The 58,206-nt window shown below is 41.3% G+C and overlaps 2 protein-coding genes across 3 annotated transcripts; both read right to left on the bottom strand.

Annotated features, from left to right (window-relative positions):
• Positions 1 to 16,157: 16,157 nt before the first annotated feature.
• Positions 16,158 to 19,389, bottom strand: drgx (dorsal root ganglia homeobox). The gene is made up of 5 exons (XM_046071415.1): positions 19,384 to 19,389; positions 19,146 to 19,247; positions 17,305 to 17,477; positions 16,801 to 16,913; positions 16,158 to 16,706 (listed from the first exon to the last, which is right to left on the bottom strand). The coding sequence occupies exons 1-5, from the start codon at positions 19,387 to 19,389 to the stop codon at positions 16,339 to 16,341; spliced, it is 762 nt and encodes a 253-aa protein (XP_045927371.1). The 3' UTR covers positions 16,158 to 16,338.
• A 3,222-nt stretch (positions 19,390 to 22,611) lies between these two features.
• On the bottom strand, positions 22,612 to 38,675 carry ercc6 (excision repair cross-complementation group 6). 2 transcript variants are annotated; one of them, XM_046070300.1, is made up of 22 exons: positions 38,563 to 38,675; positions 37,814 to 38,019; positions 37,463 to 37,691; positions 36,853 to 36,973; positions 36,641 to 36,755; positions 34,682 to 35,399; positions 33,128 to 33,259; positions 32,435 to 32,593; positions 31,396 to 31,531; positions 30,967 to 31,137; positions 30,534 to 30,710; positions 29,006 to 29,122; positions 28,448 to 28,543; positions 27,486 to 27,704; positions 26,933 to 27,043; positions 25,989 to 26,108; positions 25,702 to 25,796; positions 25,061 to 25,203; positions 24,321 to 24,923; positions 24,020 to 24,188; positions 23,846 to 23,924; positions 22,612 to 23,760 (listed from the first exon to the last, which is right to left on the bottom strand). In XM_046070300.1, the coding sequence occupies exons 2-22, from the start codon at positions 38,007 to 38,009 to the stop codon at positions 23,317 to 23,319; spliced, it is 4,350 nt and encodes a 1,449-aa protein (XP_045926256.1). In that variant the 5' UTR covers positions 38,010 to 38,019; positions 38,563 to 38,675; the 3' UTR covers positions 22,612 to 23,316. The 2 variants fall into 2 exon arrangements, with proteins under 2 accessions (XP_045926256.1, XP_045926257.1); XM_046070301.1 differs by having other exon boundaries at positions 34,682 to 35,396.
• Between the last annotated feature and the right edge of the window lie 19,531 nt (positions 38,676 to 58,206).

Raw genomic sequence — 58,206 nt, 5'->3', positions numbered from 1 at the left:
GTGCAGCTCTCCTTTTCTGCTCCTCTTCTGCAGCTCTCCTTTCTAGCTCTTCTCGAGCATCTCTCCTTTCTTGCTCTGCTTGTGCAGCTCTCCTTTGCTGGGCCTCTTGTGCAGCTCTCCTTTTCTGCTCCTCTTCTGCAGCTCTCCTTTCTAGCTCTTCTCGAGCATCTCTCCTTTCTTGCTCTGCTTGTGCAGCTCTCCTTTGCTGGGCCTCTTGTGCAGCTCTCCTTTTCTGCTCCTCTTCTGCAGCTCTCCTTTCTAGCTCTTCTCGAGCATCTCTCCTTTCTTGCTCTGCTTGTGCAGCTCTCCTTTGCTGGGCCTCTTGTGCAGCTCTCCTTTTCTGCTCCTCTTCTGCAGCTCTCCTTTCTAGCTCTTCTCGAGCATCTCTCCTTTCTTGCTCTGCTTGTGCAGCTCTCCTTTGCTGGGCCTCTTGTGCAGCTCTCCTTTTCTGCTCCTCTTCTGCAGCTCTCCTTTCTAGCTCTTCTCGAGCATCTCTCCTTTCTTGCTCTGCTTGTGCAGCTCTCCTTTGCTGGGCCTCTTGTGCAGCTCTCCTTTTCTGCTCCTCTTCTGCAGCTCTCCTTTCTAGCTCTTCTCGAGCATCTCTCCTTTCTTGCTCTGCTTGTGCAGCTCTCCTTTGCTGGGCCTCTTGTGCAGCTCTCCTTTTCTGCTCCTCTTCTGCAGCTCTCCTTTCTAGCTCTTCTCGAGCATCTCTCCTTTCTTGCTCTGCTTGTGCAGCTCTCCTTTGCTGGGCCTCTTGTGCAGCTCTCCTTTTCTGCTCCTCTTCTGCAGCTCTCCTTTCTAGCTCTTCTCGAGCATCTCTCCTTTCTTGCTCTGCTTGTGCAGCTCTCCTTTGCTGGGCCTCTTGTGCAGCTCTCTTTTGCTGGGCCTCTTCTGCAGCTCTCCTTTCTAGCTCTTCTCGAGCATCTCTCCTTTCTTGCTCTGCTTGTGCCGCTCTCCTTTGCTGGGCCTCTTGTGCAGCTGTCCTTTTTTGCTCCTTCTGTGGAGCTCGTCTTTGCTGCTCTTCACCTGCAGCTCTCCTTTGCTGCTCCTCTTGTGCAGCTCTCTTTTGTTGCTCTTCTTGAGCAGCTCTGTCCTCTTGCAGTTTGACCCTCCTCTTCTCCTCATCCTCTTTTATCCGCTCTTCCTCCTCTCTCAGTTTTGCTCTCTTCTCCTCCTCAATCTTTACTCTCCTTTTCTCCTCAGTTTCCTTCATTCTCCTTTCTTCTTCTCTTTGTTTTGCTCTCATCTCCTCTGCTTTTTGAGCAGCTCTCTCTTCCTCTGTCTTTTTTGCTTTTCTATCTTCCTCTGTTCTTCTCTCTGCTTCTCTCAGTTTTTCCCTTCTCTCCTTGATCTTAATAGCTATTGCTTCCCGCTCTCTTGCTCTCCTCTCATCTTCTCTCTGAGCAGCTCTCCTCTCTTCTTCAGCCAGAGAAGCTCTACTCTCCTCTAACATGTGTTTTATTTTCATGTCTTCTGCTCTTTTCTCCACTTCTATCCTAGAAGCTTGTTTTTCATCCAAGTGTTTTGGTGTGCTCTGCTGTTTTACTTTGGTTTCTTCACGCTGAGTTGCAAGTCTTTCTTGTTTTAAGTTTTCTGTTCTGTCTTCTCCGTTCTTAGCCAGTGCACTCATCTCATCTTTTCTTAGAGTTGTTGTGCTTTCCTTTATGTTGTATATTCCCCCCAATGGATGAGAGCTTTTATCCAAATATGGTTTTCTTTCAGCTTTTGAGGAACATTCAGGTTTTTCATGTGGATTGGAGTTATCAAGTGGCTTTAGGTTATGTGACACAGAAGTGTTTTTTGGCCTGCTGACTGAAGATGAAGATGAGGTAGTTGCTTGCAAGGGAGGGTTGTTTGGCTTATGAATACTTTGATCTATTTGACGAAGTCTTTGGATTCCGGCCACTTGTTCTTCACTTTCCTGGTTCTTAAGATGAGCTGTTGGTGACTTGTTTATTTCTTTAAGATGTTGTGCATGTTTTGCCCCAGTGTCTAATACATCTTCATTGACTTTAACATCTGAAAGCATATTCTCTTGTCTTTCTTTGTCCCCCAGCTTGAACATCCCCGTCCTTTGGTGTTCTTTCTCCGTAATGGGAAATACTAAGGGTTTGGGCTCTTTGTTCAATTTGGAGCTGACCTCTGTTTTATTTGGCAAACTTTTCTCTTTCACAGGGACGTCTTGTGGGTCAGCAGTGAATACTGGACACCTACTATGACGAGTCTGTATTAGTGGAAAGAATCCCCCCTTTTTGTTGGGTGGGAATTCCTGAATTGTGTTTGCCTGGTCTTCTGAAACAATTACTTTTAACCTGGCGTAGTCTGCAATTGCTGATATCTCAGGTATTGTGGATATCCGTTCTTTTGGTTTTGGTTTAACTTCAGGGGTTTCTCTTGTTGTGTGTGAATTTCTTGAGTTCTGTCTTTCCCTTGCTGATAAACTGGGCTGGTCCTCTGTGTGATGTTTTCTGATATGGATAGCATGATCTGCTGCTGTCTTCTCATTTTTATTACTCTGTATCTCTGTGGGACCATCACTCTGTTTTGAAGCCAGACTATCTTCTGTTTCCCTGTTTTTCCTTTTCATGCTCTCATCTAGAACTCTTACTGAACTTAATTCTACTGTTTTCCTTTTACTTTGATCCAACTCAAAGACTGCATTTTTTCCTTCATTGTATGACTCATTGCTGATAGCTGCATTGTTTGGTAATAATCCGGGAAGTTCCCTTCCCTTTGAAACAGCATCTGAAATATCTCCAGCATTTGCACTATTGTGGGGTTCACTATTTGTTTCTGCTACCCCTTGCACTTGAAAGTAGTCTATCTCTGTTGGTTTTATCTTTGATTCATTTAGTGCTTTCACACTTCTATTAACTTTTTCAGGCTTTCCATTTTCAGCTTGAGTATTTTCACTGATTGCATTCATGTTGTTCTGTTGATTGCAGATTTTTAGTGAATCTGACAGTTTTTTCACACTGGACATGGCATAGTGTACTCCCAATTTGTCTTCCAAACTGTCTTTCATCTGCTTCTCACTGCTTGTTGGAGTTAGGTCTTTGGTTCTGTCTTCATTGCTTAAAGTGTTCACTTTTTCATCATGACTAGATGACGCAACTTGTTTATGTTTATTAGCTTTACCTACATCAGAAGGGTCAATTGTGACATGATGTTTCCCTGCCATTTTTAGGTTATGCTTGTCTGTTTCTGCTGGCACAACTCTGATGGCAATGCTGCCAATATGCAAATCATCATCAACTTGGTTATTTTCTCCAATGTGTGTCTGTTTTGGAGATACGTTTCTGTTGTCATTTGCAGTTAAATGGTTAGAAAGACTGATTTTGTTGAATGGCTTTGGTGGTGTTGCGTCATGTCTCTTTTCCTCCGGTAGGGGTGCACTCTTGCCATCTATGTTCCCGTTTTTGGACAGATTTATGACCGTTGTCATATCTTCTTTCACTGATGGCTGGACATCATGTTTTATCAGAGTTTCACCATCAGCTCCGTTTGAATCATTTATGTAGCTTATTCCTGTGTTCACCTCTTTGGTCATGGGGTTCTCACTGATTTGTGCTGTTTGCTTTTTTAGTGGAGTTTCCTCTTCTGTATTAATCTTTACTTCACCAGTCCTTATGCTCTTAGCTGAGTTCTCTTTTGGCATTGTATTTGTGTGTTCTTTGGTTTCTGTTGCTATTATGTCCTGGTTGTAGAGAAGGGGTTGCGTTTCAGCCAACACTTTAGAAGGTAGGTAGGTAACTGTGGAGGACACACCTTTTTCAGCTAGTGGTTGCAGTTGTGTTTCACTTTGGGGTCTTGCATTTATAAAACTCTCCCCCTTGAGATTTGCTTTTTTCACAGGGACATTCTCAGACACATTGTTTTGTCTTGTCTCTAGGGTTGAGATTTCTTGCACGTTCTTAGTATGATTTTTCACAGAAAATTTAGTTTGATCTTCCTTCACTGTAGGATGAGTGTTTGGTACAACTCTGTCCTTTCCATTTACTCTGCTAACTTCCTTTGAATATGTATTTCCTTTATTTACTTCTAGACCAGAGCTGGGATTGCATGTGTCTAGCTCTGAATTACTGTACTCTTTCTCTTCTGCATCCAGTTGATCTTGAGTGCTGTTACTCCTCTGAGCATTGATCACAGGTGGCTTTCTTTCTCGTACAGTTACCATTATTCCTGTGATCTGCAAGCTGTCGTCATCCACTGGGGTCTCGTTCTGACCAAAGACAAGATTTAGTGAAGGTGCTGACAACTCATGAACTGCTTCGTTTTTGCTTTCAGCATTTTCTGTTGTCATAGGTTTGGAGCTTTCAGTTTTGACCAGAGCTATAGCTTGTGATGGATCCTCTTTCTTCTTGTCGAGACGGTCAGTGTTAACAGCAGGATTCTCTTTAAGTCCCTCTGTCTGTTTTCCAGAGTTTTCTCCATGATTTGGTTCCTGTTTTCCTTGCTTGTTCTTGGGTGCCTGCTCTTTACTTTGCATTGGTGACTTAATTCCAGATTGAATCTCTTTCTTTTGGTTTTCTATCAAGCCCTCATCTGTGCTCATGGTATAACGTCCCATCAGTTTTGCTTCTCTGGGTGGTTGTGACACTTTGTAGTTGCTTATTGGTTCTTTAGGAACTTGTTTCTTTGAATGGTTTACTAACTGACCGGTGGTTGCAGAAGACTTTACTGGTATTCTAGCAGAGCTGGGAGGGGAAACAGACTTGACTCGTTCATTTAGTATTCCTGAAGGCTCCATCTGGTGCTTTGGTGTATTATTACTGGATATTGTACTTTCGTGCTTTTTAGACGCTTCCTGGGAGGGTGGCCTCTGTCGTATGTTAATACTCTGAGTACCTGCTAATTGCTTGGTAGAAGTTTTGGATATAAACCCATCTCGTATAGCAAAACCCTTTTCTTTAATTGCTGAAATCTCTTTTTCAGCATGAGCTTTTATCTTGGAAGTCAGAATCTCCTGCTTGGTCTGGGCTCTCTCTTTATGGGACAGTGCTCTGAGAGGGGTAAAATGCGGATCTTTACCTACACTGTGCTCAGTTGACTTGGGTTTTCTTTCAAGAAGGATTGGTTTAACCAAATCAGAATCTTGTTGCTGTGAAACATCAGTGTGTTTCCTGTGAGGATCATCATTTTCAACACGGTCATCCTTCACCTTATCAGTAACAGTGTTACTATTTTCACTTTTATTTACATTGCCAGGTATATAATCGGCTCCAGATAACTTGAATTCTTTGGATGACTCACTGTAAACATAGTGATTTTCTGTCACCTTAATGGATTTAAAGCTGCCTCCTTCCTCCTTATTTTCTGTGTTAGGTGTTGCAAACCTGCTTGTAGGACTGTGTTTGTCTTTTGATTTCCCATTATTCGTTGCTTCAACTTTATTAAATGATAAAGAGGGTGTTTGATTGGCATCATTCCAAGAAACATTTCCTGCAGCTGACAGTTTGTTTCTGTTTGTTGAAGCTGAATCAGTAAAACCACATTCCTCTCTAAAACACTTATAGTCATCAGCCCCTCTGTTACCTTGATCCTCACTTTGCCTGCTGACAACTACTGAGTCTTCCCTCTGTTGACGCATTTGTGTTGCCTGGTCCTGATGTTTGTACTCTTCATTTGTATTGATATTTACACTTAAACAAACATCTTTCTCAATCTCACCTTCTTTTGTGAGAACCGTATTTCTGACTTTTTCTTTTTGCTCTCCTCTCATTTTCTCCTTTATTTTAGCTAATTCTGCTTTAGCTTTGGCTAACTCTGTCTTAACTTGCTCAACTTTATCTGGCTCACTTTTGAGCTGCTGTGCCGCTGTCAGTTTTGCTGCAAGTTTAGCTGACCTTTCCTGCATTTTGTCTGTTTTCGTTAGATCTACTTTTGCTAACTCCATCTTGGTGTGTTCCAACTTTGCCTGCTCTGCCTTTCTCTCTTCAACTTTTTCCTCTTTGGATATATTTATCTGTGTTGTAGATTGCTCTGCTTTTACTTGACCTACTTGAATTGAATCTTCCTCAGCTTGCTCTTGTCTAACATCCTCAACTTTAATATTGTCTGCTTTTACCTTTCTCACTTCAGCTACCTTAGTCTTGTCTTGTTCTACTTTAGCTTGTTGCTCTTTTATCTTCTCTAGTTTAGCTTGTTCAGCTTTTCTATGCTCTGCTTCAGCCTGTTCTGCTTGAACCTTTCCCATTCTGATTTGTTCTGCCTCCATCCTCTCTCTTTCAACTTGTTCTGCTCTTACCTGTTCTTCCTCATATTGGTCTGATTTGATCCTTTCTCTTCTGGCCTGTTCCGTTTGAGATTGCTCTATTGTTGCCTTCTCAGCCTGCTCAGCTTTTGCCAGTTCAGTTTTTATGTGTTCTTCTTTTAGCTTCTCTGCTCCAGCGTGTTCTGCTCCTGCTCCCTCTGTAATATTTCTTAGCTCCTCAGTTACCTTCTGCTCTCTGGTTCGCTCTGCCTTTGTCTGTTCCTCAGTGGCTTGCTCTAGTTGTTTTTCTCTGGACTGTTCTGTCTGCTCCTCTTTTCCCTTCTCCTCTTTAATATGTTCTGCTTTAGCCTGGTTTACTCTCTTGTGCTCTGTTATTTCTGCTTTGGCCTGTTCTGCCTTGACTTTCTCTGAACCAGTCTGCCCTGCTAAAATTAACCTAGCCGACACCGCTTTGGGCTGCTCCTCTTGAGCCCAGTGCTGAGCCTTTGCCAGCTCTGCTTGGGCGTGTTGTGCTTTTATATGTTCTGCCATGGCCTGTTCAGCCTTGACCTCATCAAACTGTCTATGTTTTATCCGGTTTGCCATTGTGTGGGCAGATGCATTTTCAGAGTTAGATAATGAATCTTCCTGCACATTATGTTCAAGCTGTAGTTTAGCTTCCATTGGCAGGAGACTTTGCATTTCATGACCCTTTGGAATTGGTGTATATTGTTTTCTTTGACCTGTTTCTTGTGTGAGCATAGTTGTTTCTTTGTTTGAATAAAAGGTTTGTTGGTTTCTGTGTTCTTGGTCAGTATCTCTGCTATAATTCCGTGTCAAAAAATGATCTTTCATTTCATTTTCCTTATTGTGTCCATAATACTTTTGAAGTGGATGTTTGTCCTTAAATGCTTCATTTTGCTGTTGTCCATAATATGCTTGATTTTCTACAGTGTCATTACTAAATGGAGCATATTGTAGCAGTTGGTTTGAAATGTTTGGACTGACCAACCCAGCCTTTTTATGAGAAGATGTTCCAACACCAAAACTCTCCCTCAACTCTATTTTTTCATGTTCTTTATTTATACTTTCTCCTCTGTATTTGTCTCTTGGTAAATTTAGTTCCTTTATCGCGGCTGCAGTCATCTCTTGTTTCCATGGAGAGGTAACTGCTTTAAGACTGATATTTTGTGTGTCTTGGCTGTTTGTCTGTCTCCACCTATCCTGTGTGGACACATTCTGTTTGTTGTCTTTGAGCTCCTGATATCTATCCAGCTTTGTGAATTCCCTTCCCACTGTTTCATTAAAATGTTGCTCAGTATTTGCCTTACTTATTAAACATTCTCTGCTTTGATTGCTGTCAGCATTTAGCCTTGGTGTTTCTGTAGCTTTATAAGAGGGTTTAAGTCTGTATACATCTCCTTCCAGAGTTTCTACATTATCTATTACTCCTTGCTTATAGGGAGTAAATGACACTATGTTTTCATGGAGATTCTGTCCATTAGCCAGCTGATTGCCAGGCGAATTTTCAGGTATGAAGCCAGTGAACCCAGATTGATGAACCATCTCCCCTTGCATCTGAGCTGCCTGGTAATCACTTGAAGTGCATTCTGAAGGTTGAGAATTCAGTGTTCTAAGTGACAATCCAGGGCTATGATACTCGTTTACACATTGATGTGAGGCAGCATTCATCCTGTTGGATTCTTCTAACTGGGGAAATTGAATGTCTGGATCTGGAAAATCAGGGATATCTATCACAGTGTCTCTAAGCTCCCGGATAGAGGGCTGTTTGTTTTTCTCCAGTGTCTCCAAGCCTTTAAATTTGGTGGGACTGTAGGTGCTTTTTACTCTTTTCCTGTTGTCTTTGAGATTAAAGAGTAGGCTTGTGGCTCTGGACTTGTAGCTGGACATCCTAACATCAGGAGTGGCTCCCCTGCTTTCAGCCCGCACTGGAGGATGTTCTACAGGTTGAGGGGAAACTGCATACTGCTGGACATCGGATGTCTCTGCTTCTTGATGTGCATGGACTAAAGGTGTGAGCAACTGGCTGATGTTGAAGGGAGTTGTGCTTGCGTTACTGCTGACAGTATTTGGCGATACTGTTTTTGCATTGTTGCCAAAGGGGATTAAATTTTCATTGCTACAAAGTACACCTTGATTTGTCATCCCAGTTGCAATGTTTTGCTCTGTCATCATTTTGATTTTTTGCTGGAGGGCTTTGACAGAGCTGATGGTGTCCCGGACACGTCGAGACATCTCGATGGTAGGTGATGCAGTTGATGGGCGTTGGGATGGAAGCCTGTTAGTTCCCAGGCTCTGTGTCCGCTTCCTGTGGGGGTAATTACCTGCCAACTCTGACTCACACCGTTTCTCCACGGCCAAAGATTTCTGCAGCATTGTGGATGTTGAGGTGGAGCGTGGCAGAGTAGAAGGAACCACTGGCGCTAAGTTATTCCTCGGCTGTCTGATACTCCTCTCCTCAAACCTATAAGAACCCTGTGGTTGGGCCTCCAGTGAAAGCTCCTTATACATTGGTGTCTCATACCATTTAGGGAACTGTGAACAGTGCATAAACCCTGAGACTTCTCCTTGTTGGAAGGGAAACCTGCTATGGTCCCTCCATACCTTAAAGGGACTAAACTCGCTGTGTATAAAGAAGTTAGAGTTGACCTGTGCAGACATGCTGTGTTTACTGTGGGAAGATCTCATAAAAGAGGATGTAGAATTCATGTGAGCCACTCCTGCTACTTCAGATGAGTAGAAGTTGGTGTCACGGGATGAGTACGTGCCAGCTGAAGGGAAATAACCACTGTTAAAGTTTTGCTGGTACGATGTAGAGAATTCAGAAAGTTCTCTTTGGATACTCATCAGAGCTGATTTGTCCCAGCTTGTCTCATCATTCCACTCTTTTGTGAGTTTACCATCCACCCCTGCTGCATCCCTTTGTCCCTCAGAGTTAAAAGCTCTGATGAGAGAGGAAACTCTGGAGCGGCTTCTGCGTTGCTGCGAACTGAACTCTGTGGCTCCATTGCTGAAGAAGGACAGCTGGTCTCCCCTCAGAGATTCCTCCTGTTGAGAAGTTTCCACAAAGGAGTGCTGGAATGTGGCAGAAACTCTCCCCTGTGTCCTTTCCCCATAAACCTCCCACTGTGGGTCTCTGTTGATCTCAGCCCCAGACATTCCTCCATGGATCCAATCCTGTCCATACTGCTGTACCCTGAGGCTGAAGCTCTCATGTGCAGCTCTCTTAAGTTTCTCCCTGTCTCTGTCCTCTCTGCCCTGGTCACTCTGGCTAAAGGCAAGCTGTCTGTCTCTCTGGGTGCAGGGTGAAGATGAACAGAGGTCTGAGTCATTATAAACAGCCTCATCTCCAATGCAGAGACTCCTGAATGCTCGATCTGTCAGATTGCTGACCTCACGGTCAGTCTCATCCAGAAACGACCCACCACTGGAGGTGTCGCTGTAGCCTCCATCACTGTGCTTTCGATGCCCGCCACTCTTTCGGCCTGAGCGCCGCTTCTCAACTGAGGTCATGATGCAGGCTCGCTAACAAAGAGCTCTGTCCTCAATTGTTGAGTCATTCATACAGACCTCAAAATGATACCTTCTTCCTGCTACTGGAGCTACAGGACCCAGAGTTTGGGACCCCCAGTCAGGAGTTTGTACAGCCAGTAGCTTCTAAGACATTGTGCCTTTAAGCTGGCCTCTGTCCAAAGAAATCCTGGAATTTGTTGTTTTCCTACAGGAAAAAAGAAATGAAAATTAACCTAGACCTCACTGGCACTCATATAACCTTAAAACTGGAACTCATTTGTTGTGGTGCTTAATTTATGATCGCTTGCCTTGATACGACACTTTTTTCCTTTGCATTAAGCAGCAATGTACTGTATGTGGATCTGAAAACAGCCCTGTAAATCCTTCTACTCAATCACTGTGACCTTCAGAGACATGTTGTGAATAAAACTACACTGTTGCTAGGCCTCACGTGAGTTATTTTGGGACAGTGGGGCGCATCCATACAAATTTAGATAACCACACTCACCTACACACACACACACACACACACGCACACACACACACACACACACACACACACACACACACACACACACACACACACACACACACACACACACACACACACACACATTGTGATTGCTTTGGGATAAAAAGATAGATACTGACATTGCCAACTAACTAAAACATAATTTCACATTATTATGTTAAAAGGTTAGACAAGTTAGACCAGCAGGCTAGGCTTTCATATAGCTGTTTCTCTTTGAGTGACAGAGTCAAAAAGTCCGGTTAGAACTATTCAACTCAACATTGTAAAGTAATCTTGTAGTAAAACCCCTTCGGTTTTACGACAGTACGGGGAGAGCAGGTGGAAACCGGATTAGAATATCCTTAAATAGAAAAGCTGCTAAATTGAGATTTCCAGAGATAAAATTAGAAAGTTTATTGCTGGGGCAACTGTAATGTGACATTTAAGTTATTAAAAAACAATTACACTACTACTAAAACAATTTACAAAATAAAAAGTGTATAAAGCATAAACCAATTAGACGGGAGTTGGGTAGGTAGTTAGTGGCACATTCTGTGTAAATCTTTTTAAATAAAATTAAATAATAAATAAAATTAGTGTTTTCTGATCTGTATGAAAAAGCAAAGGCCATGGATGGGTGCTGTAACATATTTTTATCTGTTGACACTGTTACTTTTGCTACCCATGTCTCCCTCACTCATCACCAGTAAGCTACCTGTCGTGCATTGCTTATGGAGGGCCTTCTAAACACTACATGTAATACAATGATTCTAAAATGAAATATATGATATAATTCAAAACATACTTAAACATCAAGCCTAGTGGTTAAAAATAATGCTCAAGATATCAGTAATAAAGCAATTTGTTTCTCCCTCTGCTGTACTGTGTTTTTTAAATAAAATGTTTGGATTAGATGCAACAAGTTAACATCATGGGTATGTTCTGGTTAAATTTACTGCAGCTGCCAGGCAGCCGTCACGTTGCTCAGAATATCCAGTAGTTCATTAATATCTTCTGAGTTGGAGACCATCCATCTCATACGTATCTACAGATCAGCTACAAACACTGCTGTACAGCCTGAGCCGGCTAAGTCAGTGTCAAAAAACGTGGTGCAGAAATTAAGGAAAGATTAAAACGGCAATGCAACACCTTTCTTGGCGAGGGCATGTCTTTTATAGTTACACTCACTTTTAGCACCACTTTTATTTTGCATTTCACTCTGTCTCTACCCAAACAACATGTTCTGTTCAGCGGAGAAAGAAGAATCTAAATGCATCGGAAAGAAACATTTAAATGTGTGCACAGTTAGGGCAACTCTCCCTAATTTGATTTTTTTGTAGCAGTGATCTAATGTCAAACTGTCAGTGTGATTTCTGTTCATTCTTGCATGTGACAGGTTTATTTTTGTCCAGACAGGCTTCCAAATATAAAACCTGACACCAAAGAGACCTCGTTTTAAGAAGAGGCTGTGGTCCAATCGAAGACTGAACAGCAGCAAATCTGTCACTTCTGAGAGCAGAAGGGACATGACTAAATGTTTATAAATGTCAGAACTGTCAGTGGAATAAAATAAAATCAATACCTTTAGTGAGTGAATGTGTGTTTTCATCTGGATATTAAAGCAGGTAATTTTTGTCACATGTTTTCATATTTATCTGCATGAAAATACACACTTTAAAAATGAAACACATTGGAAAATGAGATTGCATGCATGTCTGGAAGGTTGAGTATCTCTTGTTTTCACTTTTCTTTTTATACAGGCTTTTTATACATTATTTGTGTCCCTCTTTCAGCATGAACAAGAATGTAGAGTGAGCTCGTGTCTTACCTTCCAGTTTTATAATCCATAATTTAGGCCTTAATGTAAACTCCTCACTCCGTCTCCCCAAAAAGGCCTTGCTGATCTGATCCTGCCCTGTCACCTCACAAGGCCCTCTCTGGCAGCTCTGCTTCTTTCTATTGACAACAATCCAAAGCAAATTTCTATATAGTCCACAGTCACTTTGAGCATCTGACCAGAGGCAGGCAGCGGGACTCGGGGTTGGAAACTGGACAGAAATAGAGGAGTTGTCCCAGAGAGAGTGTCCACCATTAGGGACAGAATGAAGGCTTGAGCTAGCATGCGGATCTGCGAGATCCTTTGGTGTCAAGTGTCATACAGATGAAACAAACAGCCTCTCAACTATTTATAAATCTGGACAGCTAACTGTTGGCCTAGAGCTAACTCACTAACTGGCAAAGTGTTACAACTGACAGATGAGGTTGTGGGGTCTAAACAAGGGGGAAAAAACTATTTTCCTGAAGATATGTTATTATTGAGCGTGTTGGGTGGGTTGGGGGGGTGGGACTGTAGCTTGGGTGCTCTTCTGGGAGACATAAATAACTCAGTAGGCTAACACTCGAGTGCCAGCGTCTTTGTTGAACAGGACCGACGAGCACTATATGTAGTGTCAACAAGTGGCTCTCACCACCCACCTGCTATCATCACCATAGACTTGAATGACACTTTCTCTTGACTATAAGGCCACACAACGGAAACGTTTTAGAAGATTTGTCACATTTTGTCATTCATTTCCTTTCAGGAGGTTTGTCATTTAATGCCACGTATCTGAGAGGGTTATTTCAACGTGCATTTTACACTCACTTATTACAGCACTATGGAAGTCTAATCTCCCTGGCTACAGCCTCACACAACCCCCAGCAGAAAAGGCCATAAGGCAGAGGAAGGGGAGTAACTGTACCTCCCCTTTTCACCCCTACACCTCTCCCTCCCCCTCCGCAGCCCGCTGCTATAATAGGAGATTGCTGTAGCAGATAGTTTCCTGGGATTCTTGGCGGGTGCAGGGCAAGCCTGGTGGAATGATGGACACACACACATGGGCCATAATGGAGACGCACTCCTCCACATATGCGCGCACACACACACACACACACACACACACAGATGGTTTTGCATACAGCTCACTCAACTATGGGAAAGGCTGAGGTAATCCCTTTTTAACTAATCTCTTTCCTCCCCTCTAAACAACCACCTCCACCCACAAACCCTTCTCATCCAGCACTTTTCGCTCCACGCTGGCCACAATTTGCAACTCTCTGCTTTATCAGCTTGTTTTGCTACTTGAGCCTTCAATACTCAGCACCTCAGTAAAAATGTGTTTTGATTGATAAAGTACTTCATTCTCCAAAATGCTCAATTTCCCCACTGTAGTTTGAAATGAAGCCTGCTGCCTGGAGTCTAGACATGTTTCCTGCTCACTAAATCCCTCTAGTGGACAAATTAAGAACAGAGGTCCAATTCCATTTGGTCTCTATTCTTATTTCTCTTTTCTGATACATATCTAGTGAGTGTTTGCACAGCCCAACTCTCCAAATTTGCTGCAACAATATAGTTGTGTTGTGAAGCTACTGAGGACTGTAAGCATTGATCACAAATGCTGAGGATGCTCTTCCCTGTGCTGAGTAAGGAGGAGTGGAGCTGTGGTTATGTGGCAGACAGCAGACAGGCACATTACTTGCTGCATTAAGATATGCTTTATCTCCATTCAGAGATTAGCTTAATTGATTCTAATTGATTGGGTTATTGATCAGCTCTGCTGCTGAGATGATACTCTAGTAAGTTTTTGTTGTAACACACTGAACACACTTTATGTCTGACTTTGGAAGCTGGGTTCTTGAATAGTAAAATCTAGGTGTTGCACCCGATGTCAAGCAAAAGAATTGTATGTATGTGCCAGTCTTTCTTGAGCATACCGTCTTTTTCTGCGTGCCTTATATTGTCTGTAGATGGGTGCATGTGCACAACGTCTCCCTGTTTCAGGACATATTTCCCCACTTCCCTGCAAAATATTTCATTACTGCAACAAAAGAAGCCCATTAACTGCACTGTAAGAACAGAGTTCAACTGCTGTCCCCCATATTCACCATGTTTGTCTGCTTTTCTGGCCACTCTCCAGCTAATTTGATGTAACAATGCTCCACAAAACCGCCTCAGGACTTTTTTTAGGTGACAGAAAATTATCAATGATGCCACATGCACAGCTGAATGTCAACACCAACTTGACTTGTTTATCAAATATTAAAGCAGTGAATTATGGGCACCATGCAGAACTTAATGATGATCGGAGTCATTATAACTTCAGCATCCTTTGTTTTGGCTAATGATTAAATTCCACAACTACTGTATTCAATTTTGGAGAGATTGAATGTGTTTTTCACGTCTTTTGTATGAGTTGGCTGGATTCCGTCGTCCACATTGGTACATTTTTGGAAAAGGAGCTGATTTGGATATTGTGTTATCATTAGCTGCCATGTCAGGGGGCTTAACATCTTTGCTCTGGAGCGCTCTCATGCACTTAAAGGAAAATCATTATATTAGGACATGATGTTTTTGCTAATATTATTTGGGGCATGAATCAATACGGTACCTGCTATATAATGAGCCTATTTTATTATACAAAATAAATAAAAATAGGACAAAATAGTTCAGATTTTCAAACTTTATTTTCACTGCATTTTGACATTTGTCTCAACAGTGCCAATTTATTTGTATGGCTGGTGTGTGTTTTTTGTCAGAATATATGGTGTTCCAATAAAATGAAAATCCCATCTAATCTTAAAAAGTGTTACTGTCACAAGATGGTGACTCACAGTCAGTGAAAGTGTCACTTTATTGGAATATTTGTAGGGTATTTACAACATGCACACATACGGGTGTAAAAAAGAGGATGTGAGTGCTCTGTACTCTGTGTACAACCTGGCACGACTTCTGACATTATCTCCCTCTTCTGTGTCATCAGGGTGTCGCCTCATCAATTATTGAACCAGTACTTCATGGTAATACATAATTTCTTATCAATTATTCATGATAATGTGTGTGCAGTTTACTTAATTGTGTTATTGACTATCAAAAGTAATTTCCAGAAAATCCTCAAGGACGCAAATTGAATCAGCCCAACTACTGGTAGTGTGCTCCGCGGTTAAGTAATCTCAATCTGATCAGCTGATCCTTCATACAAGAGTCATTCTAGTGAGGAGAGATATTTAGAAATAATAAATCAACACATGTATTGCCTGTGATGAACTACTGTGTGAAGAGCCCTGAGGTGATGAGAGATGATACTTTTTAAAATGTAAATTCAACATTAATAAATAGCATATATCATGTTTAATGGGGTTTATTAAAAAATGCTTAGAGAGAGGAAGTGAAAGAGGAAGATGGTGAGCGTTCCTAAAAGTAAATAAATAATAAGAGCCACGATCGCTCTCCTCTCCCGGCTTTAAGGGAAACTGATAAATAATGTATCAGAACAGATGGCTGGAGCAAGAGGCAACAGGAGAGGAACATGAGCGACTACATCTTTAATTGTTTTTAAAAAAAACATGTCACAACAGGACTGGTGTGTTCCCTGTCTGCTGACGCTACAGATGTGCTAACAGAGCGGAAGGGACAGCCACCCCTCTGTCCCTGGGTCTGCTTCAGCCAGCCTGGGGTTCCTACATGAACATACTGTATTCTGGCACATGTACATATTTACACTGAAAATGGCTGATTAATATTAAAGTGCACTTTCACTTTAAAATCAAAAGAATGAGAGATTGTTTGAGCCCATTTCTGACCTGACAGCATAAACGTTATATTGCCAAAATCCTCACTGTCCTGCCATCAGTTCTACACAGTATACATGCATTAACATTCACAATGTACGCATCAGCCCTCTTTGTGAAAACAAGAGGAACTGTTTCAGGTTTACTTAAATTCACATTATCAAATAGGTCTTTGTTGCACACATGTTGTTAGTCCATCAAATAGAGTCCAAGAGTGCATGAAGACAGATATAGATCCAAAACCACACTTGTGCTTCTATAGGGATAACAAAGCCCCAAATATTCAGCATTTCTCACAAACAATAATAATAATTTACTGTCAAATAAATATTTTAATGTTTGCATCCATACATTGTGATATCAGTAAAGTCTTTCCCAGGCCTTTTCTGGAGTCACTCAGTAGTTGTGCTTAGTTGCTCATAGGATGAGTAGAGGAGTAATAACAGGCACGATCACACAGAGCATCAGTACGTCCATGTTTATGTCCTACGCCTCACTTTTTCTCCAGTGGTTCCTTGGAACAGTGAGGGTGTTTGTCAGGACTGCTGCTCAGGACTGGGACCTTGGTGGCCGGGCCGGGACTGGAGCTGTCTCCTCCTCTTCCCACCTCGATGGCAGGACCCACTGCAGACCTTACCACCCCGGCTGAGCTCACGCCGACTCCAGGCAGGACTCCCATGCCGGCGGCAGGTCCAGTCGCCGCACCGAGCAGGTTGGCAGACTGCAGCACGGCCTCCGAGTGCTCACGGGCCTTCATGCGCAGGGCGGCCACGCTGGCTGTGCGGTTGCCCTGACAACCATAGGGTGGCAGGAAGGACAAGCCCATGGGGTCGGAAACACAGCAGGAGCACAAACCATTACCTGAAAAATAACGAAACAGGGAAAACGGTGAGACTACAGAAGACCAGATTTTCATCAACATCTGTATTTGCCAATTCTTGAGAATCTTATTTACCTTTCAGTGTGGCAACCTGTGAGAGGGCCTGAGCGTAGGTGGCAGAGTTGAGGAGTGTCCCTGGTATACAAGATGGGAAGAACGGACCACTTGGACCCACTGTCCTGTTGATACTGGAGAAAACAGACATACTATATCCAATTATCTAGTGAAAAGTTTAAACTCGCAAATTATTCTATAAATAATAATCATTTCTAGAAATATCTGCAACTTTCTCTCTAACTACACAGCAATGCAGAGCTGGATTTCTATGCCACTTTGATTATTTCATAGTCAATTTAATTGGCAGAGTTTTTTGAGGACACAGTTGAATCTAGATGGCTGTCAGAGTTTTGTGGTGGCAGTTATTGATGGAAAGGATATTGCTTCTTATTTCTTTCCATCACCCAGATCTACTAGTCTGCAAAGTCTGGACCAGCAACCTTTCTGTCATACATTTCTCCTACCAATAGGATACTATTTCACAACAACAGCAAAAACAATCATCGGTCTGTGTTTTCCAACCTCTGCTGCATCTCCAGAGGTTCTTTCTGTTTTCTGCTGTGGTCCACTGGGGATTGAGAGTTGATGCTGCGAGATGGAGGAGTGCCCTCACTCATCTGCTCTTTTCCTCCTTCAGGGTCTGCGCTCCCTCGCTCCGTCTTCCTCCACTTTGCTCTGCGGTTCTGAAACCAAACCTGCATTTAAAAAAAAGAAAGAAAGGGAAGACAAAAAGCAAAACAATTAAATCACTAATTAAACTAGAATATCGCTGCATTTCCTGACATTCTGGCATCAATTTATTTTATTCACTGAACGCAGCTTTCGATCTGTGCCAATTTTTCTCTCAGCAAGCTCTTAATTTTCCTTATTCTTTTAGCATATCACAGACAAACAAATGCAAACTTGAAGCACACAAATTGTATTTTTTTCTATCTTGTTAACAGGTCCAGCAAAGTTTAAACAAAAACATTTTTTTTTGTTTTGGGTTGAACATCAAGAGATGTTTGAATGTGTCACACCAGTGCTCCAGTTTCCCACAGTCCCAGACTTATCCCAAAAACTTGACCATCCACACAGAAGAGAACATATAGCTAAGTTCTGGTGTCTTAATTGAATGAAGGTCACTGCCTATAACAACATTTAATTGAGCAATTTTTCATTATCATATTTTAATGACTTCCCACTGACAGTTGTGCTGCCAGAGAGAGACGCAGCTATGATGAAGTCGTTTATTTCCCTATTTAGTGATTGTTTGACAACATCAGATTCGATTAGGACTTGGTTCTTGCGGGCATTAATCATGATGTGTGAATGGAGGTTAGAGTCGGTGAGCATGTGCTCTGCATCTCTCCTATTGTACTGGAGGTATAAATGATGTCAACAGCCAAACAAAACACATGCATTCATTCGGCATAAAGAAAGGACAACATTTTGGTGGCAGGACAACAATACAAGCAATGGACTTATCTCACCCTTGCACCTTCCAGCTAGAAGTCGCGCCCCCCCACACACATACCCTCTCTGAATGGGCTATAATTGCTCCATTAATCTCAATTTGCGGCGTGCTCTTAATGCGGGGGAGGCCCATTGACACTTTACAAAAAGGGGGGCAACAACACTACAACAGAAAGGAAATTTATTTTCTAATAATAATGTAAGTTTAATATCCCTGCATACTGCGGTGGATTCATGTTCAGATTTAATAATAGGAATGTGGTAATCGGATTAGGAGAGGAATAATTTGTTTACAATCCCTAATTTACAGCGCTGGATTCCATTATCAACCCTGCCATTGGGTTTAAGCGATAGTAAGATGACCCTGGGGAACAAAAGGCAAACTATTATATTTCCGACAATTAGATCTGCGCGCACAACAAAACCCAAAAGCAAATCTGGAATGCAGGAAATTACATACAGGACACATAACTTAATTACATCTGGCCAAGTTTATAACGGCGCATATGTGCAGGGCAGGAGCGGAATATAAATTGCCAAATTTAAGGTGCGTGTGTGTATTTATGTTTTAAGTGTGTGTGTGTGTGTGTGTGTGTGTGTGTGCGAGAGAGAGTGAGTTTTGGAGGCTGCAGGCTTTGCCCTCTTTTAAAGTAGCCTACCTATCGTTCTCTGTCTGCGATAGGGAAAGGGATCTGCATGGATGATGTATCCCTACCTTTGAGACGCGGACAAATTAGTGAGGAACATTATCGCTGGTTAATTATGAATGACCGATTAATCACGCTAATCTAATATTCACCATTATGTTGATGTTATTAAAGTGCATCGCCGGAATGACAGAGTGGCCTAATTTACCCTCTCTCGCATGGTCAAACGTGCCCAGGACACATTGCGCTGCTGCAGCCTACCTGCACCCTGGCCTCGGTCAGGTTGATCTTCATGGCCAGCTCCTCCCGGGTGAACACGTCCGGGTAGTGAGTCTGGGCGAAGACCGCCTCCAAAGCCTCCAACTGCATGGACAGAAAACACCAGTTATAGGCTACACTAGTTTTTTTATTTTACTGTTGATCGATTTATTTGTACCTTTCCGTTTATTTTGACTTTTCTTTTTTTCTCTCTTTCTTCGTTTTTCTCAATCCTCATTACCTTCATCTGTTTAAAAAATAAAACCCTTAAACTTGCTTAAACATTTGACAAGGATAACGGACTATTAGATGAAGAAGCTCAAAAAGCTAAACTATAAGCTTAAATATTGCCTAACATCTAATTAACCGCATGCAATGAGAGAGCGTGATATTCAAAAGGACAAATAGCTTCTTTTCTACAGGTTTCATATTCTTGTATTTTATTTTTCATATAGCGAAGCAATGATGTTATTTTCTTTCAGGTTGTTATCGTACCAAAACAATCATAACGGCCTTCATTTTTTGCCTATAAGCACAACTCTCTGACAAAGTCTTTATCTTTAGTCTTCATCTACTTTTAATGTAGTGCCCTATGCCTGTTTCACTTTAACGTTAAGTTTCATATATATAATTCTGTCCTGGAAAATAATTACCTGTTGCAAAGTAAATGTTGTTCTGTTTCTGCGCTGTTTTCTACGTAGAAATCCATCATCAAAATCAGCCGGGGCGTGGTTGCCAAAACCGCTTGAATTCACTGAAAAAAAGTTTGTTAGAGAGAATTCATTCACTTGATAAAATTAGGTTTTAAAATTTATATCCATATTTATTTAATTCAGTAAAAAAGGAAAAGTTCCATATCTATATAAATATATAAATATTGGCCAAATCAGGTGAGATTAGAGAATTCTCTGGCACATTTCGTTTTTCCATTAGTTGCGTGAAACATAGATGTCGGGTGGAGCCTGTGAGGGGAAGCATGACGGACTAAGAGCCATGACACCCAACATCTGTGACCGGGACAAAACGCCCCCTCTGCCCTGGGGCCAAACCACCAGCGCTTTTCACCAAAACTGCCAGCAGATTGACATCGCAGAGGGGAAATCAGACTTAACCCCTATATCCACCTTTGAATATGTAGGAAAGAGATAATACTCGTTGATTTAGGCTGATATAATTGTTTATAGCCTATGCATTAGGCAAAATCCCTATTTAAGATACAATTTTTAAAGATGGAAAATATTTGTTTTCAAAATAGCGATGGCGATAACTGCGGATTAGAGTATAAACGTATTTTAATTAATCATTGCATGAAAAAAGGTTTTTCTTCTATGGGCCTGTGTCATTTTATTATTAATTGAGGATAGTCATAAAACACAAAAATGAAAACATCTGCTCGGGCCTATTCTGGCTCATCCAACAACAACAACTCACACACACACTTTGTACACGCAAGTACGCAGCCCGAACATCATAAAACTTTTCAGACCCCGGCTTTAAGAGAGACAGAAACAACTTGCAGTTGTATAAAATCAACTGACAACGATGTTGTAAAAATGCAGGAGAGAGAACTTACATGTGTTGGAGCGACAGCACTCTCCGTCCAGCTGAGGCGGACAGTGAAAGTAGAACATCCTGGCGTGTCTCTGAGCTGCGAAGCTGAACCTGGAACAGAGACAGAAGTTTCAGCCCAGCGTCTCTGGTCGGCTGCAGCTGCTTCACATGTATGGTGAGAAATGGACTTCAGATGATTCAAAGTTGACGTGAGAGAGCATCCTACCTGCGGTGAGGATGCTGATGTGAGTGACTCCCCGCTCTGGAGAGAGGTGGCTGCTGCAATTTCTCTGACTCTCTGTCTGGGAGTGTCCAGATCTCTCCCTCCCTCTCTCTCTTTCTCTCTCTCTCCTACACACACACACACACACACACACACACACACACACACACACGCATCTCTCCCTCGCTCCGGGAGTGTCCAGATGTCTCTATAACTGTATAACTGTCTACAGAGTGTTAAGGCTTTCAGCTAGTGTCGCCGAATCTCACGCCTAATTGGTCCTAATCGGATTATCACGGCTTTGTCTCTCTCACCACCAACCCCTGGTGTGTGTGTGTGTGTGTGCGTGTGTGTGAACGTGTATGTGTGTGTGTGTCAGAGAAAGATAGAAAGAACAGGGAGTGGGGAGATATACCCAGGGTGGCAAACGGCAGCTCTGCTCTGGTGCCAAAAAAATTCATCACAAGTGATTGTTATTCCAGAGTCAAGCATATTCCCTAACCATAAACATGCACACATACCCGCTGCACTTTTTATTTGGTTCTTTCATATATTAAAAAAAGGAGGATGACTGCTTTTGGGTTTTAGATTGACTGTCGGGTGGGTTAATTGCTCGTCAGGGTGTGTTAGGGGGTCCACTTTACAAGGGGTTGTGCATGTAGAACACTCACAAGGCCAAATTTTTGATTTTGTTCACAGCAAGGGGTCCTGCGATTTATTTCGCTTCCTCAGATAAATGATCTGCTGCGGGACCCTTTCAATTAGTTTTAAAGCGCATCTGGGACGGCAGAGCGCAGACGCCATGCGTCTCGGAGGTGGAGGCAAAATGAGGCTTCGAGAAGCAGCTGAAATTTAGAAGAGGAGAGCGGGATTGGACTAAACCACATAAAGTGCAGAAAATCCCTTCTAATGGCGCGTAATTGGTTCTGTAATATCATTACAGGCGGATAATGGCCAGTTACAGGGCCCCGCGCTATTAAGGGTTTCCCTGGCGTGCAGCGTTTATGTTATTAAAGGGGGAATATAATGATATTTTAGTTATTAAATGCGCGTAATTAATTTATGCACCACTGAAAATAAAGTTGTTATTATGACCTCGGCGAGGTGCGTGGAGAAAATTGAAATCAAATAACGGCTGATAACTTTATCCCAATATTTGGTCTAGACAACTCTGACAAGAGTGCAGGCTTGGTGTGTGTGTGTATCTGCTTCCTGTCAGCGCCTTTCCTATCCATCCTCTGATGATTGCTTAAATGGCTAAATGAAATTACACTCTCATCGTCGTTGGTTAGAGACAATTTTACAAGTTAACTTTAACTAGGGTTTGCAGATTGTGGGTCCCATGTTTACAGGATTTCTATAGTTTGCCAACCGGACTGCATTTCAGGACCTTGGTCAGCACCACAGTACCACACTCCATAATGATCTTTTTAGGAGTGTGATCTTAATTATATCAAATTCTGATATAACAAATTATATTAAAATGTGTAAATCTTCCACTGTTAGTAAAAATAAAATATGGAAATTTACCACAAACTGGGAAAATATGTCCAAAACTATCAATTATTTACTCTATAACCTGTTTATGGGCTGCTCATCTAGTTTAAAATAAAACATTTTTTAAACATGTTTCTTCTTAATTAAATAGCTCTTCCTTTACTATGTAGAAGTACCATACAAGAAAACAGTTATAAATCACTGCTGCATCACAAGCTTTTTATTTTCTATAAAACATGGCAGCAACAGAACTCTTTTTGCCAATTTTTCAGTTAAGGCCCCCCATGCTCCACTCATACTATAGTACATTACAAAATCTACCAACACCTATATTTAATTTGGTCATACATACAAAATGACACACTACTCCCATATTATTTTTTTATAGAAACATATAACAAAATCTGTTACAAGTGAGACTGTTCAGGTACAAATTTTTAAAGCATTATCAAATGTAATACAGTTTTAGCTTTCAGGAAAATACAAAATAAGTGAATTCAAGTATACCAGGTACAATCAACAACAGACAGAAGCAATAAAACAACAGAAGCAATTGCAGTAATGCTTGAACAAGCAAAAAATAGATTCACATTGCAGCTGAAACAAATTATACATTACAACGAACTTTCCCTTCAAAACTTTGTTAACTGATAATTAACAGATAATCAAATTAGTTCATGAGCTCGCCCACTGTACAGTAAAATGGCTTTGCGACAATATGGTCCTTTCAAAACATACAATAATATGACCGATGTAGTTTTGTTAGACAGACATCAAAACAACATAAAAAAACATCAAGAAAAACAGGTTGATCTTGTAGGCTTGAACTCTACAGATTCATAGCTTAGAAGTACTTAAATATGCATCACAGTTGGGATTCCTCCAGTTTCATCTGTGCCTCACTCAGCGGAAGTGCTCCTTCAGTCTCCAGATGCCCTCCTGACCAGATGTCCTGTGGAAGTCACAGATGCTCCTCAGCAGTTCTCTGAAGACTGGCGCCTGCTTCTGGGTCAGTCTTGGTTTGAAATACTCCAGCACTTCATGGGTGGTGGCCTGTCCGTCCACATTCGCCTGAAAGGCTACGAAGTTGCGCAGATCCACCAACAGCTCGTCATGCTCAGTGGGCGGAGCTGGGGGGGAGCTCGTTCCTGGAGCTGAAGAGCCGCCCTCCTCTTCCTCTTCTCTTTGGCTGGAGGGCAGGCTGAGGTGATTACGGACTCTCATCTTGGCAAGCAGGGAGGAGGAGGAGAGTGGGGCGGAGTTTGAGTCAGTTTCTGGCCCCTCCCCACTGAAATGAGCTCCTGAGCCAGGCTTCTTTGACACAGATTTCTTTATAATAGCAGCATCCTAAAGAGAGAAACAGAGGTTATCTCAGATGCAAAATAACTGCTGTAACTATCCTGCATATCTTTTCACAATACACTGCTGTTACCTTGCATTTGCCCGGAGTAGGGACAGACTGAACAGTAGGTGCAACCAGGAGAGAATTCTTCTTTTGTCCAAACCGTTTCCTAAGATAACAAACAACGGGAAAACTGAGATACAGTTTGTTTTAAATGAGATTAGTAAAGCTCTAAACAACCGCTGAGGCAGTGAGATAGTGTACCTTGCAGGTGGAGGAGGGGGTCTATTGTAGCACAGCCTGCTTTGTTGGCGGGAAATCTTAAGAGCTTTCAGGGCATCTTTGGCCACCCTGTTGGCTTCTGCCTCCACAAGAACATAGTCAGGGTTGGAGGACTCCATGATGGTATCATGCTGCATCACACTGTGGATACCTGAAGAAGACAGAGGAAGACGAGTAACAAAAAGTTAAAGAAATAGTTAAAAAAGAAGCTTACTGTTTCGCAAGACTTACTAAATTACCCATGTTTGATATGACTGATAAGGTTTGTGCTCAAAAAGCCTACCAGATTTCTTGAAGAGCTTTGATAAGACATAATCGTCTGATTTCTTCTGGTCTCCTGTTTCATTGTCTTCACTCTCCGCTTTCTTATACGTCCTTTTTTTCACCAAGTGAGATATGCGGTGTCCTTCAAACCGAGCATCCTGGGAGTGTTTGCGCTTCTGATGTTTGTCTGAGTTAGCTGAGTTGCAGTGCTTCCTTTTTTCTCTGTGTTTCTGTGGGCTAGTTAGGGCAGAGTCTTCGTCTCTGTGTTGGTGAGTGCTGGATGAGTTTGAGTTTTTGAATGATGGCTCGGCTCCATCCCAGTCTCCGTTATTTTTCCCTATATGCTGTGTATTTGCTGAAATATTTTGCTCTACATCCTCGCCATTTTGGTTGGTGCCTTGACTGTCGGTTGGGACATTTGGTTTACCCTGAGAGTTTTTACTGCACAGAGAAGCTTTTCCATCTCTTAATGCAGGAATGTTTGTTGAGGAGTGTTGGCTGTCAGCACCAATTTCATTATGGTTTGCAGAGGAGTGTTTATGTACATGGCTGCCATGGTTCACCATGTGAGATGGCCTTGGCCTTTCAGGTTTTTTGGGTGCTTTGACATCAGAACCTGTACCTGTATGAGAACAAAAACAAAACAAGTTAGTTAAATTCTTTCAAACATATTTTTGAAAAAGATTCATATAATCTAATAATAAGACAATAAAATATTTCTCTGGTAAGAACAGAATAAACAAAGACAAATCTGCAAACCTGCAAATATGGCACTGGTCTCTGTTCCCTGAGATCCAGGGTCAGAAAGGGTGAAGAGCTCATAGATGTCGTTAGACTTGAAGAACCGTCTTTGTTTGGGGTCCTTCAGAACACGATTGGTCAGAAACTGTTTGAATATTTGCCTGAATTACAACAGATAAAAATGCAGAATTAGATACTTGTGTGTAATTTGCTATTTTACCTCAGCAGGCAACCCTGATCCTCTGTCACCACAGAGTAGTTTGGCTGATGGATGAGAAAATTAGTTAACCGCACTACTGTAGGTATCAAAATAGAATCCCTGCAGTTCTTCAAACTTGCTTTTTGAAAGCACTTTACAGACCCAAACCAAACAGAGCAACAGTTTAGAAGTCCTTGATTGGCCATTTAATAATGCAGGAAAGCTTTTCAATTACTGAGGACTGGGATAGTGCAAGTGGTAATACAGCAGTGATGTGAGCAATTAGTCTTGTTATTACCAATATTCATGAACATGTGAAGTCAATGGAAAGACAACTAAAATGTAAGACTGGGTGAGAGTAAGCACAAAAGTCAGTGCAGGAATTTTTAAACTTCTTTTTAATTCAGTTCTGTGAAGAAGGGTTTATGGCCAAACATTAAAAGAAAAACTGAACTCTGACCTGTGGTAGATTTTCTCTTCGATGGTCCCTGCAGTCAGCAGTCTATAGATCGTCACTTGCTGCTTCTGACCGATCCTCCATGCTCGCTCCCGTGCCTTTAAACAACAAAATACATTCAAATAAATAATCTGAAACAGAGGCAGAAAAAGCTGCTGTTCAACTGGAAATGTAGGTAATGTTAAGTTGGAAATAATGCAAGCACATAGGTAGAATAATAAAAAGCCATGAGAAATAAAGCACCTAGTCATTGTTTTATCTGAACTATTGAGCGCGTGTATCTGTCTAACCTGTGTGTCGGTACTGGGGTTCCAGTCTGGGTCATAGATGATAACTCTGTTGGCTCCAGTCAGATTGACTCCCAGACCTCCGACTTTAGTGGTCAACAAGAAGATAAAAATGGATTTGTCCTGTAAGAAACAGAGGGCAAGGGGAAAAAATGTGAGTGATTAATGAACATCATGATCACAGTTTTATACTCCCTTCAATAATCACATGAATACATTACATTAGTAAATTGTTAACTAATAAAATTAAACCATATTTAAATAGAATAAAATCACTAAACCTAAACACGGCTTTTTGTTGTTTTAATTCTCTCAATAGAGAAGAAAACTTTATTTTCAAATTGCCACAAAAATTTTAAATTTTGATCACACTTAGATATTTAAGCTGGTGTAGGCAACAGTGGAGAAACTAGCAAGAGATAGGTAGATTTTGAAAGTACCCAACTGAGAAGTCCCACCCCCTCCCTTTAGGCCTCCTTCCAAAGCCACACCCCCAAAACACATTTCATGCACAGTGAGTGCGCTTGGTCTGATTGAAATTACAGTCCCGAGATAGACAGTGTAAGAACATTTGATTTATTGATTGATGTTGGGATGTAAAGAGAATTTCAACAAAAAATGCTTGCGAAATAAACTGCCTACCCCAGTTTTAACATTCCGCTTGCTTTCCATCTGAACAGAATCGGAAAGTTTAATCACTGTATAATAACTGTCCTTTAAAATAATTTATTCTGAAGATACACAGACATTGTTATAATGCTCAGTGATATTTTCACATATCTGTATTTCAGTACAGAGACAAAAGGTACACCAAGTTTGAACAACAGATTGCCATCAATTAGTGTTTCCACCTCAGGGTGTGCCGGGTCCCACTGAAGCATTGTGTCCCTCAGGACGGGATTTTCATGGGGAAACACTCAGAGCCATTAGGGAAGACTAATCCTTACCTCGTTGTAGCGAGCGATGAGGGGCTGTCGGGAAGCTATTGCAGTAGTGCCGTCCATTTTCAGGTACAAGTAGTTTTTCTCCCTCACAAATACCTCAAAGATGTCCAACATCTGGAAAGGAGAGATACCATAAAGACATCAGAAAAACAATGCGAAAAGGAAGAAAGCAAGAGAAACACAGAGAGGAAAAGAGGGGGTGAGGTTTGGATCATCTCTAAAAGGATTAGAGCAGATTAATATTACATGCACAGAGATACCGACAGGGAGGGTCTCAGGTTCCCTCTGAGGTATAATCTCATTGGTATTGGCTGCAACAGCTGGGGCCTCTTACACACACACACACACACACACACACACACACACACACACAGTACGTAGCCAGCAGAAAATACAGAGACAACATTTACAATGTTGTGTGAAATGACATGTCTTGTCATACTACATCAATACATACAATAAACAAATTTAAAAAAAATATTATATATATATTAAGTGCTATTTTAGCAAAGTGATTGATGTGCGAATCAGAAAGTTGGAGGAGCATATTCCTAACCTGTCTAGACTGAGTGAAGAGCAGGACTCTGTGACCCTGCTTGAACCAGAGACGGAGCAGAGACTCCACCACTATCAGCTTGCCTGAGCGCTTCCAAAAGCCAAAGTGTTCCTCCTCAGTTAGCTGGTCCTCTGGGATTCCCCGCAACATCCGGGGGCCGCCCGAGAAAAGGTCCGGGTGGTTGCAGATCTTACGTAGCGCTATCAAACCTGAGAATACCTACAAAGCATACAAAAAGGAACAGGAACAAAAGGTTCTTAAATAGACGTGAACATAAAACTCACAAAAGTTGGTGACAGATGACAAAGTGGTATAACGGTTGGTCGATTTCACTGCATTTTACAGCTTTTCACCTTTAAACAAATAAACACATTTACTTTAGTATACATGAATGAGTTACATAATTTATTTACGGACAATAAAGGCAGTGTTTCTTGATGAAGGCCCAAACGGTCACTGCATTAGTAATGGTGGTTAATGGACTGAGAGTGACCAGTGAATATGTCTATAAGAGCATGTGTGTTTGTGTATCCTCAATCTGCTGTGGTCACCCCTGGCTCTCCAACCACGTCCATTTGGTCAATGGTGATAAATGGTCGAGTCTCTCTCTCCAGGGTCTGGCTAATGTGAGAAGTACAACTGCACAGTATCTTAAAGAGCACTAAAGTCAAGCTATTAGGGGTTTAACAAAATTTGCACACCTAAAAATGTAATTCCACTGATGCCAAGTCAAGGTGTTGTTCTATAAGTGTACCAGAAAAATACACACTAATGCCTGTGAGCCAGAGAGGAGAACTAATATTCATCAGATAGGAGGTTAAATAATGAATAAGGAAAGTCTTGTTCCTGGAAGTCTTCTCCTCAACAAACAGTTTTCCTCTACTTGTCCTTGTAATGCACTGTGGGTCAACACAAAGCAACAAACACAGTGAACCTGCTTTAACTATGAAAGTGAAGCTTACCTGCATGTCCCCGTTTAGTATCTGGTAGACCTCTTTGGAATCTAAGAAGTTCTGATACACCTGCCGCTGTTCCTCTGTTAATCTGCAAAACAGAACCTACACACACACACACACACACACACACACACACACACACACACACACACACACACACACACACACACACACACACACGTAATGACATCCACTTTAAAGCCCCATCATGAAGTGCAGTATGTGAGAAGAGAAATTAGAGGGAAGCAACGTGTGTTTGGAGCCACTGCTGTCCTGAGGGATTGACTTAATGAGCTGAAGTGGACTGAGGAGTCAACCAACGTCAGCCGCGAGGGCAGACCAGGGACCGGCCACCTTAATGAATACCTGCTCCTTTTACTTTACTACTTTATTAGCTGGCTTCACCTGACAAGGGCCACGCAGATTTGTCAAATACTCCTTAGACGTGGCACATGCAGTCACATCCAATCAGATAAACACCTCCCCTGTTTAGAGATCCAGGCGTGAGAGGCTGTTCAATACAACGATAGAACAAGATCAAATATCTTGGAGTATAATGAATACCTGCTCATTTTTGTCAGGTAAAGAGAGGTTGGCTTTGACGTCGGCCTTCATTCTTCTGAGCAGGTAAGGATTTATGGTGTCCCTCAGCACACTTGCACACTTAAACGCCGTCTGGACCTGAAAAAAACAGCAGTTCAACCTTTTGGCACAAACAAAGGGCTTTGGAACATAAGCAACATTCAGTTCAGTCAAACAACCACGTCAACACTCACACCTGTCAGCGTGGATGTTTCCAGAGGCGTGATTGTCGTTAAGCCCCTCTTCCACCCTCTCTCACCTCCCCTCATGTTGCTGTCTCTCTCAGCAGCACAAGCCATTAAACATTGACCGGAGAGCTGTTGGTCTCGAGGGACCAAGCCCTCCTCTTTCATCAGTGCTCCTGGCCAGCTCCATTGGAAACAGAGAGGGAGCTTGAGAAACACTCAGTCCCACCCCACACTAGGAGCCCCACTGAAAATGTCCTGCTACATCTCATCCAGAGTCAGTGCTAAAGGTCAGTTAGCCTTTTAAACATTAACGCACTGGGGGTCCACAGAAAGATCAAAGACATACTCAGCAAAGCTGGAGGGGACAATAACACGGTGGGATTTAGGGCTCAATGTAGGTCAGAGTGGAAAAGAAAAAGAGAAGGGCAGCAGATGATCCAGTGATCTCTGAACAAGCTGCTGACTGGATTCACGTGGGGATGCAAACACATGCTTCAGTAATGGATCCCACATCCACAAGCTCATGCAGCCCCACCCCACCTGCATACGCTTTTACATACGTCTGGTTGTACATACACATGAACAGCCGAGGGCCCGCTATGCTGCTCTGAGAATTTCGAGAAGAGGATAAGGCAGCAGAGCTTAGTCCTCTTTGACCATTTAATAACATTAATAATTAGTAAAGGTTTTTATTATCGACAGCGGAAGAAGCATCAATAGCCAGCTTAAATAATTAAATCCATACAGTCAGTGGGTTATTAACGACTGAACACTAATGACAAAGGGCTACAATTTAGCTCACTGGCTCTCCACTTTAGCCTCTCCCTCTCTCAAACACACTAGGGATGTACTGAAGTTCCTTTGCATGGGCCTACATTATTCTGCACTGCACTTAATGGCTCTGTTGCTCCACTATCTCTCCTTCTGACTTGCTTCCTTCTTGCTCTCCAAAATTGTGCAAACATGCATGTGTATGAGAAGTGTTGTCAAGTGACATTTCATTGCTCCGCCCCCCATGCTATAGGTTTAGTTGGTTGATGGATTCATTGACTTAACATACTTTGTTCTAACTTCAAATAAAAATGCTTGTACAATCCAAAATACACAAGATGGAGCACGATGACCATGATGGTCGGTCTTTATACTTTTTTGCTTTGTTCTTATCTTCTGTAAATGTTTCAAGTCTCAAATGGGGTGACATTTCGTGATAGTTATTGCACACCAAACCTTCATAGTTTAAACACGAGGGGAAGGATTAAGGAGCAGACTTTAAACAAACCCTAATTGTGCTTGTGCTTGTGCTTGTGCGTGCGTTCCAGTACCTGTACAGGTGAGGCATTGCTGTATCCTCCCATGGTGATTGGCACAGAGAACTGCTCCATAAAGACAGGCAATGTCCCCAGTTTGCCGGGGAAGACAAAGTCAAACAGAGACCACAGCTCCTTCAAATTGTTCTGCATGGGAGAGCCTGACAGGATGAACCTGTGGGGAGTGCGAAACTACAAAGGGGGAAAAGAGAATGTACGTTAAATTTTCCTAAAGATCGATGTGATGTTCCAGCACGTTTGATGTTGCTGTACAAGAACGAATGGAAGTAAATAGCTTCCAGGTAGATCCATAAGCTCTGATGGTGCATAGGAATGTAGAGAGGGAGAATCTAATAATAATTGACACATATACACACCCATACTACTGCATGGATACTTCAAGTGTTGTGATTAAAATGTGTGTTCATGAATGTGTCTGAAACAATACCTGTTTGCAGGCAATGGTAACTCTAGCATTTGGATTCCTGATCTTATGGCCTTCATCCAGTATAATGTAATGCCAGTCGTAGCGCTGCAGGGTGTCTTGCATATTCCTCACAGCTGAATATGAAGTTATCAGGATACCATGACATGATGCTATTTCTGGAATAAGTTTTTCCTGCAACAGAAAAAAAAACACATTGACCAATACAGATTTTCATCAGTGCAATTACTAACCAACTCTGGTAACTTGAGTGTCAAACTAGGGCATCTACTTTAGTGTGGTATGAGGAGAGAGGGGAAGAGGGGAGAAGGTTAGGAGATACTGCTGTATAAACAGACCTCTAGTGCCCCCCAGAGGAACAAAAGACCCTGTAGGATTCTTTCTAACTGAATTATGAATATGAAAATCCAACACACACAAATAAACAATTACCTTGTTGCTGGTGAACGAGCCGGTTTCATGTAGAACAGCGACTCTGAAAGGAGGCCACCAGGTGTGAAACTCCTTTACCCACTGATGCATGACTGTAGCTGGGCACACGATGACCGTCGGGCCAAGGCCAACATACCTACAGCCAAACACACAGTGCAGAGATGTTTAATCTCAAACCTTTAAGATGGGTAACAAGGGAACTCACGGTTCATTAAGATTGGATAACCTCAGCAAATTTCATTAGTAAATTAAAGTTATCATTTCTAAACCACATTACAGAAAATAAAGGTATACCCAATAAGAGAAAATTAAAATGTGCTTTGCTTTCATGTAGAATGTGTGATGCATTCAGGCACAAGGGAAAAAGAGTAAGCATGAGTATCCAGGTACAATAATGCAGCTGAATGATCTTACTACAAGGCTGTATTTGCTCTCTGTGTATTACAAATTAATGGACACATGCTCATCTCCTGTGTCAAGATTTACAAGAGCTTTGTCAAACACACACACACACACACACACACACACACACACACACACACACACGGCTGGTATGAAACTCTGCCTCGTGGAAGCTATTGATACTTGGCCATAATTGAGTTTGCAAGCAATCAATTTGTGGGCGTCTATAGCAGACAGAGCACTGACCATGAGGGAAGCTCCACCTCCTAAATGTCGTTTGCGCAGTAAAACCAGATTATGACCACCACCACATCATGTTTTCCATTGTTGATTTGTTGTCCCACACCTGCTCCACCCCCACTTCATGAGACCAAAATTAATTTTAAGTTTTCATGAAGACACTCAACTGTTCTGTAACACACTCTCACTCAAACACACAAACACAGTGTGTCAGTGTTTTCTCTGCAGTAAGAAAGTGAAGAGCCTGATAATTGAAACATGTTTAATAATTCAGATGAACACTCTCAAGCAGAAATCCCCCTAATCAAATATTCATACCATACAGACACACAGTCTCTGGCCGCAATTTGTTTGTTTGTGTGTGTGTGTGTGTGTGTGTCTCTCTCTCTCTCTCTACCTGTAGTTGGATCCTCTGGTCCTCAGTTTGCTGTAGCTCAGTCCAGCCAGAAAGCAGATGACCTGGATGGTTTTACCCAACCCCATCTCGTCTCCCAGGATGCCTCCTGCCTGCTGACAGTGGAGTTCCCACATCCACCGCACACCTGTCTGCTGGTACCTGACAATTATGGTTTCCAGTAAGTGTCAGAGCAAATTACAGAATTCCTACCAGATACAGCAGTGATGCACTTGCATTCCAAAAGTACATTTTATTACAGTGACAATGGACTTTTCTTTTGTTAAGACCATGGGGAAAAAATGAGTAGAGTAAATTATAACAAACGTGATGTTTTGAGAAAGACAAGGCCGGCCAAATAACATGAGAGAAGTTCTGAACAGACACAATCATAATTAGGGGCTGACTTAGAAAACCTATATTTAACAACTAAGCTAAACTCAAGGTGATGCCATAATTTTAAAACAACAGACTGACCAAATGACTTCCCAATGAATGCTAGTGACCTATAGTAGCAGTAAATGAAGTTTAAGGTGTCTTGATTAAAGAGTCTTTGGTTTATCTTTATGATTTCAAGACAAAGGTTGTTACAAGCAGAGGGCGTGTTGTAGACTAAGACACCAGAGAAAGTACACAGATATTCTTTTATACACTATTGTTTTACAGATGTTAGTCAAAGTGTCACATTGAACTTACTTAAAAAGTTTTTTCCAGAGGAAACCTGGCACTTTGAAGCCTTCATCAAATTCTTCATCACTGTCATCTGTAAGCTCCTCGCCTCTTTCTCTCTTCGCCTCCCTTTCTTGAAGACGTTGTCGCTTCCATCTCCTAGTAAGACAATGAGCACATACTAATGAATTTCTGGCACATCTAGTGGTAAAAAGCATTTCTCTTTTTTACTGTGAAGACTTCATGGGGGGGGGGTCAGTCAAAATTAGCAAACAGAGGCAACTGTCAGTTTCAACATTTAGCGTTTGATACTGTGTTATACATCCAAAATGAAAATTTTTTTCTAATTTGCAAGCTTGAAAAGAGTGAGACATTTCAAGTGAATTCTGTTTCACTTCTCTTTATTAGCCCTGTCATCGACTATTGATCTGTCGGGGTGTACCCTGCCATCCTGATCATACTGGGATCTGTCCAGTAACATGCAACCCTAAACAGGGTAGGCAGGTTCAGAGAATGGATTAATAGATGAATGTCCCATTCGTACCTCTTGCACTTATTTAAAGATTTGCCTATACAGGTGTATGCATAGCAAACGTTTTGAGTAGTGGGTATTTCCCTTGAGCGGCGGAACATCTACAGCAAAAAGGGAAATGTAAAGGAGAAGAGTTTTAATGGTGCAGGAGAGAGGGCAGTTAGAGGCACAGTCGTCGCGTAGCAAATGAAGATTGATACAGACAATTAGTAGTGCGAGTTCCCCAGAAAGGTGCGAGGTGGAGAGGATAAGAATCCATCTTCATTTGGGCCTGGTCTTGTCACCCTGCCACGGAACTGGTCCTTTAGCTGGGCCTGGGAGACCACACTCTCTAATTAAGTCAAGACTAAGCATTGGTTCAGTTAATTACACTTTTCTGCCCCCACTCCACCCCCCACCCAACTACAAATACCACCCCGCTCTAATAATATCATTCCTCATATAAGCTAGCCTCACCATCCATGCCGTGTCTATGCTGTTGAATTGACATTCAATCACTGCACTGTAGAAAAAGGACACATGCCAACACAATTTATTTGGCAGCTATAAATATGAAATCTCATTAGGGCTGCTCTTCCATTAATTTGAGCATTAGAGTGAGTGAGTGTATAAGACCATGTGCAGGAGGATAATTAGGCCAGTGTGAGAGCAGAGAGAGAAGAAGAACAGGGAGTGAATTTGCTTAGTCAAGAAACAGCTGCCAATCTCATCTGGGATTAACTCTCCTTCTGCACTATGGAGCCAGCAGAAACCGACTGCTTTTCTCTTTAACTAAATGGAATAACAATAGGGCATTTGCACCACTGCCAGTGCAAATGTGATGCAAACTTAAAGGCTCAATCTGGTGTTTGTTGAGCATGTCATTTACAGGCGCGGATGTGTGCTTTCTCTTTAGAAGACTTGCTGATGAAATGTTCTCGCACCTTCGCATCCAAACTATAATTCCAAGAATAAATCTACTGTTTACAAACTGAAAACAAATTACAAAACCAGGGACCAAAATAACCAGTCTTTTCTACAAGTTTACAGCAGCAAGTAGTTGATTGTACCTTATTCGCTGTCTGTAGTACTCCACATCTCCGTCGTCTTTGCATTTTTTGGCTTTACCCTTCTCATCCTGCTCTTCATCTGAACTCTCAGGGCAGTATTCTTCCTCACTCTCCTGTTTTTTCTTTCCTTTCTTCCTCCCCTTCCCTTCAGTTTTTCTCTTGTATGGTTTCAACTCATACTCTTCTTCGTCACCCGACCCAAAGCCCTCCTCCATGTCTTCTCTTTCCACTTGGTCAGGATCTATGCCTTCATCACTGGGCAGGTACTCTGAACCCTCGCTGTCTGTCACTTCTCCCTCATTGTGATGCTTCCTCCTTGGTTTAGGGAGCTGTGGCTCAGGCTTGGGTCGAGCCTTAGGATGGGCCTTCAGAGCTGTTATCTGTAGCTTTCGCATGCGCTTCTTAATTTTTTTATCCTTGGAAGAGGAAACAATTCTGTTGTTTTTTCCCCTGGCCTCTTCATTAGGGCAGAGTCCGGAGCTCCTCTTCTTCTTTAGAAGAGGGACTCTCTTCCTCTCAATAGCTAACTTGGCCTGGTCCGTCAAGTACTGGTCAAAGGCCGAATTCTCAACAAGCATCACTTTTCGAGGCTCCTTCTTTTCCTCCTTCTGTGGGATTCGTGTTCCAAAAGGGGTCATGTGACCTGTCCGTATAAGCTCCTCCCATTCGGTCTCCTGAGAGGGCATGAGCATGCTGCCCAATGTGGACGGCCCGGCTTCTGGTACAACACACACACACACACACACATCAAGCGGGGTTAGATACAGAATTTTGATGCACAAGTTTTTAACCACTAGTAGCCAATGGAGCAATGTTTGATTAGCAGGTGCCCGTTTTGTTTGTGTCTCTTGCACGCACATGAGGACGAAGATAGATGCATGCATGCAAGCAGGTTTCTGTTCATGTTTTATGAGGAAGGAGATGCACTAAACACATCTGTCAGGCCTAAAGGATGCACACAGCACATTGAGGTGAGAATACTGAAGAAAACATATCTGTTTTTGTTTACAAGAAAACCTCAAAGGTTCCCTTTATGTATGCAGCAACAGTTATATTTACATTTATTTGTTCAAGGTCGTGGGTTCAAGGGTGAAGGTTAAATCAGCACTGAATCACACTTGGCAGAAGATACCTGCAACACTGCCCTTTATAGGTTGAAACTTTTAAATATGTTGCCACAAGAGCCACAACCCTCAGTGATGTGATGGTGATTTCTATTTAGTTCAGCTCTGCCACAACATAGCATAACATATGCCAAACAGATTTGGTAATGTATTAGTTATGGTTATGGCGGACATTACGCTGAAGTGTTAGTATACAATGTTTTGTTGTGATGTTGTACATCATGGTTCTGCTGGATAAACAATAGGTGTATTTGTTTTTACATCAGACACACAAATCAAATAGGAAATAACAAACACAGTACACAGTTATGAAGAAAACAGTGCCACCATATAAACTGGAGAGAATACATCAAACATCAAATGACAGCCAGCTGTCACAAGGAAAACATCAGGGGAAGAGTTCAATATGAAAATGTGTTGCACAAATGCACGTCTTTCAACAACTTTTAACATATTGGTGGGTGTGTCAGGGGTGAAATCCGCTGATGATGTAACATATGAACATCTTGATATTCCAAACAGCAACCACTGCAGCAAGGACTGTATTTTGTTTTACCACCCACTATGTATTGAAGCCTTTGCTTATAATCATTTCTGACAATTCCTTAAACGAGGAATGCCACAGAATAGCCTTCTTGGCCACCATAACTGCGACTGGTATTAATGCTTTGCATTGTTTCCATTTTTGCTTTGTTTTCCTACACTTTGGGCAGTGCTGAACATGACCCTGGTTTCACATTGTCTTTAGAAAGCAGGCAACCAACACTTTTTTATGTGACTAATTTTAGTCTACACACTGGAAAGAAATCACAGGTTAAAATTAAAGACACCTCACCTTCGTCTCCATCATCCTCAGCCAAAAGCTCAGCTTCCACCCTTTGGGTGTCCTCTCCTCCAAGAATGGCCTGGAGTCGCTTCTGTTTTGCTCGGACTTTCTTCAACTGTTTCTCCTGAATTGAAAGGTGTTTTCATCATCATCACCATTACAGTCACTTCAATCAATTTATATCATTTTAATTTAAGGGTTTGTCATCTTTAGTATGTTACCTTGTTTTCTTTCTGTCGTTTGACAGATTCAATCTTCCTACTGATATCTTTGCTGGAGGCAGCATAGGGAGACAGCTGCTCGATAATCTTGTTGATATGTTTAAGTGACGCTGTAACAGACCTATAACACACACCATTAATAGAGTAACATTTATCAACCCCTTTAAGGTTTGTTGTTTTGAAATCAAAAACAAGTCTTAAGATTTGGGAGAAATCAACTGCGCTTGTTATGAATTTAATTTTGTCTTGTATTTTAACCCACGGCCTTCTTGCTGTGAGGCAACAGTGATAACCACTGTACCACCGCACCGCCCGTAATTAAAATTCTGAGGTCAAAAATATAACTGTAAATAATTGTTGGAGGAACAGACTGATCATTTACCACAGCTTCTAAAAAGTATGATGTTTTATTTAAAAGGTAATAGAAAAAAAGTCTCATTGCAATTGTAACATATCAAACACATACTGTATAATGTATATATCAATTATATGACGCTGATATCAGAAAATATTAAGAAGACTTAGAGTGAAGGAGTTGCACATGAACACATCAACACAACACAAATATATTGCCAAGAGGAAAACTATTGTTGCAGTTATTGTCCTTTACCTGACATCATCGAGCACAGACTGGTATTCCTTCTCAGCATCAGCTTTAGCAGCAGCCTGACTGGCCTCGTGGATTGCCTCATCCACTTGCTGCAGGACACCTTGCTCAAGGACGTCCTGGTCATATACAGCCACACCAAGACCATGAAGCTCATGAGCTCCAGAACTGGCAGATGCTGCTTGGATGCGCTGTCGGTTGATCTGCAGCAGGGCTCCAGACCTCTTACCACCTGTACCACAGATGACAATATATGGAAGAATGAGATGGCCAGCAGTGACACTTTGAGTCTGTTCAAACCTATCCATGACGGTCATCCCGACTTTCTTTTGGGGAAAGAGTTGCATAGCTCACCGCTGTTGCCATCCCCAGGTCCAGTGTTGGCAGGGTAGGGTGCAGCAGCTTCGGAGCCCTGACCGTTTTCAGGGTAAGAGCTGACCGCTGAGCCCCATGCAGCACCATCCTCTTCTGCTCCTCCTGGGGTAAGGGCAGCACTGACAGGGTTGGACAGAGAGGAGGGCACCTGGTCCTCTGAACCCTCTACAGGCATAGTGATGCAGCTGCAAACATAGTCAGTTAGTGAGTTAATCAGATGACCAACACATGATCGCAAACACCCATGTCTCTTCTAAGCCCTGGCGCTACTTTTATTATTTTATTATTTTATATTATGGGGTAACTTAATCTAGCATCTAATTGTAACTTAATTAATTTACTGTTGGGGATTATTCAACATTAACGGTTAACTGGCTTCAAGCTAATTACCCTGTGAAATAACGTTAGCTGGAAACGTTGAGCGTAAGAAGGCAGTAATACGTATTTTAATACGTGTTCCAACCAAAGAATGGACTACAAGAAGCGGTTAGATATACCCTTATAACATTCACATAAAGTTTAGCTACAAACAGCCACCCATTGTTTACGTGGCTAGGCTGCTAAGCTAACAGTGAGCCAAACATCATCAGCTGTCTGGGCAACCAGCAGCACTTGAATTAAACTACACACACATTCATACTACAAGCAGATAACGTTACTGCGTTTTCGGTGTTTAGGTTCCGTACGTTAAACCGAGTGTCGAAGCGACAATAACAAATATTACTTACAAAACGTGCAGTTACACAACATCATCACCCGGCTCGGTTTATGTCATATTGCCAGCCAAGCTTCCTGGTTTCCGGTGCTAGAGAAAGCATTCTGTCTGTGCTCTCTGTTCAGTGATTAACTTGGTGGGCAGCGCCCTCTGCTGGCGCACAGCTGCAGGGACTCTTGCCCTCTAGATGGCGCCACGAAACCACTTATTTTAGTGGAGAAAGAACTGGAGGAACTCAACTGAACCACCTTAGTTTAAAGAGGTGGTATTATGCTTTTTGGCTTTTCCCCTCTCCTTTATTGAGTTATGTATCTTTTTTGTGCATGTAACAGGTTTGCAAAGTGAAAAAGCCCAAAGTCCAGCCCAAAGAGAGTTCCCATCTCCCACAGAAAGCTCTGCTCTGAAGGGCTTGAAAACAGCTAGTTTGGAGTCCAGCCCTTCACTTCCTTTACTTGTGATGTCACAATGAAAACGCGTCATAAAGCTTGCCAAGCGGCTAGCGGGGGTCAGGCACGCCCTCAAACCAAGCTAGTCTGAGCAGAGGCCCTTTGGCTCGACTCGCCTTTATTTGGTTTTCCATTGTAGAAATGTTGTACCTGTACCTGCTTCCAGGTACATTTTTTCGTATCACCTCACCTCCATAGAGGTTCCAAGTGAGCTGAGAGATACTAAAATGTAACGTGAAAACACGACAGACTGCTGATTGGTCAGAGAGAATATTCACTATTCACTGCAACATCATTGCTGCACCAGACAGAGGCCAGTAACAGAAGGTTTTATATTTCATAAGTTTTCGTATGGAATTTCATCACAAAATCCACTTCTGAGAAGTTTTGAGGTGAGAAATCCCCTGTGTAGATTTCGAATATTGACAGTTTTACGAGAAGTGATGGCGGAACGAAAATCCATCCATGATCATGCAGACAATATGCAAACTCCACACAGAAAGACCAGGACAACCGGGTCTAGAACCCACGATCTTCTTAATGCGAGGTAACAGTGATAACCACTGCACCACCATACCGCCCGGTGGAACAAAAATGTGCTTGAATATTTTCGTGTGTCGCATTGAACATTATGTCGCGGCAGTTGTGTGTGGCGTCGCTATGACGACAAGCTACGTACTATCTCTGGGTTCTATCTGCAATGGAAAACGGAGCAGGGCCGAGTAGAGTCGAGTCTATCGATTTGCAGTATGGTAGCATTTTTCGGCAAGGTAGCATAGATCATGAGAACACCGGCAACAGTTCAACGTTTAGTCCTAAAAGACACTACCTTGTTTCTTACGACCCGCCCTTCTCTGCTTCTGATTGGCTAGTAGTCCTTACCTGGCAACTGCCGATGTGCAACTCCCAACAAAGATTTTGTACAAGTAGCTCAAGAGTGGAGAGTACAACACATAGGGTGAAAAGAGAAGGTGCAGCAATGTGCAGTATGAGAAAAATATGGTGTTTTTTGAAAACCATGTAAACATGTTCTGGAGCATAATACCACCTCTTTTTTTTTGCTAAATCAGCTTGGGAGGCAGTTAGTTTTATGTGTCAAAGAGAGAGCAAGAAAGTTTGGGAGTTTTTATGTTGCAATCAGGGTGCAGTCCAGCCAGACGTTGCATAATGCCACTTTCCAGTAAGCAACCCCAAAAGAAAAAACTCTGTCCCGCAAAGCATCGATCCCTTTTTAATGTGTTTGGAAAGCCTTCACTTCATGGATGTCACAAAGGTGAGCAGTGCCAAATACTTCTGCATCTCAGAGGATGTTTATTTTCCAGTGTCTTGCAACAATAATTGAAGGACTTAATTAAAATACCCTCTCTGCCTTGCACTGCAGTGACAGAGCAAAGGCCAGTAAACTTTCCAAACAGTCTTAATTGTGTAAACAGACATATCTATATAGGCATAGATATTGCTGTCAGCCTTGGCTCAGAGAGTGCCGTCTATTTTATTTGCTTAACTAGTAGATGTGGGTCACCTTCATTGGAACCTCTCCAGAGACACTTCGGGGGTGGGGTGGGGGATTTAATTTAAAAGTGCTAAGCCAAAAGGAAAGTGTGTCACAGTAAGAACTAGGCCTTTACTTTCAGTTTAATTAGAAGAAGACCTGCAGTGTGCAGAGCTCTGATCAGGTAGCCAACAGACACAATGTTTTCTTTGTTGGTTTTTGTCTGGGTAATGGCCCACAGATAGGAGCAAGAATAAGTCAAATAAACTACCAAGCTGCTGATGAATCACCTATGGTGGGAAATAAAGACACACACAGTGTTGTGACTGTAAGGTTGAGCTGCAGAGTGGAATGTAAACCTCATGTCTGTCTTCACCCTCGATCTTTTGTTTATCTAAGCAATACTTGTCAACTTTTATCACAGAGGAGGAGGAGATAATATGTATGTATGTGGCTGCATTTTCTGCACATCATAATTTAGTTGATAGACCACACCAAGCACACAGGAATAAGTGGGTGGCAAAGCTGTCCATCTTAATTTTATGTGTAGGCACGTATTCTTGTGTGAGCATGAGCGGGATGAACCCTGCTTCTTTGTGTGCAAGGGGTAAGCAGAATTTATAGGGTGTAGGAGGGTAGAGTGCAAATCCCAGAGGGTGTGGTGGTGTGATGTTAACACTGCTGCTCTGTGCTGCTCCGCATCCTGACAGCAGCAGTGGTAACAAGTGGAGCAAGATTTAAAGAGAGAACATTTTGTCTTGAGTTTACATGTGCAGAGACCTTCTGTAGAGTTCCACAACAACGGTGTTTATGTACAAAAAGGGCCAAGTGAGGTAACACAAAACACTGTAGCACAGGTGATACACACTCCATACTCTATCTTCTCTGTGTGGTGATAAAGTGTGAAGTTGTGTTTCATCCATTATCTTCTGCACACTGTCCTCCTCGTGTTTATAAAGGGTGTTTTAGTCTGTATGGCCTTCATCAACTGTCTGGAACCTGGGGAATATCTTGAGGATGAAATCACTTTACAAAGAATTTCGTGAAAGAGGAGATTTTGTCCTTACATTCATAGTGTACTGCACAGTTTTCTTGTGCTTCAAATGAACCAGTTATTTGTTAGATTACTCAAAACATGACTTGGTACAGCAATGGATTATGGTAAACTGTTTTGGGAGTCTTCTCTGATAGATTTCAATATGGAATGGCTCTACCCTGACCTTGTTAACTGTGTTGTTGAATTTTGATGTTATTGTGCTTTGTGGTGTTTGTACCGCAGTGAAAAAAATTAAATATGAGTATTTTATGTGGTCATTTTCCCCCTCAAAATTTTGATGTAGAATTGAATTCCTTTCAAAGTCGTTCCAGTAGGATTTGATGTTTTTCTGGCTTTTAAACTCCACAGAAATTCCTCTGCTGAAGGGCATTTTGTTTCCCTTATACTTAATTTTTTCAAGTGAATTTTAGAAAGTTGTTCATGAGCCTTGGTCTTCTTCTCAAGGAAGTCATATAATTAATGAGATGGAAAACTGTTGTGTAAATGCATGAATTTGTAGGAAAGAAGAGCTGAAGCGTTGTATTAAATGCATCCAATACCCTTGTCTCAACTGAAACTTGATATAATTGATACTGTATATCATGCTTCCATATTTCACAGTATACACACTTATGCACACACACACACACACACACACACACACACACACACACACACACACACACACACACACAGACTGTTAAATCATTGCATTTTTACAGGTGAAGTCCTGCAATGTTGTGCAGTTAAGTGGAACACTTGGTTTTTATTTTTGGGTTGAGTGAAAGCCTCAGGGTCTAACTGGGAAGAGACAAGAACCATGATGTTTTCTTAAGCCACAGACTGGTTAATAAATCAACATGAGTAAAGCATCATCATGTCTATATTATATAAGCCATATTGTACTTTACACGTGTGTGGCCATAATGGCAGTGCTAATGCCTCACATGTGTTTCCCTGTCCTAGTTATTACATGTCTGTTTGTGTGTCTGATAGTAATTACAGGGGTGGGCTGGGTTGTCATCCGGGTGCATCAGACCTCTGCCATGCTACAGTAGTTGCCTAATGCGTCTGCTTGTGATTTCACTCAGCAGCAGGTGTGTGTTTATGTACGTTTGTGGGCACGTAACCACACGGCAACTGTACACTACTGTGCACTTATAAACATCTTGACGAAAATTAGTTTCGGAGGTGGACGGTCCAAAACGTTGAGCTCGAGGAAATGGGTTTTAATCTTTATCTCCCTATAAAAGTGTTTTAAAGCGATTCCTAGAGTGCACAGGAAAACACCTGCAAGCAAACTGGTTCCAACCAGGGCCAAACACATTTTCACATATGTCTACCTCTTCCAGGTCAAGTTGTGTCGACACATCACTGGGAGTTCACACAGAATTGTGTATTTAGCAGACCTCAAACACAGCTGGAGCAAACTGCACAAGAAAGAATAAGGATGAGGCCTGTGTGGTACAGTGACACGTCACATGAAACCACCAGAACCACAATGTGGGTTCAGTTTACTGTACGTGCGTGTTAATGTGTGTGTGTGTGTGTGTGTGTGTGTGTGTGTGTGTGTGTGTGTGTTTCAGTGTGTGAGAGCTAGCTTGGGTATGCATTGCTCTCCAGTAATAAATGTAGTCTTTTCTTAGATGTGGCTTGGAGAACTCCAGACAGAGATAGCTGTAGACCACAACAATTGGATCAGGACTGTTTTGGCGATACACAGTGGCAGCAGTAATCTGACATACAGCATGGCCTGAAACACAAGCTGACACAAGAAGAGAGAATACAGATGTAGAAATGGCTAGGTTGGTGACTTTACAACCTAAACTCTGAATACTTTAACCTTTCATGGGGCCTGTTTTCCAATGTTGCTTCACAAATTGTTAAAACATACAGTATATTACCAGATGCCATGCTGATGATAAATGCACGCTGGACAGGTGTCCCCTGTAAACACAGCAGTTAATCTGTGAAGTCTTGAAGACGGGGAGTAGATAGGTAGGTTCCATGGGGCAGAAGATGAATTGACCTCTAGTTAAATGTAAACATCCTACAACAGGAAAACTTCCAGTCATCTCCCAACAGGTTAAACAGAGTTATGACTTTCCCTTTCCTTGCTACCTCACAGGCAGAAAAGAAATCAGCTTTTGTCAACTGTTAATCTGAATAAGTTAGTAGTCAGCAGTTAAAATCTTTTTGTACTCCAGGATTCAACATAAACCCCAAACACATGTCCAATTTTGTGTGTCTGAATGTGTTTTTGTATGTGTAATCCCACTCAAAGTGATGTATGACCACCTGCTGCCCTCTTGACTGTTTGTCTGCAAACAGAGAAGTGACCATCATCATTCTCACCCCCTCCCCCTCTGATCCCACTTGTCTCGAGGCCTCTTTCTGTCATTACACTGGCTGGTATCTTTATTATCATAATAAATTCCAGTAGTGTGTAAAGGGGTCTTTCTTAAACCACACAAGAATCAAGACTCAAGGTAAATTAATACTGACAGTCCATCACCCGAGTTTGGATCTATAATATTCACTTATTCACTTTTACAACTGTTTCCAAATGTCAAATGCAATTGTGCTCAGTTTCTCTGACTTGTTTGGCTGTGAGCTGTGATTTTCCATGCTTTTCAACGCTATAGCAGTCAGAGTCAGATTCTTCACATTTCACTGTGCCGCTACCCTGTGGTGCTAGATAGGTTTGATGCTATTTAGCCCACATGGGTTACATCCATAGAGAACACTGAAGAGCTCTATTGTTTGTTGTGTGTTTGTTCTCTCCGTCTAATCAGAAACATGTGAACCATCGTTGGAAATGTGTGCTGAACACACAGAACTTTAACTGGGGGACCTTTGCACACCAGGGACCTCGCCCACTGGGAAATTAGCTTCATGGGCATAATAACAGATTTGCAGTAAACTCAAGTGATAGAGCACAGAACAGCAGGGATCAGTGGTGATTATGTGCTGAACCAAGTAGTACATTGCTGAAGCAATCATACTTAGGTTCATAAGGGGACAAACAATAATGCAGGGAGATAAACTTGTTATTTAAAATTTGGTGCATCTAAGCCTATTTCCAGAAAAGGGGAGAAAAGATTGTGATTTATTCATTAACAGTGAATCAAAGTTGGGACAATAAGGTCAAAGAGTATCAGAGAATGGGACTATGCTGAGTGACAAAGGTTAAGTCAAGCTCCAAGTTCAAAACTCTCTTTTCCTGTCAGCGTATTGAGATATGCTCTGGATCTTCTGGGAACAGGAAGCAACTCAACACTTCTTGCCAACTCTACATTTATACAGTAGATTGAATTCCTGAGGTGTTTAATGACGTGGGTAAAAAAAAAGGATTTTCCCGATTACATAAATAAATCACTTACAGTAACAGAAATTATTTTTGGCTGTTTCTCTGGAATATGCTAATATATTTTGACAAACCCAGTGCAAAAGTATTTGTCTTGTCTTAGGGAACTTTCATGGGGGGCGACTGCAGAGCGGGTTGCCCAAGTTACCATTACACCCACTAATTCGAAGATCAGCAGTTTGTCAAAGTGTCCTTGGGCAAAGTACTGAAAACCAGATTACTCCCGAAGGCTATGTCATCAGTATATTAGAGTGTGTTGCGTCAAATAAGGCTTTCTGGGGAGATCCTACTATTACATTACATAATTTGTCTATCATTGAGATAAAAGGACTGACTGACAGACAGTTATTGGATATGAAGAATGATGTCGGGATATGGTATTTTAATTATATTGTCCAGTTGGAAGATGGTCCGTGGGAGTGCAGTAAGTTCTGTCTGCCAGTCTGTCTGCCCATGAAAGCTAAACTAAAAATTGATAAGAGGCAGAGAGCTTTGTGTCTCTCAGGACCATGGCCTCAACTGAGCCCTTTGTCCATTACTCCCTCCTTCTGCCTCTCCCTCTCTCTGATGGCCAGCTGATTTACAGCAGGCCTATGGAGTGTACGACCATAGGCTGCTCGCAGTTTGTTAGGGTTTCAAGTAGTTGATTTACTCCAGGGTAGGATCACAGGGTATTGAGCCCAGGCAGGGAGTCATAAATTAGCCAAAACCTTTGTTAGCCGCTAACTCCTCTGCTCCTGTCCTTCTGCCACACTTACCCTTTATCCCCACCAACTTGGCCTCTGTCCTCACTCAGCATGATTGGAAGCACGGCCCCCGTCATGCAGCCAGGAGCAAACAGAGCCGCAGGCTATGTAGCAGCGGCTGCACTTACAACAATAACAAGAAGGCCCAATAGGCTTCCTGACTGTCCCCAGTGGACTGAAAAGCAGAGAAACCGCATCACTCTTCACACTTGCAGCATGCTGCCTGTAGTTGTCGTAGCATCCTGCTGCAAATGCAGAATTATTCTGTGTTTAAAATAATCCACTCCAGATACTTTTTACAATTAAATCTCTAAACGCGTATGTAATTTTTGAACACCTTTTTAAACCTGCTCTTAGAAAAGATTTTATGAGAAAAACTGATCTGGGAAACAAAATTCATGAACAAGGTTATCTGATCGCTTTAGTGGACCAAGTCAAACATGCTGACGACTTCTGAGACCACATTTTAATCATGGACTCAGGAGTATTTCCAGCTGCACAAAGATATCGTGTGGGAGGCAATGACTAATCTTGTAAAACAATCCAGTGCATTAGTAGTATAATTAAGTGCTGCACAAAATCATTTTTACAGAACATCAAATCCCAGTTCAGCGGTGACTTACTTGGGTTGATAATGAGTATTTTCACTATGTGTCACTTTCTTATAAATTCGTTTCTCCAGCAGCATGATCTGGTTTCTAGACTTTCAACAGAGACTTGGCAAATCCACCACACATCAGGCTCTTATTACAAATGCTTTGTGTCCCATCAATGCATAAAAAGTACATTGAATTAGCTGGGCAAGCACAAATTCTACTGTGTCAAGCTCGTGATAACTGAGGTTGTGACCATCATGTGACCGTTTTTGTAGAGTTTGAGGCAACTGCACACCTCTTGCCAGGAGCGCACAGGACTCTAGCACAGCAGATTTATGTGTACACCAAGGACATATCCAGATAAATGAGGAGTATTGCTGGGAAAGTGAAAACCCAGCTCTGGAATAGATAAAGTGCCATGCCTGAGAGCCAAGAGTCTATTAGCTGCTTTGCAACCCAATCTGATATCAGCTCTGGGCCAAAGAATCAGCAAAGGAGTAAGTGAAGAGAAATGAACACTTTCTGTGTATTACAGGTCTGCAGGGAGCATTCAGACCAGGAAGATAGAAAGGGAATGAACAAATATAGAAACAGTAAAATGCTTGCTTTTCTCTTCCAGCTTATTGTGTCTTTGGATGTCCTCTTTCTTCCACCACATCCTCTGTTCCGCCTGTTCACACTTGAATACAGACAAGGGATCCAACCAGGGAAATGCATGCTGCTGCAATCATGTCCCTTTGCTCTCTTTACCCACAACTGTCCATCCTTCCTGACTCACCTCACTCAGCCCTGTTGGCTTCCTCAGGGATTGCAAATTGAAAGTGGGCAGCAGTCTACACAGTAGAGGTGAAAATAAGTAATCACTTGCTGATTCAAATGATTTCACTCATGAGAAACGAGAAAGTATACCACTGCTGAGCCGGCAAAGTTGCTTTCCGAAGGCGATTAGCTTAGCTTAGCACAGCATTTGAAGCAGGGAAATTGCTAGCCTGACTCTGTCCAAAATTAAAAAACGCTTACCAAACAAAACATTTTACATCTTTAATCCATACACAGGCAGAAATGTAAAATGTATTGTTTTATGGGAAGGTATGTGTTATTTTAGCATTAAACTTTGCTGCCTAACACCTAAGCTAGGCTAACTGCCTCCCAGCTCCATAGCGCACAAACACGGGAGATTTATGAATCTCATCTAACTCATTGCAAGACGGTGAATAATCCTGTTTTTCCCAGAATATTAAACTATTCCTTTAATTGATTTGTGTCGACAAATGCCTTACTGTAACATGAAAGCTGTCTCATCGTTCATCATAACAAGAATCCCAGGCCTGTTTTTTATTGTTGTGTAAGAAATTATAATTATTCTGCTTCTCCTGAAATGAATGGTTTTTAGTTGTTTTCTAAGTTGTCACCTTGGTTATCTTTAATGTCAGTTTTGCGAGCACTGAACTTTCTCATGTCAGACTTCATGACTCCAGCGCCCATCCACTTTTCCCCTGCAGTCTAAATTTAGTAGCATGTGCTTAAGGTCATGCCATTTTTATTGTCACTTTTCAGCACAGGCTATTGTGTTTCCTGTGTCAGGGCATTTTTTATTGTCCAGAACAAGTTTTGCCTTGCTCTCCTGACAGGAGCCATGGTCCTTGTTAATGGAGGTCTTATTATCTTGCCACATGTTTGTGATGACCTGTGGTCTGTTCGAGCGGACATAGGGGAACTCCTATTTGAGGACAGCAAACATGGTGTAAGGAAAACAGGAAAATTGGGACCAAGGGAAGAATTCAACACTTCTTCAAGGGGGTAAACAAAGCGATTCTCAGAGGAAGCTGGCTATATCTCTGCTTCATGTAAAAATCGATCTTTATTCATTGATTGACCACGATTAAATTTCCATTCACATTACTTTCTTCAGTTATTGAACTAATGACTAAACATTTTAATACATTGGGAGAGTGTTTTTGGCTTTCTATTGAATGGATATGTATTACTTATAAGGGAAGCTGCAGTGGCTAACGTGCTAATGTGAACTGTAAAAAAAACCCAGTGAGAGTGACATTGAGAAAAGGAAATGTTCTGGGCATTTTCTTTCAGCAAAGTCAGCATATTTCACTACAAAGAAATGGTCTAACATCATTCAAATGTTCCCTTGGCGTTATGGCACAATCAGGTGGTTGAAAATGTGAGTGCAGAGATTTCCACAGAAGGAAACAGAGTGGAACAAGCTCATCAAGCTTAAACCGATAGTGGAGCCAAGAACCAAAGTAGTTTTAGACTCAAATTAATTTTAAAATAAAAGATTTGGCTATTGGCGGCAACCATCTGTTAGTCCTATGAGCTGGGTTTTCATCCAGAAACATTGATGCAAATTATAAAGCTATTATAAATGTTGATTAAGACTAAGAACATAAATGCAACAATCTTGAGTCTAATGACTCTTTATTTCTTTAATTCTTAAAGATCATATCACATTTGTTCATGTCATAATATTGTACATTCATCAAAATGACATAGAACACTGCCCTTTTAACAACATCTTAATTAATTTAAAATATATTGTAACTAGTTCAATTCATAATTCAGTTTCTGGGTAATTTTCTCTTATTTGTATAAATCATTTGATGTAAATTTATGTAAATTATTTATGAAACGTAGCCTAACAATTGAGTCAGCCTACAAACTCAAGTCACAGATGATTCCTAGCTGTTTTCAACATATCTTTTTCTTTTTGTTAAAATATCTGTGTTCAGACAGCAAGAGTCAGATGCACTGCCAACAAAAAATTGATGTGTTGAAAAAAAAAAAATTAAATAATATAATTAAAAGCTGTGTTTCTTTGTATAAAGGATCAGAAAGGATGACAAAATATAAAATGACCTTCTCAGAACCATTTTTTGTGTTTTTTGACGTCTTCATTTGTGTGTGCCAGAGCTATTAAACAAACTGTTTGAAATGAGAAATAATTCAAGCACACGATTCTCTTTGTTGCTCAGTTAAGTGGCCATGCTAGGAGCAACCACACACAATTAATAAATAAATAAGTGGCTAACTAATCCAGAAAAGCCTGTACTTAAACAGTCCACTTTCAGAAAAGTTTGTTATTACTACTTGATTTGCTTTACTCACAGTTGCACTACATCAACATAACTGTGTGAGGTCTCACCTGCTCATCAGCTCTAATGCTTTGCTTCATATGGAAATGTGTTTGACTGACAATTACCACTAAAAAAACAGCTGATTTAACATTAGTAACATCTGTTGTTTGAATGCAAAACATTTTTGGTATAGCGGACTTCTTTTTGGATCCCATAGAAATTAAACGCAGATGTTTCTTTTACTTTGTGCTCTTGTCCACATCTAACACATCATTCTCATTCTGTTTGTCAGTTAATAACAGAAAGTTGAAATAGTTTTCTATGATCATTGGCGCAGTCGTGTTCTTATTGCTTCAGGGAGCTGGCGCAGTATTCATGATGTTGTCAAACACACCCTCCCTCCGGGGAAGCACTGCCACTGCTTAATGCCCAGTGAAAAACAACACCTAAAATCATTTTAAATAGAAAAGATGTTAATGCTGAATCAGTGACAAGTCAAAGTTGGAAATGTACCATTCAGGCTGGGCTGCAATTGGGTTTGGGAAAAACTGTGTGGTATAAGTATCATTTTATTTTAAAACATTTTCAGTAAAAAGTAGTTGGAATGAAATGTTTTAAAAGAATAGTTCAACATAGGAAATATTATTATATTGTTCATTAAATGTAAGTCTACAGCAGCAGGTTAACTTAGCTGGACTCAAAGACTGGAAACAGTCCAACGGTTACAAAATCTGCCTCTAAAGCTCACAAATAACCATGACATTGTGTAAAGATATATTGCTGTTATGTTTTTGCACTACAAGTAAAATTTCATTCAACTTGATTCACTCTTAAAGGGATATCTCAAAATCTCAGAAGAAAACACTGAATATCACTGTGCTTTAGGGTGATTTGTGAGAACTAACCCTTTATGAAGCTACATTTATGGAAAATGTCAGCACCATTTGTAATGTTTCATAACTAAAATGTGAGATACAAAAACTACAAAAGGATTTCTCAGGTTGAAATATACTATCACTGACATAACACTAACATTTATGTATACCAAACACAGATAAGGATGATATATGAAACAATATCAGTGACAGTTTCTCCCCATTACTACATCTCTCCTGTGCACTCAGTAAGTCATTTTAATAGGGCATAAAACACCAAAAGGATCAACATTATCTATGATGAGAAGGAATTTTCACACTTGTAGAGAAGCAACAACCTCCTCCCCTTGCTCCTCTCCCCATCCAGGTATTCAGATTTCCCGAGGCGATGTTGTTGACTCAGCTGTGGTCAGTCAAGTGCTGCTGTTAGAGAGGACCTCTCATTTGTCCTGCTGTTATCCACCAACAGCTTTTAAACCCTCTTAAGCCCTTCTTTATTATACTTAACACTTACTGAAGGCCACACTCTGCCTTCCTGTCCTGTCCTCTCTTCCTCTCCACTGCCCTCTCCCTCAGGTTCGTGCTGCCTTCCTTCTCAACTTCCCTTCACCTCGTCTTCTCTCTTTAAATGTATAAATCTACCTTTTTGTTCTAATGCACAAGTGTCCATGTTTTCAGAGCCCCTGAGAGAGGTTAAAGGTTAGGGTTTGGGGTTCTGCATGGCAGATTCTCCCTGAAGGGTTTTGAAGGTCCTGAGACTATGCATCTAAACATCCTCTCTAATGCAGACAGTTTCTATCAGCCTGAAGGTCCAAGTCTGCTGGTTGTGTGCATTTTTAACAAGCCTCTTCATGCTGCAAGTAGTACCATGATACCACACAGTCCTTGATATATTCTTTTGGTCATGGGTTTAATTAACATCCCATATCCCACAATATATATTGATCCTGATTTTGATTTGACTAAACCTGACGTGGCCATACACTGCCAATATGGTTGAGACACAGACCACAGCTACGGGCTTGAACAGCCTTCAAACCCAATGAAATTAAATCTATTTTCAATGTATTCCAGTTCCCGTCCTCTGAATTGGTTGGGCGCTCTGACTGCATGGGTTGTCAACACATCAAACAAAGTCGAAGTGGAGCTTTTTTGTACCACCCAATCTCAAGATTTCCTTTAGAATGGAGATGATGTTGGTTAGCTGCAAAACTGTACAGAAATTGGCACTAATTTGCACAATTAAGATACTGACCTTCAAAACTATTATGTTTTACAAAGTGCCATGTGACCCACAGAGGCTGCTAGTTAATACTTCTCATGAATGTTTGCTTGGTTGTCTTGCAGTAATGTAATTGCAGTTCATATTTGTTGTACCAGCATCAGTCAGTGTGGCTAACCGCCATCTAATGGTAACGTTTTATTGGATTATGAGCAGTGTAGGAAGGCTGCTGGTGATTCCGTCAGACTAAAACTTTAGTGACTGATAACAGCCTCTGTCACTGAGAAAGATAAATAAACATCCACGCATGAACCCCTGCGGTTACATCGGAAAACAGATCCTCTCTCCCTCCCGGAGCTAAAATAACACTCACTATCTGTTTTAAAAGATACCGTGCCTCCCCAGAGAGCTCATCCCTCTGGGGGAACAGTGAGTCCTTTTCCTGTGTTCTCCACAGTCATAACTGCAAAGTCTACATGAGTAGTTGGCACAATACAACACATATGGACATGTGGCTTTGTAATGTGACTATAATAGGCAACAGCATGTTACACTTTGAAGTCATACAGGTCATTCCCACAGCAGTAATATATATGTTTCAGAAATCTGTCAGTGTTCATTTTTGGCACCTGATTTTCATTTACTTTGAGTCTCACTGTCTGGGTTAAGCTTGAGACGAGTAGCTAAAACATCAGAAAATATGAATGCAGTACTTTAGCTATGTGAAGATTTAGATGGTTAACAGCCTTACATCACATTAATGCTGCACTTATTCACACTAATCCTACAAACACGAAAGACAGCCAACACTAACATTACATTCACACACACATCCATTTTGCTCCAAAAACCAGAAATGTTAGCTAAGGTTATTTACAGAGAATTATTGTGTCTGAAATGCAAGATTAACGCAACAGGTCAAGCAGCTAAATCAACTTTAACTCTTTATAGAATATATAGATATATTTTTTGGGGGGGTGGAGGAATTTTTTGACCAATAGGAGCTACAAAGTGTGATTTCACAGATGCATTGCGAATAGGTCGTCTGTGCGAGCAACTTAGTGGTCGCATTAATTATGACGGGAGCAAAGGACAAAGTTCGGTAATGTAATATAAAGAGTGACATAGTCCACGTAGGGAGAAGGATGGGTCGGACACAGGACCCAGAAGACTGCTGTTTGTGTCCAGTGTGAAACCAAATGTCGACGCTGACTTATTTTAAGTTACCTACGCAAGTTAAGTCATGTTAGTTAGGTTAGGTCACGTGACATGCCATAACTTAAGTAACATATTTATTTGAACTCAAACCATGATGTTTTCCTGAACCTAATGAGTAGTTTTGGTGCCTAAACATAACCAGACTGTGACCGTTTCGCCACGATAACCACGTGTTTATTATTGTTACAATGACATTGAAGTTCTGGTACGTCCGTCCCTGGCACGCTGTAATGGTCAAATATATTTTTTTCCCATCCTTTACTTTATATTCATTAATGAAAATTGTACTACTTTTGTAATTAGTGTAAAAAATTTTGTGGTTTTTCATATATTTTCAATCATAGTTTTTGAAAAAAAAAATCAGCACTAGTGTGTGATGTATGCATTCAAGATGTGTGTGTGTGTGTGTGTTAGCCAGTAAGCTCAATGCTTTTACGTCTAATGCCAGATCACCACAAAATCTAATCTATTGTTCCTCAAATATTAAGTTCTGTTAACAAAATAACATGTTTTGTCAACAGAGCAACAATATTCGGTTGACAAAACATAATGTAAATCTGGTTGTAGGTTTATGAGATCTGATCCATCCAAACAGATAAATCGACTAAGAAAACCGAAAACATAACCTCTTTTGTGAAGATAAAAACATTTTCCCACAACATGAGAAACCTTCCAATCCTTTGTAGGTCAGTCTCTGCAGCGCAGTCTTTCGCTGGCACTTCCTTCCAAGTTAGACCTCTGCTTCTGCTTTTATGCTACTTCTTTTCATGAAAATCAAATGCTTTCCTTTTCTCCAGTGTGGCTTAATCCTCATTGCCTGTGGTGGCAGGTTTGAGTAGTGGCTGGAGCATCATTGTGAAGCATTGTTGCAAGAGCAAACAGTGAAACATTTCCAGATCTCAGGGTCTGTGGTTGTCTGAAGAGAGAGAAGCTATTGGCCAAGTGCTGTGTGTGTGTGGGCGGATGGATGTTGGGTATTTTCAGCACCAGATGAAACAAAGACACTGTTCTCAATTTCCAATCATATTTAATACATAACAACTTTCATCCTAATCAGTTTTTCCTCTGAAAAAAAGGGCTAAATTGTCCGTGTACTGTCATTCAGAAACTATATTTGTTGATGTTAAAGATCGAGGTCAGACTACAAATGTTATTGCAATCTTAACATATTGAGCAGAAGACCAAACAGAGACTAGCTGGAATTCAGTTTGAGGAGCATCACTGATAAAAATTTGCCAGAGAGCCAATTAAGCTGTTTGTGTTTCTGTAAACATTTACTCTAACCGTACAGTAGTATTCTATCATGAAAGCATCTTAAGTCACACATATAGTACTCATTTCTTTTGCTTATACATACATTTTCATTTTGTTTAATAAAATCCTAATATTTACACTTGAATTACAAAATGATATGGCAGTATCTTATTTTTAGCCATGCCAGCAGCAGGGTTCTAGTTATGGCAATGTCGCTACCTCTTTGGTCGCTACCTCTTTGGTTCAGACCGAAATATCCCAATATTAAATGGACTGTAGTGTTGTAGTACTCAAGACCGGTCTTTTCTTAAGACCACATATTGATGGTCTTGGTCTTGTCTCGGACTCGTACGCCTTTCTACTCAGTCTTGTCTTGGTCTTGGACATTGAGGACTCGGGATTTTATTTCAATACCAGTCAAGACCATAACTTTGGGAATATCAATAAATTGCTTGTGCATTGTCTGATTTATTTGTTAACATCCTAACTTTGATTGGATGTAAAACGTATTTCTTTAAATGTAACCAATAAACCTAATTAAAAATGTGTTGTAACCGTTAACGACTGTCCTCCTGGTAAGCATGGAAAAGGATCATTGACTAAAGCTACGTTGATTTCAGCTCTTAGTGTTTGGTCTCGGTCTTGGTCTTGACTTGGTCTCAGCCCCTAAAAGTCTTGGTCTTGTCTCGGTCTCGATAAACCCCGGTCTTGGTCTTAACTTCGGTCTCGGTTTGGGCGGTCTTGACTACTACAGTAATGGACTGCCACGAAATTTGATTCAGACATGCTCACATTGCCCAGAGGATGAATCCTACTGATAGCTTTGGTGACCTGTCCTCTAGTGCATATGTGGTTTTAGGTGAAATGTCTCCACAAGTGTTCAATGGATTGCCATGAAATTTAGTGCAGGCATTCATGTCCACATCAGGATGAATCATAAAAACTTTGGTGATCCCCTGACATTTCATTTAGTGTCATCATCTGGTCAAAACCACCTTGTGATTAAATACCTGCAGATAATAACATTCCAGTTAACCTCAGTGGTTCTTTGTATATTGCTTATTAGCAGGCTAGCAAACATAATTAAGATGATACAAATGCTAAACATCAGCATGCTGATGTTAGCATTTAGCTCAAAGCATTGCTGTGCCTGATGCACAACCTGATGCCTTGCATTGCCGTATGCATGGCTGCAAAGTTAGTCTTCAACAAGCTTCAACAAGCTAATTACTGTGCATTTTATCACTCAATCTGTACAGGCACTTTTAAAATACACCAGCCTTAGAACTCTGATGAATTTCTTTAAACTATGTGGGAAATGCCATGCTTTAGTGGACACAAAGTGCTGGGAAAGAAATCCATAACAGTCTATAGTTGGATTAAGAATTGGCTTTTCCATGAGTGTATTGAAATTTTTTTAGAAGTAAAAAGATTTATGACCAAAAAGTATCCAGAGAATGTCTGTCTTAGTGATGTAATCAGGCATATGTTCCTGATGATCTGAATTTAGGTGAACTGTTGCAAAGTTGTTCTGTATACTGTTTCTATTGTTTGTGCAACACCAATTGGATCCAGATTCACATCTATAAACACTACAGTACATACACTGAGCCAAAACAATAACTTTATAAGAACTAGCACGGATAACAATTTTAAGGTCCATCCCAGGGGCTGGACAGGCAGAATAACATGGATGTAACCTTAAGCATTTTCTGTACGGCAGCGTAATTGCTGAATGGGACTGCAATAACTGCTCCAATCTCTGGAGTGAAATTAACAGGCGTGAGATGCTCTTTCACCTCAGAGGAAATTACACACAATGCAGCCACTCATCTCTCTCTCTCTCTCTCTCACACACACAAACACACATATACGTGTTTGTTCTTGTATCCCGGTGAGGACATCTCATTGACATAATGCATACCCTAACCGTAACCATCACAACTACATGCCTAACCTTAACCCTTACCCTTAACCCAACTGTAACCCGAACCCTAACCCCATTTCTTTTATTTCTTTTTTCTTTTTTCTTATTACTTAGTCTCTCTCACCTTCAAAGTCTAATGATGTCTGTCATAGTTGCTGAAAAGGACAAAGGCTCTCTCCATGCCCCCCTTCTCCACATCTTACGTTTGTCTGTCCTGCATCTTTAAATAATTACCTAGGTTCTCTCTTGATACTGACATTCTTTTTACAGGAGGGGGTGTTTTGTCCAAGAATTCAATCTTCTTTATCCATTAAAAGTGTTGGAGATGATTTCTGTATGACGGAGAAGCATGTGAATCGAGCTGCCCTGTTCAACACTTTCAGCAAACCCATCTCAGCTATGCCCTTCAATATCACAGGACACAGATGCCGACAAAGATATGCAATAAAATATGTCGGCTCCTTTTTTTAATACACATAAAAATCCTTTTGTAAGCTTTGTTTCTTTTGTTTTAAGTTTTGTTATGACAAATATTAACCACGGTTTTCAAATTTTTGTCAGTGTTATTGTGTTTGAAATTTCATTCACTACATGTTGACAAAAGTCATTTTCTTATTAACTCTTGATGGTTGGATGCAAGTAATAAAGTCTCTGCAGGGGGTCACTAGCTCAAATGATCACTTGTGGACTGAGCAAACCATCAAAAGCAAGTGTAGAAATAAATGTCACAGCAATGCTTTTCACAACAATAAAACTCCTACAGCTAAGAGAGAACAGAGATTTGTCCATAACTGTGAAAATTACAGACTCTCTGAAGGTGGGAGGGGCCCTGTTAGCATGCTTGTGGGTGTATGTGTGTAAGCTATGTCAGGAAAGGAGGTTGTCAATGTAGACAGGATTGTTTCTGTAAGTGGCCTTGAGAAGCTGGCAGTGAGTTTGTGGAACATGGTTATGGCTGCCAGCTTGGTGATAGTTGGGACAGAGACACAAACCATTTAGTTGTAGATTTACCTCAACTAGAAATGTTATTTTTTGTAATTTGTGAAATGTATTTAAAGCAATGTCTTACATTAGATTATGCCTCATTAGTTTGGGACATGTTGTAATTGATTTCTTGATTGATACCACTTTCATGTCTGTATGTTAAATATGTAGCTGGAGCCAGAAGCAGGCTAGCTTAGATTAGCAGAAAGGCTGGAAAAGGGGAAACAGCTAACCTGGCTCTGTCCAAAGGTAACAAAATAAGCCTACCACCACATCTATAGGTCATACCTCGTTTGTTTAATCTGTACAAAAACTGAAGTGTGACAAGTTGTTTTTATACTGTTTTGTACATATTAAACAAATAAGATATAAAGTGTTAATTAGTGAGCTTTAGAGGTGCTGATAGGTGTTACCTTTAGTCAGATGGTGCGTTCCATTTACCTCAGAAGTGGAAGTTGGTGTTGGGAATGACACCCGAGTTGACAGTGTTCCAGTTAACAAGTCGGAAAACCTGGCTATCATTTACAACTAGCCAGGTTAGCCATTGTTACGCCGGTTGATAAAAAAAACGCATTGTGCAGTATTTCCGCATTCTAAACACAGTAGCAACACAGCAGTTGGACAGCATTTGGGTATGAAAATTTATATGAGACACAAGCACACAGAAGTGCTATTAAACAGTATAAACTACAACTTTCACTAACTGTTGATACAGGGAGTGGTTCTCCCGACTTTCCAAGTCGGAAATCGGACTTTTGGATGAAAAAGATTAGCATTTGAGTCCACAGTCAAACACTTGAAAATGGCTAAGTCTGTTCTACTAAAGGCTGTCTTCTTATTTTTACTGGCACTGTGGCACACAGTGACCCTGAGTGGGCAGTTTATGTCATTGTTTTGGAAAAATCTTCATTTACTCTGTACACGCTAAAACACCAAGCCAGCGTTTTGAGATTTACACACTCCGGAGGCTGCTTTGGAAAAGCTAATTTTTTTAGGGAAATAGAGGGCTGAAACAATTCTTTGAAGTGACCCCTGTCAGTAGCTTCATAAGACAAATCTGCTGTGCTGTTAGCATTATTAGATGTTTCACTAGCAAGGACCACACAACAACAATATGCCATTTTACGGTTTAATGAAAATCTGAAATGTGTAGATGAATGAGAACGCATGAATGGATGTAAAGGGGAAGGGTGGTGGCAGAAGAAGGATGTTGTCTGATAGGCTGGTCTGGATGGATGTATGGGCAGAGGGAGACTGTGGGGGGGTTTCGTCTCAGAAGTGTTTTCACCGAGCCTATTACGGGCACTCCAGACAGTACCTAGATGAGAGGAACGAAGAGGGGATGAAGGGATGGGGTCCAGGTTAGGAGAAGGGAGGAGAGGATGAATGGAGGGAGGGATTA

This window comes from Micropterus dolomieu, linkage group LG15 (genome assembly GCF_021292245.1).
Source record: "Micropterus dolomieu isolate WLL.071019.BEF.003 ecotype Adirondacks linkage group LG15, ASM2129224v1, whole genome shotgun sequence".
NCBI classification, from domain to species: domain Eukaryota; kingdom Metazoa; phylum Chordata; class Actinopteri; order Centrarchiformes; family Centrarchidae; genus Micropterus; species Micropterus dolomieu.
Note: the sequence above shows the minus strand (reverse complement) of the source record. Positions and strands in the feature narration are given on the sequence as shown.

Excerpts from the sequence above, each read along its gene's own strand:
- drgx (XM_046071415.1), bottom strand. Across the intron at positions 16,914-17,304 it reads CCTCTGGAGATGCAGCAGAG|TATCAACAGGACAGTGGGTC; the intron begins GTTGGAAAACAC and ends TGTTTTCTCCAG. Across the intron at positions 16,707-16,800 it reads ACAGGTTGCCACACTGAAAG|GTAATGGTTTGTGCTCCTGC; the intron begins GTAAATAAGATT and ends GTTATTTTTCAG.
- ercc6 (XM_046070300.1), bottom strand. The coding sequence starts at position 38,009 with ATGCCTGTAGAGGGTTCAGAGGACCAGGTGCCCTCCTCTCTGTCCAAC. Across the intron at positions 35,400-36,640 it reads TGAGGATGATGGAGACGAAG|AAGCCGGGCCGTCCACATTG; the intron begins GTGAGGTGTCTT and ends GTGTTGTACCAG. Across the intron at positions 28,544-29,005 it reads TACCTGACAAAAATGAGCAG|GTTCTGTTTTGCAGATTAAC; the intron begins GTATTCATTATA and ends GTGTGTGTGTAG.